The sequence below is a fragment of the Crocuta crocuta genome, unplaced genomic scaffold, assembly GCF_008692635.1.
Source record: "Crocuta crocuta isolate KB4526 unplaced genomic scaffold, BGI_CrCroc_1.0 scaffold518, whole genome shotgun sequence".
In the NCBI taxonomy this organism is placed as follows: Eukaryota; Metazoa; Chordata; class Mammalia; order Carnivora; family Hyaenidae; genus Crocuta; species Crocuta crocuta.
Genome location: NW_027530514.1, coordinates 2,046,459 through 2,118,547, shown reverse-complemented (window position 1 = coordinate 2,118,547; position 72,089 = coordinate 2,046,459). Strand labels below are relative to the sequence as shown.

General features: G+C 38.2%; 2 protein-coding genes across 5 annotated transcripts in view; both read left to right on the top strand.

Annotated features, from left to right (window-relative positions):
• Positions 1 to 10,788, top strand: part of FAM135A (family with sequence similarity 135 member A) — a 114,558-nt gene extending 103,770 nt beyond the window's left edge. For all 4 annotated transcript variants that reach the window (XM_077767246.1, XM_077767243.1, XM_077767245.1 and 1 more), the window contains 2 exons: positions 6,702 to 6,815; positions 9,377 to 10,788. In XM_077767246.1, coding sequence (XP_077623372.1) covers positions 6,702 to 6,815; positions 9,377 to 9,582 — 320 coding nt within the window. In that variant the 3' untranslated portion in view covers positions 9,583 to 10,788. The remainder of the gene's footprint in view (positions 1 to 6,701; positions 6,816 to 9,376) is intronic.
• A 5,099-nt stretch (positions 10,789 to 15,887) lies between these two features.
• Positions 15,888 to 40,304, top strand: SDHAF4 (succinate dehydrogenase complex assembly factor 4). The gene is made up of 3 exons (XM_077767241.1): positions 15,888 to 16,061; positions 27,213 to 27,362; positions 37,650 to 40,304. Exons 1-3 carry the CDS (start codon positions 15,998 to 16,000, stop codon positions 37,757 to 37,759), a joined length of 324 nt encoding a protein of 107 aa, XP_077623367.1. The 5' UTR covers positions 15,888 to 15,997; the 3' UTR covers positions 37,760 to 40,304.
• The last annotated feature ends 31,785 nt before the right edge of the window (positions 40,305 to 72,089 follow it).

Below are 72,089 nucleotides of genomic sequence, written 5' to 3'. Positions count from 1 at the left end.
AATTACTTTCATTACTTCCTCACCTTTTATTTCACTCTTCAATCCATTATAATCTGATTTCTGCCCTCACCATTCCATTGAAGCTTGCCATATTCAAGTAACAGCCTTTCCTCATTTTCTTCCATATTGGCTCTCTGCTTCCTACATGGATTCCTTTTCTCTCCTTGATCCTTAAATATAGGTGTTCTTGGCCTCCTCCTGCTGTCATCTGGTCTTCTCACTCTGTACGCTCTTTGACAGCATCATTTCATATGCATCTTCACCATTGGTGACTCAAGTATGTATCTCTACTTCAGTCCTCAAGGCTATATTCTAGACCTATATGTCCAGCTGCCTACTGAATAAATACATTTACTTAGAAGTCTCATGTGGTTGCCCCAAATGCAATATTTTTAGATACCACCTCTCTCCCCTCAGATTCACTTCTCTCAATTCTGTATCTACCACAGTCTGCACAGCCAAAAACTTGAGGTTGTCCTCTAGACTCCTCAGTCTCCCCACACATCTGCTTAGGTTACTAAGCCCTGAAATATTCAGCCTTCCAAGTAGCTAATGGAGGCTTCTCTTTCTTTCCTCTTTGCTGTTTTCTTAGTTCAATCTTTATCACTTTTGCTGAAGTTATTGCTATAGCTTCCAAATTGGTTACTCTGCCTCCTATGTGCCCCCTTCTCCTTAGTCTTCCTTCCTCTTTAGATAAAATTATCTTCTGAAAAATACATCAGGCCATATTCCTCATGTTTGAAAAATCTTTTCATGATGGCTTGTGGCCTTCAGGATGAGGTTTAAATTCCATGGCTTAGAGCATCAAATCCTTTATAATCTGGTTCTAGTTCCTTTACTGATTTCATATCCTACTCTTCCCACATACGCATCCTTTGTTTTAGTCATGCCACACGTTTTATGCTACATTCACCCATGCTTTTTCTACCACCATTCCTCCCCATCTGTTTACACATCTTTTTAGAACTGATTCTCTTTGGGGTGCCTAAGTGGCTCAGGCACTTGCATGTCAGACTCTTGGTTTCAGCTCAGGTCACGATGTCACATTTTTTTAGTTCGAGCCCCGCTTCAGGCTCTGCAATAACGGCCTATTTGGGATTCTCTCTCTCTGCCCCTTTCCTGTGCATGCACACACGCTCTCTCTCAAAATAAATGGACAAACAAACAAAAAGAACAAATTCTCTTCATCTTCTAAAATTAAAGTCCAACACCACCTGCTATTAAAAGCTTTCTTGATGCCCTCTCTCATTTAATGCTCCTCTACTCTCAGGGTACCCACTAGATTGCCCAATATGTACCTTTATATCCTAGATCTTACACCTTCACACTGACCTCATCGATGAATTCCAGTCTTCATTTGCCCTCTAGACATCTCTAGTTACATATCAAACTGAATATGTCTAAACGTGAACATATTGTCTTCTTCTGCTAACTCTTTCATCATCATTTTAATGAGACTCTTTCTTCTAATTACTTAGTTTTTTTAAATACTTCAGTGTCATTTTTGACCTCACTTCGTTGCATTCTACCTCTCAGGATCGTTAGTATTATAACTGAACTCTTATGAAACACAGAATCCGGAGCAGGCTCCAGGCTCTGAGCTGTCAGCACAGAGCCCGATGCAGGGCTCAAACCCACAAATCATGAGATCATGTCCTGAACCAAGGTTGGATGCTTAACTGACTAAGCCACTCAGGCGCCCCTTGAGCCATAGTCTGTTTAACTAACTTGGTTCCTGGCTAAATAAAGAAACCTTCCATGCAGAAGCACAATATTAGTATTAATGCATTGTTGTTGAAAAACTTATTAAAATTAGACTACTAATTTTAAAATGCATTTTTAAAGTACAGTACTGTTGGACACCAGGGTGGCTCAGTTGGTTAAGCATTCAAATCTTGATTTCAGCTCAAGTCATGATATCATGGTCCAAGAGATCAAGCCCCACGTCAGGCTCCACACTGACAGCACAGAGCCTGCTTGAGCTTCTGTCTCTCCCTGCCCCTCCCTCACTTGTGCTCCTTCTCTCCCTCTCTCTAAAAATAAATAAACATCAAAAAAAAAAGTACAGTACTGTCCTAGCAATCACATTTAGAAACATAACAATATAGTATTTTTTATCAGTGTCAAGATCTTTTATTTATTTCAGTGTCACGGAATCTGAGAGTTAAAGGTTTTCTTAGAAATCCCCTCATCTAATCTTTATTGATTTTGCATACTTCCATTCCACTGAGCTATCTGAACCTACAGAGACCTAAACATTTCCCTCAAGGAATTCGGTCTGAAGCAGTGATTCTCAACTTGAGTGTCATTTCTCTGTAGAAGCATATCAGAATCTCTGCAGGGAGCTATTATTTTGAAAAATAGATTTTAATATAATTTTTTAATGTAATGCCTATTCTTACAATATATGGTATGGAAATAAAACAATGCCAAGAAATTGGGTGGTCATTGGAGTATGAAGTCTAAGAACAGGTTCATTGATTTTTTTTTGTTTAATGGGAGATATTACAGTGTTTTGCATATAAATAAGAATGATTCATACAAATGAGAAAATTAATGATACGAGTGGACAAGACAGGTACTAGAGCCATGTCTTTAACTAGGAAGGAGGGAATGGCACCTCTTTCAGTGAAAGGGCTGGCCTAAGGTAGGAACATAGACAGCTCATCAGTAGAAGTAAGAGCAAAGGCAGAACATGAAGTCACAGGTATGGTAGGTTAGTTTGGTTAAGATTGGAGTATGTGGTGGGGATAGTACAGTGTAGAGATTGGAATGTCCCCGTCAAGCCCTGCAAGTTACTAAATTGCCGTATGCCTCAGTTCCTTCACCCACCAAATTTGGATGATACACTTGCCCAGCCTTCCTCACAAGGTTGTTGGAAAGATCAAATTAAACAATCGATGTGAAAATGCTGTGAAATATTTTAAAGTGCCACACATATTTCAGGAGTTGTTATTATAGTCATTCAAGTCTGTAAACAGGTTATTATTATGTGCTTACTGTTAGAAAAGAAACAAGCAGTATCATCCACATGAGTGGCTTGAGTGACTACATTGGCCTTTGACCTTATGGAAGGGCACGTGTAAATGGTCTTTCTTCTTAGAACCTAGTAGCTGCCCTCTCTCTTGCCATCAGTTGCTCACAGAAATTAGCAGCTACACACACGGTACTTGGAGGAAGAAGACCCATTGAAATCTGAGAAATGCTTTTGCTGATCACGAGCTGATCATTTTTGTATCTTTCATCTTTCATGAAGGACCTAGTAGCTAGGGTCTTTTGACAATTATCCTGTACAACTTGAATGCCTGATCATGTTAGATTTTGATTGAATGTGGGTTTCATCTTTTCAGCCTTGTAAAATGGGGAAATAAACATCCAAATCGTCCTATACAGCATTTCCTTGGAAACCACCTTCAAGCATTAGTGCTGTGTTTCTGAGTGTCCTGTGTTGGTACTTCAGTCGATAAACTGTGGGTGTGAGCTTCTGCAGGCTGCTTCTCTGCAGCCATTGATGCTAATAAATAGTTTATGTTTCTTCATATAATAAATTAATTTTTCAGTTTTAAGAAAAAAAAAGATTGGAGTATGTGGAAGTTCTATTCTGATTCTTCTGTGTTTTTCAATGAAATAGGAAGCAAGGTCATAAGGTAAGACTGAAGAGGAAATAGAAAGTGCTGGTGGTTTGAGGAAAAATAGTCATTTAGCCAAGCACACAAATGAATGTTGCCTAGCAAGGCTGCCATAGGCTGTGCTGTGCACTGCTCCAGAGTGTCATTCATGTGGATATAATATGAAAGGTGCCCCAATGTTGTACAGTATGATAGCCCTTTATAGAGAACACAAATATATATCTTTTAGAGAAATGAAAAAGCCAGCTCTGCTCTTACATGGCTAGTTTCATGCAGCTTGGGGTAAATTTCAGTAAACAGCATCATACTTAGATTCCGAAAGCACAGTACCTAGAACAGCTTGGGTAGAAGTAAAGATGGCATAGTGTAGGACAGAGGTTTTCACGTTTTGAGGTACCCCTGAGAAGAATTTTGAATAAGTGTACATCCCTTGTATAATTTTAGGGTGACACCTAAAAAATATTTTCAAATTTTTAAATAGTGGCAAAGGATATATTTTCTGGCATATCAGGTAGCACATATTTGCTGTAATTATATTTTCATAAAAATATAAAAACAACTCATTCAGTTGGAGTTATAAATTTAGCTTAGATAGTTTCTAGAACATGTGTGCCATAAAATCAAATTGGCAGAGCCAATTCTTATTATCATATAGTCAAATCAAACTTACTTTTTGTCAGAAAACATTGTATTTCATTCTTATTTTGCTTCATTCCTTCAGGCCATATGCCATAATAAAATCTGAAATAGATTGGAGAAATGCCTTTCTCTAATAAAGTGGGAGAAATAGAAGTCATTTTTAGGAAAATCCTCATACATAAGTTGAGATCTAGAATTCAGTTTCCTTAAAGCTATACATGCCCAACCTCACCATCTAGAGGTATTTTTTTAATTGAAGTATAATTAATATATAGTGTTACATTGCATATATAACTCTATAACATACAGTTTCAACTGCATGGAAAGTCTTAAATTACCCCAAGGGTAAATGTATACCAGTTTGAAGACCTCTGCTCTAAGACACACAGGTGATTTCCAGAGTAACACTAGTGTTACTTTGGTGTCAAATGATGCTAAAAGTAGAATTAGTTTGTCACATGAAATGTGAGAATGGAAGGGAAAAAAATAATTTTTCTGAATATTTTTCTAAAATGTGATTTTAAATGTATGTAATTGAATTAATTCCTGTCATAGACATTTGATTATTTCATTTATATCCCTACAAACTTATATATCCTAATTGCCACAAAGGGTTATCTTCTCATTGAGAAAAAGGAGAATGACCCTATAGTTGACATAGAGAGTAAATACAGTCTCACCTGCCTGTATATGTGTCTAGAATCTCTCATTATTAAAGTAATTAATTCCAAGAGAGAAAGGAGCATCTACAAAGGTGATTTGGATGTTCTGGATCCACAGTAGTCCCCACAATTGGCCTGTCGCTAACCCTGAATTTCAGTAGGCAAAAAGTATCAAACTTTTACTCTGGAATGTTCCAGAACAAAATTATATGCCCTAAACTAAGCACCCCAATTCTAATGTGTTGTCATTAGAATACATACATTGGCTTGTATCTCGTTTAATAACCACATGAATTTCTTATTTTTTGTTTATTAGTTTGAGCTACATGGTAAAATTAGTGATACATAGTAAAATTAGAACATTACTGGTAGTGGGGCACCTGGGTGACTCAGCTGGTTAAGTGTCCAGCTTCAGCTCAGGTCACAATCTCACAGTTTGTGGGTTCTTTTTTTTTTTTTTTAATTTTTTTGAACATTTATTCAGTTTTGAAGGAGAAAGAGCGTGAGCAGGGGAGGCACAGAGAGAGAGGGAGACATAGAATCTGAAGCAGGCTCCAGGCTCTGAGCTAGCTGTCAGCACAGAACCCGACGCGGGGCTTGAACCCAGGAGTGGTGAAATCATGACCTGAGCTGAAGTCGGACACTTAACCGACTGAGCCCACCCAGGCGCCCCCACAGTTTGTGGGTTCAAGCCCTACCTCAGGCCCTCTGCTGTCAGTGCTGAGTCTGCTTCAGATTCTCTGTCCCCCTCTTTTTCTGCCCCTCTCCTGCTTGCGCGTGTTCTCTCTCTTTCTCAAGAATAAACTTTTTTTTAAAAAAGGCAGCAACCCAACTTTTGGTTAAGCTTCCAACTCTTGATTTCAGCTCAGATCATGATCTCATGGGTTTTGTGAATTCGATCCTCTGCATCAGGCTCTGTGACAGTGCGGAACCTGCTTGGGATTCTCTGTCTCCCTTTTTCTCTCTGCCCGTGCCACCCCATCCCCTGAAAAATAAATAGATAAGCATTTTTTTTGTAAAGGCTCCACTAGCAATCCAAGTATTAAAAAAAAAAAAACATTACTGATAGTAAAGTGGAAAGGAACTCAGTTTCAGTGCTTAAATGAGTAAATTAATTAGTTCAAAGTATCACAAGAACTAAATTCACGTGAAAACTAAAAATAGAGGGACCTGACTAAAATCTGTGGATGGATCACAAAACCTGCTATTTTTATTGAAAAACCTTAAGTATGTATTCTCTTGTTATCATATTGATATCATATGATATCTCTTGATATCATAAGGAGAAAATATTAATAATATTAGGCAAGAGTCAGTTGAAAACTTAAAAAGTGGTCTTAAAATGATTTCATATAGGGTGTTTTGTTTGTTTTTATGGAAAAGTATAATTTTGTTTCTTTGGGAAATAGTCCTAAATATTGAGGATTATCTTTTAGAAAGTAATAAAGTCATAAAATACTTCCCTGTAGAATTTTAGCCCACCCTATCCAATCTCTCTAGTACCCCCACGCTACCATGTCACAGTCCTTTCTCTCACTCAGTGCAAACACACATTTCTCATACCAGCATGTAAGTTTATATAACAATGAAAGTAGGGGGTTTTTTGAAGATAATATATAGAAATTGGAGAATGAATTCATCAGATTTAAAAAGCCATAAACTTACTAGTTCTACTGAGGAAATTTAAAAAATTGCAGTCACTTAATATACTGATAAGTTAATTTAAATCTGGCTACTTACTGCATTATAATTCTGTATTTTTTCTTCATAGGGCTTCACTATTTCAAAAATGTTGTGCTAGTGGGATCTCTACAGGATCGCTACGTTCCTTACCACTCTGCCCGGATTGAAATGTGTAAAACAGCTTTGAAGGACAAACAGTCAGGTAACTAAGTAAATTAGAAGTGTTTCATCTCCATTTGTTCCTCTAGCAGTGCATCCCATTGTGATTTGTATTTGTATTTCACCAATTACAAATGAGGACTTTTTTCCTATGTTAATTCATCATTTTATTCTTTGAAATGCCTGCCTGTGACTTTGATTCATTATTTTACGTGGAGTTATTTATCAGTTTCTCAGTAAAATCTCTATGTATTCAGAAAAGAAAAGAAATATTTCAAACAGTTTTATCTACAGCATGAGCTTTTTCCCAAATTTTTCTTAGTCCCTTTCTCTCTTCTTCCTCTCATCTCTTTTTTATTTCCTTTTCCATCTACCGATATTAACAGCTATCCTTCCTCTTTTACTTCCTTTCTTTTCTCCTGCCATGTGAGATGTTTTTGCCAATAAAACCATCATTCTTATAAAAGAGTTATTTTATCTAATTACAAATGCTTCTTTGTTTTGCTGCCTCAAAGGTAATCTGCATTTTGATCTCCACACGATTGTTGGGATTGGTGATTATGGTGACAATCATTCTGCACGTTCTGCTGTATCTTGCTTTTAGTCAAAGATGGCAGCAAAGACTTAACCTCACTTTAATAAAGTAATAAAGATTTTATATATTCTTTTGCTATTTTTTTAAATTTATTACTGAGAGAGGGAGAGACGGCGTAATCAGGGGAGAGTCAGAGAGAGAGAGAGGGAAGACACAGAATCTGAAGCAAGCTCCAGGCTCTGAGCTAGCTGTCAGCACAGAGCACGACGTGGCTCTCAGACCCAGGAACCGTGAGATCATGACCTGAGCTGAAGTCAGACACTTAACCAACTGAGCCACCCAGGCGCCCCTGCTATTTTTGAATAATAGAAGAAATTTAAGTCATAGCAGTTTGAGCCAGAAGGAGTCTTGGGTCCTGTTGGCTCATTTTATAATTGAGGCCCAGAGATGCTAAGTAGCTGATCCAAAGTCACTGGTGATTAATTAATTACAGGCTTAAGGCAAAAATACAGGTGTCCTACCTTTCCATATTTCCTCGGTTCCTTTTTTGGAATGAAGCTGATTTTTAAATGACCTCTTAATCCTCTGCATTTCCCACATTTTAACAGTGAACAGCCTCCTTAGGCAGGGATTGTCTCTATATACATATTTGTATTGACATTGCCTACCATGATGCCTGGCACACAGTGGGTGCTCTATTCATTTAACAAATTTTTTTTAGCATTTTGTGACATCAGAATAACCTTTTTAATATTATTATTATTATTAAACTTCTGTTCTAGCAAGGGACTTAGGGATAAATTCAGGAAAGATATAACTTCCGGATGGGTCACAGAAACTAGAGAAATGTCCTTTGTTTTAACAGTGAGATTCTTTGCCCCTGGAGGGCAGGGGCAATCTAATAAAGACAGGTTTGGATTTCTTCCTATGTAAAAATGCTTTCTAAATAGCATGGAACCAGAAATCCAGCTTGACAATCATAATGAAAACTAAGAGAAGAGGTGGGAGAAACAGTTCTTTATGAATCTATGATATTAATCTCTCCCTTAAATCTCTCTCTCTCTTTCCTCTAAATGTACTTCCATATTCTTTTCCCTTGTCATAATTCCTCAGAGATAAACTTCACCTCTCACAGGAAATTTGATACTTGCCTCCCTAAAATCCACGGGGATAAAATCCAAATACATCTATGTATTTCTCTTAAACTTAGAATGAGCTCAATAAATACATTGTAATAATTAATCAAAGAGAGGGAGAGAGGAGCACAAATTTAGAATTAAAAGCAGAACCAAACATTAAATAAACCCTTGGACAAAAAAAAGAATTCTGATTTTTGAGCCAAACTCATATTGTCTTCTGACTATAGGAAGTTGCTCTTTTTGCTCAGAATAATGTGGAAATATGTGGAATACTGTTGAATGCCACAAACATTTTTAAAATACTTGATAGGTTTAAGTTTTGACTTCTAAAAGATAAAATGTTGTTTTTATAGTATAGTTAATGCACGATGTTACATTAGTTTCACATGTATAGTGTAGTGATTCAGCTTCTGTGTACATGATGCTGTGTTCACCACAAGTGTGGCTACCATCTGTCACCATTCAATACTATTACAGTATCACTGACTATTCCCTATACGGTGTAAAAGGCAAAATGTCTTAGTATGGCTACCTTATTGTCATAATGGTTTAACAAATCATAAGTCATTCAGCTTAATGTTGAATAAAACTATTTGCTCTGTTATATTCATTGTTTTGAATTAAAGTATCAAATTGACAAGAATTTACAATAAATTTGTTCTTTTTACTTGGCTAGATAAATAATGTGGTTACTTATATTTTTATAAAATCATCTCAAAAATAATAGTCAAAGAAAAAGAAAAACCTTTTAAAAGACATTGGTCTAATTTAAATGGAAATAATATAACTACATTTCATAAGTTTAATAAAAGTTGGCATATCACACTGTCTCTCTCCTAGAAATAAATAAAATTTAAAAAAAAAGTTGGCATAGAATTTTTTTCAGTTACTTATATGAACTAATTTTCCTGCTTTCTATTTGTTCCATAGGACAGATCTATTCAGAAATGATCCACAACTTGCTTCGCCCAGTTCTGCAAAGCAAGGACTGTAATTTGGTTCGATATAATGTCATCAATGCATTGCCCAATACAGCTGATTCACTTATTGGGAGAGCTGCACATATAGCTGTTCTTGATTCAGAAATATTTTTAGAGAAATTCTTTCTGGTTGCTGCCCTCAAATATTTCCAGTAGGATAAAAACATTGTTAGAGACTTGATAATTACCTCATTCAACAATGATTCAAATAATGTATTATATTAAGCTATAGATGCTGATAAGTTCTAAGAATATTTATACCTTTTTATATGGAAGATAATTTATATCATCCATGTTTAGAGCTTTTTAAACATCAACTTTACTTTCTAGGTAATGTGGCCGTGCAATATTTTTTTAATTTTATCTTTTTACTTTTCTATTACTTTTTCATATATTTTGCTACATAAGTATTTCAGTGAAACTTTAAGCCCATATGTATATCTGATTGTTTATTATTGGCTTACCACAATCCTCACATCAGACACATCATATTAGAGGTCATTATTGCTAGAATAGCATGCGATTTTAAATTTTCTAGTATTGGGGTATTATTTAGTTAATTATAAATTTTACTTTTAACATTTTACTATGTTTTAACTGGAAAAAAAATTATGGCTGCTAAAGTATATTTTTTGAAGAACTCAACTCTAGCCCTGTCAAACCAGGTAGTTCCTAGATGACAATGTTAAAAAAGTTTTCTAGAAAGTCATTATTACTATTGCTATTAAACATATGTCATGCCTATTAAAATATATTTTCTACTGGTGATTTTGACATTATTTCTCATATTGACTTTTATTACTGGAACTTTTCATGTTCATGTTAGCAGCATCTAGAGATTTTTGAATGTTTGAATGCCCTCTGCTTTGATTTGGTTGGAATTTTGCTAAATTTGGTAGTGTTGCTTGAACTTTCTGACTATATTTCTTTAACTTTTTTCATGGAAATTCTTGTATGTACATAATAAGCATTGAAATTTATGAGATACTTTTATGAATTTAGATAATTTTTAAATATTGTTAAAATTTGTTGAACTAAAAGGTAATGTAAATAAGATAATTCATGTTAAAAATGGAACAAAATAATTACATGTTTGGGGATACAGATGCAAATGTTTTTGATAAATGGAGATGTTAAGTCTTTTGACTTTACTAAAGGTGCTGAATAGCATTAAATTCACTATTTTCCTTTCCTGTTTTACTTGTGAAAATAATAATGCACTAAGGGTGGATAGAAGGTCTGTTTGCATTCACCAGTTGTGATGGACAGAGGTTTTTGTAAGTATGTGTTGTATAATTGATGCATGTTTTATTTTTGGCATTGTGTTATTGCCTCTGATGTTAATAAATGAACAAATGACTATCTGGAGGAACAGCTAAAACACTTGCTTATTTTCAGAATACTAGAGTATATTTTTATTTTTAATTGAATAGACTGTTAATTAATTGTATAGACCAACATGATTATATAACTTACAGTCTTTGTATTTTTATAATTTATATCTTTTGCATATATTAAGTACTTGAAAAGTACTTCATTGGCTCTCCATAATTCTTTATATTGTAAAAGTATTTGAAAATTCAGTGAATTGACTTAAGCAGTAATATCCCAAGTGCATTATAACTGGAAAATATAAATATATGCATTAACACCACATATTTTTGCCACACACATTTTTCATCTTGACATACTTGGACCTGAGTTTGAAATATGCTTATTCTAAGTTTGAATAATCTTCCACATTTATCAAAGGATTGATTTTTGCTCATAATCATTTTATTTGAAGTTAAATTGTTCTTATGATCATAGTTGGTAGATTGGTTGTTGGTTTTAACACAGTTTTAAAACCACATCAGTGATCGTGGTTTAAAATCTAACAGTTTTCACTTCTCATTTACCAGGGAAACTATCATATGTTATTTACCTCTAAATTCAGATGGTGGGAGTGGGATGGGGTTCTGAGGGAGAGGGGAAGTGATTGTCTGAAACAGTATAATTGACTTTAAGAGAATGACTCTCAATGAAGTGTATACCCATAAGAATACTTATTGAGAACAACAAAAAACAAGTATGATTAAATTAAGTAGAAAAAAGAATTTATTACTAGAATAGTAGGTAGCTCACAGAATTGCTGGAAAGGCTGGAGAATGAGTTTGGAAAACAGAAGCCAAAGGAAACTGGATGACCAAAATCATAGCCTAATTCTGACCTCAAAAAGAACTGAAAGTTTGTGTATGTATCTACTGGTAGTGGTGTCTCTGAAAACTGGATTCCAAACACTCTGTTTATTTGAATCATTCATTCCAGATTCAAAGTCTGATGGGAATGTCCAACTAACCAAGATTAGTCTTATGCCAGCACTTGGTCGGTCAGGCATCAAAGACAGCAAGTATATCTGACCTTCTCAGCTTCTACAGGAGAAGATGGGACCGTTTCTCTCACCAAGATCCACCAAGCATATGAAATATGCTTGAGCACCAAATATAGAAATATTAGAGGTCAACTGTAGTCTATCTCTCTGTTTTTCTTTTTTTTAAATTTTTTAATATGTTATTTATTTTGAGAGAGAGAGAGACAGAGCTTCAGCAGGGAAGGGGCAGAGAGGACGAGGGAGACACAGAATCTGAAGCAGGCTCCAGGCTCTGAGCTGTCAGCACAGAGACCTATGCAGGGCTCGAACCTACAGATCATGAGGTCATGACCTGAGCCAAAGTTGGATGCTCAACCGACTGAGCCACCCAGGCACCCCAATCTCCTTGTCTTTCTCCCATCAGCATATACCATTCTCCTCATATTTACACATTACATAATACTAATGGTATAATTTTCCTAACATAATATATTATTATATCATCCACTTTCAAGTCCAGAATGTGATGTCTATCCCTCCTCTAATACGGTAATGATCTTGTCTCAGTAGTATGCAGCCCATAGACCTAACCACCACCACCCCTATATACAAAAATAGTATAAGATAGGAAAGAAAAATTACTAAAAATATAAGCACATACATGTACCAATGAGGAAGAAAGTAAAGCCTGAACAGGGCTTTGCAAACTTTGACAATTACCTGAACTACTTGTTAAAAATAGAAGTTCCAGGGGTGCCTGGGTGGCTCAGTTGGTCAAGCATCCGACTTCGGCTCAAGTCATGATCTCGCATTGTGTAAGTTTGAGCCCCTCATCAGGCTCTGTCTGACAGCTTAGAGCCTCAAGACTGCTTCAGATTCTTTGCCTCCCTCTTTCTCTGCCCCTCACCTGCTCATGCGCTCTCACTCTCAAAAATAAAACATTTAAAAATTTTTTTTAATTCCAGAGCCCTATTACAGACAAACTGAAACAATCTCCAGGGTAGGATATGTGGAGCAGCATGTTTTGTCGGAAAGGTGTCTGATTTAAGAAAAACAAAACACAAAAACCTACAGCCCTCAATTCTGCCACTGGCAGGCCATGAGGCTAGATGGTTATGACTTGTCACCACTGCCATTTATCCCATTTCCTTTATGTTCATCTGCTATCTCAGTAGATGAGATTTCCTTACCTAGTGGTTGATGCAAGGATCTGAGGCTTAAGTGGTCTTGCCTATGTATGGTTGCAGATCTTTGCTTAATTTTTATCAACATTGGTATAGTGAAGAGATATTCCAGGAGATAAGATCTGCCAACTTCTAGTTAGACTCCTTTCCCTACTCCCTTTTCTTCCATGGTCTTTAGGGCCAATCACCCCAGCTAGCACCATAACCAATTTTCTATGTCCTTACCTAAGAAGAATGAGCTAAAAATAACCAGGTTACAACCCCAACTTTCAATGCGGAGAATACATTGTATCCCCTTGTACCCCACTCTGGGTACAAAAATTGGTAGCCAACAGAACCTGGAATCATGGAAATGGATGTGGTGAAGGTCTAAGATTTTATCCTGTTTGTAGCCTTGCTTGATACAGAGAAATGGATGCCAACAGGAGACTCCCAGGTACCAAAGACTTCATTATAGCAAAATCATAGTCAAAGTAATCATCATATTTGCACTAGCTCCTGGAGCCCCGATTCCCACACTGATGTAGAGGGCCAGATGACACCTGTACACACTATGGGTTGCATCACAGGAAAAAAGTACAGGGCCAAGGGCCAAGCAGTTTTTGAGCAAACAGCAAAGAAGCCAGTCTCTTTCCCCCAGGGGAGCAGCAGTTAAATGGTAGTAATACTCTATTAGATGCCTATATGATTGACTATGGAAATTGCTAAGTATCAGGAGATGGATAAGCCTTGCTGTTAGCATACTCAGCAATAATATGAAGGGAGGCCCAGGCCCCATGGTAGATTGTCTATATAACAAGATGTTAGTCCCTCTACTACTCTTTGTATCCTGTTATTCTGTCAACAGAAGAAATACTACTGAAAATATTAAGTCATTTGAAGCATATGCCAAGTCCTTTAGGAGCATCTCAAAGTATATTTTCTCATCTTGTTCCAAAAGTAAACCTTCAGTAGGGTTGTCCATTATTCTAGAAGACCAGTTGCTTCTGGACTGATGGGATATATGCTCAGGCTTGTTAATCCCAGAGATACCAGTACTCTACATCTTTCACAGGAAAGCAATTCTTTGATAAGCAGTGTTGTGTGGGATAAGCAGTGTTATATAAGGTATATGTAGTATAAGGTATTCAGTAAGTCCACAGAAGTAAAAGTCAGGGGAACCAATCTAAGTGCAGTATCATTGTTCCTATAGAACAACTTGCTACCTCGTTCGTTATAGTAGGATTCCATTGTAATCAAACCTGCTACCCTGGCTGTATAGTGCTATATCAGGGGGACAGGTTATTCATTGCACGTAGTGGTGCTAGCCAATCAGTCTTGGCAGGGGAAAAGACTATGTTAAAAAAATATATGTATGTCTCTGCCACCATGGCTACCTGGTAGTGGGTCCAGCTGTGGTGGGAGAAGGAGGCTGACTGATGTCTACAAAATGGGTCATTGTGGTAGGCAGCCTCTAAAATGGCCTTCAGTGATCCCCATCTGCTGGTATTCATCCTTTGTGTAACCTCTTCTCTTTGGAGGGCTCCTGGATTCCTGACCCATAAAAATTGAGAATGAGTGTTTATTGTTTCAAGACAGGAAATTTTGGTATATGTTATGGAGTGATAAGTAATAGTAATCTTGTTCTGATTAAGAGAGCTTCTGGAATGGGGGCATTTTTTTTTTTAAAGCGACGAGATCCAAATGTTCTCATGCTTTGGAGTGATTTTGAGAGGTCCTATTCCAAAACCTTTACATTCCCAGTCTCTGACCTCTTGGCTAAACCAGTGCCCATGAAATGATGTAGATCTTTAGAACTTTATTTCAAGCTACATCTCCTTCCAGACAGGTAAAGTGTACAAGATAAAGTTCCAGTCTCTTGAGAGGATCTCTCCCCTGACATCTCTCTGTATGCCAACCCCCCCTCCTGTTCCTTCACAGCCTCTGTTAAATGGGGCTCTAAATGCCAAGACAGTCCACTGACAGCTGAATCAGTATATTTAGCAAAGCCATCTGTAATCCAGCTTCGAATTTTTTCCTCAGTCAACTGGTCACAAGCAAGTTGTTATTAAGCTATAAATATAAACTAAGGGTCAAAAGTATGTGTGGGAGCTTCCTGCTAAATTGCTTGCGTTTTGTTTCTGGCCCTGTTCTGTATATAATACTTATCTTAGCAAAAGGACTCATTATCTGGGAGGATCAGATAACTCCCAGTTCATGATGAGAAACTCAGATTGCATAGCCACCTAACGTCACATTGTCAGGCATTACCAGCACCCAACAGTTAGCCAAGAACTTTTTTGAAAAATAAAGTAAAAACCTAGGGACCTTCACTGTGATTCTGTAAAGGTTTCTACAAGTTACATAAAGCCTCCTGATCTGCCACATATGTTCCAAACACCATTGCAACTGTTGGAATTTAAGGGCCAATTGGCAGAGCTCCTTCCACTGCAGCCTTGACCAGATGGCAAGCCTTTTCTTGCTCTGCACTTCACTGACAACTGTCATCTTTCAGGTCACCTGGTCAATGAGTCAGAACTGACGGATTAGTTCACTGAACAACTAGATATTTTAAAAGTAAAAGGAAACTGAGGAGAAGAAAACTATTACACGGGCAAAGAGTAAAAAGATACTTTGTATACTCTAAAAGAGATCTTTCAAAAGACCTTTGTCTCAGATTAAGAGGAGTACACGGAATTATTCCCTCATCCAACATCAGCCATAATTTGGGATTTTAATCAGCATGGGGGTCAGGGCAGTTTGAGTCGCTCTTCGCGAGAAGACTGACGCCCTCAATCCACCTTTTCCTACACCGTTGTGGACCGGAGCACAGATTCCTAGAAGAGAGCTTTGGAAGCCCCGCCCCGCCCCGCCTCGCCTCGCCCGACCTCTCTCACGCCCCGCCCCTCTTTCCCCAGGCCCCACCCAATCACACGCAGGAACCGCCTCACAAGAGAGAGGGAGAACCCCAGCCTGCCTGTGGGGTGGGCCCGCCCGCCACCGCGCCGCCTGCTCTCTGTTCGTGCTGGGCCCAGAGGACGCTGTAGGAGCTGCCACCATGACTGTAACGGGGCTAGTTCGGTTGCTTGGCTGCATCCCGGCCACCGCGTGGAGAGCGGCAAGTAAGGCGCCCGGCCCCGGGCCCAAGGTTGCGGGCGGGGTCGTGAAGGCCCGGCGCCGCGAGAAAAGCCTCCCTCGGGGAAGCCGCGTGTGTCTCAGGAGTCTGAAGGTTCCGGGGGCTGCTGCAGAGCTCCTCTTTATCGGCTCGGCCACCCACGTCTTGGCCCGGGCAGGTCCCTCCACCGCCCCGGCTCAGGGGTGGGAGTAGGGCTGAGAGATCACCCACGCCCTTCCATGCTGGACACCTGCGTCCTTCCGGTCACTGCTCTGGTCCGGAAGGGCAGCAAACATTCTTGGTTGTTTACTTAGTGAGTAGAGCTCACTACGTTTTGATGCTCTTGAAAAAAAAAGGAAAAAACGGCCCTTTGGGAACGAGAATCATTAATTTAGTTTCATTTACTTAATTTTCATCAAAAAAAGTGGCAGTTTACTGTATTAAAAATTGGAAAAGTGCAGACGTGGCCCCAAAGTAGCAAATTAGTATAATAAAAATTAGATGAAGTCGAATTGTTAATACAAAGGAAGTATGTGTGCTTTCAGTAAAAACTGACATTTTTAAACCTATTTTGTTGGAAGTTTTTCTCAATATTTTAAACTTAACCACAATTAGTTTTAATTGAGGACATCCTGGAGAAACTGTGTAAGTTTAAAACAATTACTGCTCCTCATATTATTGGACCCCAGATTTCTATGCAGTTTGCTTTTTGTAATCATTTCTCCCCAGACGTATTACTTGTTCATTGTAAACATTTTAAATGTTCCTGGAATGAATAATATAGAAAGTGAAAATCCCACTTTATCCAGCCTTCAAGGTAATAACTGCAGATTTTGTTGTGTGTTCATTCACCTTCTCTTTGGTACTTGTATTAAACACTTAAGAATGAAGTATTTGATACCCAAAACCTGTACAATACATGTAAGTTATGAAGCAGAGCTTACATTCATGAATCCATTTTCCAATTTAAGAAACGATATTTCTGTTACCAAACAGCCACCTGTGTGCTTTTTCCCCCGATGCAGCCCTGTAACTTTACATGTTTTTGATCTTCATAGAAATGACTTCTTACCAATTGTATTTTACTTTTTTTCAACGAACTGTATCTTGAGAGTCATCTATGTTGCTGTGTGAGGTTGTAGTTAATCATTCAGTGGTGAGAATATATCCTACAGTTTTTCCGTTCTTCTCAGTGGACATTGGGTAATTCTGGAAACGCCAAGATTGGCTGCTGCACATTCTTGCATAAGGTATGGGTGCTTTCATGCAGGGAGTGGAATTCCTGGAACCTATGGTTGTAGGCCTTTTCAATTTTATGATGTGATGCCAAGTTGTAAAGGCATTTTCCATTCCTACTGGCGATTACATGCTTACCAGCAGTGTATTAGAGTTCTATTCTAATACTTGTCAACATTTGATAATCGTCAGAAAATATAATTTTTGTCCGAATGGGGTTTTAAAATGGTGATTTTGCTTTAGGAGAATTTGGGTTTTATGGAGCGCCTGAGTGGCTCAGTCAGTTGAGCCCCTCCCCCACTTGCAATCTGTCTCTCTGTCTCTCTCAAAAATAAGTAAACATTATGGGGCACCTGGGTGGCTCAGTCGGTTAAGCGTCCGACTTCGGCTCAGGTCATGATCTCACGCTTCGTGGGTTCGAGCCCCGTGTCGGGCTCTGTGCTGACTGCCAGTTCAGAGCCTGGAGCCTGTTTCAGATTCTGTGTCTCCCTCTCTCTCTGACCCTCCCCTGCTCACGCTGTCTCCCTCTCTTTCTCAGAAATAAATAAAACATTAAAAATTTTTAAAAAATAAACATAAAAACTAATTTTTAAAAAATCTGGGTTTTGTATCCAGTAGCCTAGCTCAATTACTTTTCTCTTTTAATTTCTCTGATTAGAAAACTTAAACATCTTTTCAAATATTTATATTAGCTTTTTTGGTGAAATCTCCTCATTTTCTTAATGGATTATTTCCCTTTTTTTTTTTTAATGTTTATTTTTGAGAGAGCATGAGCTACGTAGGGGCAGAGAGAAAGGGTGACAGATCTGAAGTGGGCTCTGTGCTGACAGCAGCGAGCTGGATGCAGGACTCGAACTACTGAACCCAATCATGATCTGAGCCAGAGTCGGAGGTTCAATCGACTGAGCCAACTGGTGCCCCCATTTTTATCTTTCTTATTGATATTCTTTACATATGTTTGAATACTAAACCTTTTTTAGTTATGTAAGTGGCAGATAACCCAGTTTTGGTGTGTTGTTGTCACCCATGGTGTCTTTTTTAAAAAATTATATACAGCGTAGCAGAGTAAAAGAATGGATCTGCATGTACAATCACACATCTTCAAAAGAAAGATGTCTTTTGATGAACAGATAATCATAATTTTATTGTAATTTTGTCTTGGTCTTTTGTTTATTGTCAGTGCTTTGTGATCTTGTCTAAGAAAGCCTTTTCTTTTTTTTTTCTTTTNGTTTTGTAAGGTTTCCAATGGCTTCAGATCTTTTCTGTGTGATGTATGGGCACGAGTGCAAGTACGGAGCTCCTTACTTCTCCGCCATCTTGCCCCCTCTAAGAAAGCCTTTTCTACCCTAACGTCAGAATTATTCTCCTATACTTTCTTCTCAAAAGACCGTAGTTTTGCTTTTTATATTTAAGCATTCATTCTACCAGGGTTGATTTTTATGTATGATGAAAGCAGGAAAGAAACCACTTTCATTTCTTTTTCATGTCAATAATTAGTTGCCCCAGGTCCATATAGTAGACCTTTCCCCCACTGATATATTACCAACTGTCTTAAATCAAGTTCACATAAACATATATGCATGGGTTTACTTCTTGTCTTCCTTTTCAGTTGCGTTGATTTGTCTATTCCTGTGCTAATATCTGTCACCTGTCTTAAGCATACCTTTATGATAAATCTTGATATCTAATAGGATAAATCCTCCCATTTGTTTTTGAGAAGTGCTGTGGCTATTCTTCTATATCTGCTTTCCATTTCAAATTCTTTTTTTAATAACACAATATTATTTTTTAATTAATTTTTAAATGTCTTATTATTTCTGAGAGGGAGAGTGACAGCATGAGCAGGGGAAGGTCAGAGAGGGAGACACAGAATCTAAAGCAGGCTCCAGGCTCTGAGCTAGCCGTCAGCACAGAGCCATGAACCATGAGATCATGACCTGAGCCAAAGTCGGATGCTTAACAGACTGAGCCACCCAGGTGCCCCTCCAATTCTTTAAAAAGAAAAAAAGTTCCTGTTGGGATTTGATCAACACTGCTCAAAAATTTTTTTAATATTCATTTTCTGATTGCTGCTTATGTATAGATACATAGTTTAATTATTTGTGCTTTTGTGCCCAATAACCTAGCTAAATTACTTTATTTGTAGCTAGGTGGGGAGGGTATGTATGCTAGGTAGACACTTATATTATCTGCAAGTAATGAAAATCTAGTTTCTTGCTTTCTAGCATTTATATTTTTTCTTTTCTCTTGTTTTTCTTTACTTGCCCAGATTTCTGGTAACATGTTGATATCTTGTTTGTGATTGTAAAGGAAATGTGTTCATATTTTAAGTGTCATCATATTAACTGTAGTGTGCCCTTTATCAAGTTAATGAAGTCCTATAGTATGTCTAGAAGGTTTTTTTAAATAATATATTTATTTTTAAAATTACATTCAAGTTAGTTAGCATATAGGGCAACAATGATTTCACGAGTAGATTCCTTAATGCTTCTTGCACGTTTAACCCATTCTCCTCCCACAACCCCTCCAGCAACCCTCTGTTTGCTCTCCATATTTAAGTTTCTTATGTTTTGTCCCCCTCCCTGTTTTTATAATATTTTTGCTTCCCTTCCCTTATGTTCATCTGCTTTGTATCTTAAAGTCTTCATATAAGTGAAGTCATATGATATTTGTCTTTCTCTGACTAATTTCGCTTTGCATAATATCCTCCAGTTCCATCCACATAGTTGCAAATGGCAAGATATCATTATTTTTGATTGCCGAGTAATACTTCATTGTGTATACATACCACGTCTTCTTTATCCATTAATCCACTGACGGACATTTGGGCTCTTTCTATACTTTAGCTATTGTTGATAGTACTGCTATAAACATTGGGGTGCATGTGCCCCTTTGAAACAGAATACCTGTTTCTGTTGGATAAATACCTAGTAGTGCAATTGCTGGGCCATAGGGTAGTTCTAGTTTTAATTGTTTGAGGAACCTCCATACTGTTTTCCAGAGTGGCTGCACCAGTTTGCATTCCCACCAGCAGTATAAAGGAGATCCTCTTTCTCCACACCCTCGCCAACATCTATTATTGTCTGAGTTGTTAATGTTAGCCATTCTGACAGGTGTGAGATGGCATCTCCTTGTGGTTTTGATTTGTATTTCCCTGATGATGAATGATGTTGAGCAGTTTTTCATGTGTTGGTTGGCCACCTGGATGTCTTCTTTGGAGAAGGGTCTATAGAAGGGTTTTTTGTTGTTTACGTATTTGTCAGTGACTTCAGTATGTTGAATCTTTATGGTCTGGTCCTGTTTGTTGATTCTGCTGACTCTTGCTGTGATGGCTTGTTTCCTCAAATATTTTCCTGGGATTCTCTCTGAGACTTAGGTAGAGAGGGTATTTCTCCTCAGAGGATTTGCTTCTGCCCTTGCCATGTGTCTGGGGCACTTCAACTTTAGACTTGGGTCCACTTTATGTAAGATGCTCCCCTTGGGGTTTTTGGACCATGCAGATAGTGTGCAATCAGGCATAAACATAGGTGTAGCCAGCCAGCAGTTTCAAATTCTCTAGAAGGCTTCTTTTTTTACATGTCCACTCAGAACCAAGGTGGAGATGGACACTTGTCCTTCCTTCACAGTTCTCTTCATTAACGGGAAGTTTTTTTTTCTAGCTCCTTGTTCTTAAGACCAGCAGCATAGCATCACCTGGAGATTGTTAAAATGCAGAATGCAGGTGCCACTCAGACCTACTCAGAATTTGCTTTTTAAACACGATGCCCAGGTATTTTATATACACATTAAAATCTTCAGGTTCAATTGCTTTTCTGAGTGCTGTGCCTCCCTGTGTCTCGGCTTCTCTCTTGCTCAGGCTCAAAACACTCCTCTCTCCGCTGTCCTGGGAGCTCTGTACCCTAAGCTCTAGGTGAGAAAAGCACAGGATATGCGGTGGTTTAAGTGCATGGATGTGTAGGTCTCAGCTCAGGTCTTGATCTCAGCTCAGGTCTTGATCTCAGGGTCATGAGTTCAAACCACACATTGGGCTCCATGCTGGGCTTGGAGCCTACTTTAAAAAAAAATCCATGTATAACTTTTGACTTCCTCAAAACTTAACTACTAATAATAGTCTAGTGTTGAACGGAAGCCTTAGGATAATGTAAACTGTTGCTTAACACATATTTTGCATATTACACATACTATATATTGTATTCTTACAATAAAGTAAACTAGAGAAAAGGAAGATTATAAGGAAGATTAAAAGGAAATTATAAGGAAGAGAAAACCCATACAGTACTGTGCTGTAAAAAATCCTTGTATATGTGGACCTGTGCAGTTCAAACTTGTTTGCTCAAGGGTCAGCTGTAATTACTGATGCTTAGTACCTACTGTTTGATAGAATCCTCAGGAGTGGCTCTGGGGTTCACCTTCACCTCTTTGCTAATCCTTATCATCTGATAGACCCTTTTTTCTTGTTGTCTGCCCCTCAAGCTACTCACATGTACCTCACTGCCCAGGTTCCAGGTTGCTGTGCATGGACTCATTTCCAAAGCTGTAAAGTTTGTGGGTGCCAAAGAGCACAGTGCGCCCTGTCTTCTCTTGTACCATCCAGAAATGAGAGGAATTCTCCACATCTGTTGCCCTGTTACCTATCTACAAAAATAGTTCTTTGTAGGCCTCCATGATCTCAAAGTCCCTTGAGAAAACTGGTCTTTTAGCTTTTCCTTCCAACCTTTCTTTCTAAAGATTTTGAAGTTCCTTCAGAAGTACTCCAGGCCAGACCTAGGGACTAGTTTCTCAGACTTATGCTTTGCAGCTCTTCTGTCTTTTCCCACAGTACAGCCATGTTCCTGTGCTTTACCAAAAACCCTTTTGTACATTGACTCTTGTGTTCTACAGTTAGGCTCAAGCTATTATTACTACACTCAGTGTGAGCACATAGGGACATAAGCATTATTTCATTTCTCTGAACTAGCCTGCAAGATAAGTAGAAGTATCCACGTTCTGTTGATGGGGAAATGGACTCCATGAGATACAGTAACCTTGTCAGGGCCACATTGCTAATAAGTGGTGTGGCTGTCATTGGAACCCACGTGTGATTTTAAGACCCTTAGTTTGCAAGTTTTTTCTTACCTCTCTGTTGTTACTGAAGGAAAGGGCCAAGCCACTGTAACGGCTCTGCTGAGGGGATGGGCAGGACAGCTCTGCTCTGACAGGTCATTCTGGCATTCGTGTTCTTTTCATCTTATTGCTCCTCCATCTGTAGGGCAGTTCCGGTGACCAGCCCCATATACAGTAGGAGAGTTTTACTAGTTATTTACAACCTGTGTCTGTTCTGAATGATTGAACTCATGTTCTGAATGGGTGCTGTCTAAATCATACAAGTAATTAGATATTTTTAGTATCATCTGGCCCTGGGTTTTGTCCGCATCTGCATGGCTGAAGCCGGGTCCCTGCCATGTCTGTATTACAACCCAGGAAATGGGAAAAGAAATCCAGGGCAGTCAGTTTGTTGCAAAATTAAGGCAACCTAAAATTTGTACATATCATTTTCAGTTACATCCCATTAGTCACAACTTGGACACATAGCTGCTTGGCTGCAAGGGAGGTTGGGAAATGTAATCTCTGAGTGGTCTCATGCTCAGCTTAATATAGCAAACAATGTGGAAGTGGGAGTCCTAGAACTAAACAGAAGAAGGAAAAAGTGTCTACTTGAGACATTTAGCAGTCTCCGCCACATCGACCTAATGCCACTTATTCAGAAAATGATTTTGTTCATATTGAACAGAATTACGGCAAATTAAAGACAGTTACACTTGCCTCATCAGATAATTGTGAGGTCTAGTGAGGTGTCCTATTTGCAGCTCCTAGCACAGTGCCTGGCACATAGTAGGCTTTTAACACATATTTATTACTTACATTATTTACATTTAGTATATCTGCATCGTTTAAGAGGAAAAAGATTTTTTAAGTTTATTTATTTTGAGAGAGGGAGCAGGAGGGGCACAGAGAGAGAGACCCTAAGCACACTCCACACTGGCAGCAAAGAGCGCACCACAGGGCTCCATCTCACGAACTGTGGTATTATGACCTGAGCTGAAACTGAGAGTCAGATGCTTCACCGACTGAACCACCCAGGTCCTCCAAGAGGAAAAAAAATTAGCTTCAGATTTTGTCTGCATTATAATTGGTAGTCAAGACTATATTTTGTGCCATTTTTATGATTTTGTGTAAGTGCTTAGGAGTTTCTACAGATTTGGAACATACTGAGAGTAATTTTTATACTGAATATCATTTCAATCTTTGAGTTAAGAGATTTTTTGATTTGTAAAAACAACCAAACCTAAAACAAAAAGTGCTAATTTTATTGAATTGAGTCGAATGTGAGTGCACAGTAGCAGGTGACTATTGGTGTATGGTTTTTTTTTTTTAATGTTTTATTTATATCTGAGAGAGAGAGAGTCAGCTTGAGCAGGGGAGGGTCAGAGAGAGAGGGAGACACAGAATCTGAAACAGGCTCCAGGCTCTGAGCTGTCAGCTCTGTCAGCACAGAGCCCGACGTGGGGCTCAAACCCACGAACCGTGAGATCATGACCTGAGCTGAAGTCAGATGCTTAACCGACTGAGCCACCCAGGTGCCCCTATTGGTGTATGTTAAATACTTGCTGATTTTTAGGCTTCAAAGTGAGTTATTTCATGTACAATAAAATAGACTTACTTAGTAACCAGATGCACAATTTAGTCATTAGCCACAATTTAGAATCTAATCTGTATTAATTATCACTGAATTATCATGACTCAGATACAACTTTTCATGCTTTACAGATTTGTAATAGATTTGTTGATGGATAGAGAGTTGGACATCAGGTGTGGACTGAAGTTTCTGTTGTGCAAACTGGCCAAACTTCCTAAATTGGAATATTTTGATATTAAATTCTAAGGAATCCTATATTTCAGATAAGAAGTGACTAATTAACAAAAAGCCCATGATTTGGAGAGGAAATATCTTTCACCTGAGCATTGTCTGTGCTCACCAAAGTTTTCAATATAATATTTTTCTAAATAGTCACAGTGAACCAAATCAGGTTGTTACAGGAAGTATGTTAATATAAAAACAAAAATTCATATTTCTGTGTTTTCCATTTCTTAAATAAAAATAAATACTGACTTATAAGATATTATTACAGGTTTTTCTCTTTAGCCTTTTTAGTGTATATTTAAGTATTATATGAGGACATAAGAAAAAATAAAATATGCGCTTAGATACTGAAGTAGGAGTTTGAAGGCAGAATGATCTGTACTCTAAGTAAATCAATAAATAAAAATATTAAATACCTGTTTTCATTTTAATGTATATAGANTTGGTCCACAGAGTTTTTCTCAGCCAGTTAATATCACAAATGTGAAGTATTTACATAAGTGAGCATGTAGATGGGGAAAAATTATATTAATCCTGTAGGTCATTGTCATAGCTTTATTAAAACATTCAGTTATATATTTTTTAACACTTGTGTTTTGTGGGCTCTTGGATTTGTGGGAGAATGCTAGTTTGTATTCCAGTTGGTCAAACTATGATTTCTCTACTCGCTCATACAGTAGATATATAATTATATATATAATTATATATGTGTGTATATATATATGGACATATAATTTTTAAAAGTAATTTATGTGCCCAACATGGGGCTCGAACTCATGACTGCAAGGTCAATAGTTACATGTTCTGACTGAGCTAGCCAGGCTCACCTGTACATAATTTTATTTTTAACTTTTTTTAATGTTTTTTTATTTTTTAGAGAGACAGAGACAGAATGTGAGCAGGGGAGGGAGGGTGGAGAGAAAGTGAGGCACAGAATCCAAAGCAGGCTCCACGCTGTCAGCATAGAGCCCAACATGGGGCTCGAACTCACGAACCGTAAGATCATGACCTGAGCCAGTCAGACAATTAACTGACTGAGCCACCCAGGAGGCCCTATAATTTCTTAATTTTTCAGTAATTTTGTTCATGTTATTTTTTAAAGCAGTGGGTAGGGTGATGTAGTGATAGGTAGAATATGAATAAAATACACATAAAGAAAATTCTAATTATATGTAATGCTACCAGGAGCTTCCAGATAATACTATGATGATAATAGATAAAATTTGTTACAGTACTCAGTGCTATGCATGAATTGTCTTGTTTATTTAGTATTTAGTAACTCATGAGATAGGTATTATTACCTTCAATTTAGAGGGGAGGAAACAGATTTAGAAAGGGTAATCACTTGTGGCACCTGGGTGGCTCAGTTGATTAACTGTCAGACTTTGGCTCAGGTCATGATCTCATGGTTTGTGAGTTCAAGCCCCACATCAGTCTCTGCCATTAGCACAGAGACTGTTTTAGATCTTCTGTCTCTCTCTCTCTCTCTGATCCTCTGCCATGTAAATATTCTCTCTCTCTCTCTCTCTCAGGAGAATCTGTTTCCTTCCTTTTTCAACTTCTAGAGACTGCTACAGTTCTTGGCTTATTGCGCCTTCCCTCCATCTTCAAAGCAAGCAGCATCCATCAAGGCTATCTCAATATTTTTCTCTCTCCAGTTCTCTCTTCCAGTTGTCTCTTCCCCTTTTAAGGATCCTTCTGGTTACAGCAGACCTACACAGAGAGTACAGGATAATCGCCCTAGTCAAAAGTCATCTGTTTAGTAGCCTTAATTTGAACTGCTACCTAAATTCTCCTTTACCATGGAACCTAACCTATTCATAGGTTCTGGATATTATTAGATTCTGATCTTCTAAAGCCATTATTCCACTTAACCACAGTGGTGGGACTGGAACTGGTCCTCACCTCTGTTTGCCTCTCAGCCATTCCTTTAGAAAGTTAAAAACCCAACCCTGAGGTCATTTTTTCAGGGTGGTTTTGCCCTTATTGAACATTATCTTGACAAGGGTTGCATAACTTTCATAGTACTGAAAGTTGCTAAACTTTTTATAACCTATAGAGAAAGTGATCTTATATATTATAAATGTCTAATACATTTTTAAATGTTTAATTCACAGGAAAAGAAGACCATAATTAGGATTCAAATATATTTTAATTAAGATTAAAATATATTCAAATCAGGGGCACCTGGGTGGCTCAGTCAGTTAAGCATCCGACTTCAGCTCAGGTCATGATCTCATGGTTCGTGGGTTCCAGCCACGCATGAGGCTCTGTGCTGACAGCTAGCTCAGAGCCTGGAGCCTGTTTCAGATTCTGTGTCTCCCTCTCTCTCTGACCCTCCCTGCTCATGCTATCTCTCTCTCTCAGAAATAAAAAATAAAACATTAAAAATTTTTTTCAAATATATATTCAAATCACATGTCTATTGTGATTTAAATAGTAAACACTCTCATTAAACTTTGTACTACTTACAAAGATTACTCTTAATGATCTCATTTCTGGTATTTTGGGCATTGCTTCAGACAGGAGTCAGTAGTTTATATTATAAATTTTTGTGATTTTGATAATAATTCATTTATTTCAGAGCTCTTCTTTTTAAACTGCCTCCAAGGAAGGGAAATGCCTGTCTGGAAGATAGAAGGTTTTAACTGTATGTTCTTTTGTACTTTTTGAACTTTGATAAAAGTGAGTGTATTAGGGGCGCCTGGGTGGCTTAGTCGGTTAAGCCTCCGACTTTCGCTTAGGTCGTGATCTCGCGGTTCGTGGGTTCGAGCCCCGCATCGGGCTCTGTGCTGACTGCCAGCTCAGAGCCTGGAGCCTATTTCAGTCTGTGACTCCCTCTCTCTCTGACCCTCCCCTGCTCACACTGTCTCTCTCTCTCTCTCCTAGAAATAAATAAAACATTTTTTTAAAAAAATTTTAAAAAAAAGTGAGTGTATTAACTAAAAACTAATAAATTATTAATTTTTAAAAGTAGAATAAATAAGTAGCTCCTATTTTTTCACTGTCTCCACTCTCTAGGATATCCCCTTCTATGTCGTTCTGTGAGGAAAATGAGTTCTCAAGAAGAAAAATCCAAGCCCATCAAACAGTCTCTTAAGAAGCCAAAGTTACCAGAAGGTCGTTTTGATGCACCAGAAGATTCTAATTTAGAGAAAGAACCACTGGCAAGTGAGTATGGGCACATCCCACAGATATTAATAATATTAACAGATTTGGTTTCATACCACTGCAGTAAAGCAAACGACAGTAAAGCAAGTCAAATTATTTTTTTTATTTTTCCAGTGCATGTATAAAAGCTATGTTTACACTATATGGCAATCTATAAAGTGTGCATTAGCATTGTGTCAAAAAAAAACAATATATATACCTTAATTTAAAAATACTTTACTGCTGGGGCACCTACGTGGCTCCATTGGTTGAGCGTCCAACTTTGTCTCAGGTTGTGATCTCACAGTTCATGAGTTCAAGCCCCACGTTGAGCTCTTTGCTGTCAGCACCGAGCCTGCTTGAAATCCTCTGTCTCCTCCCCCCAGAAATAAATAAACATGAAAAAATACTTTATTGCTAAAAAATGCTAACCATCATCTGAGTTTTTAGTGACTCGTAATGTTTTTTCTGGTGGAGAGACTTGCCTCGATGTTTATGACTGCTAACTGATCAGGTGGTGAATATTGTAATTTCTTAAAATAGAGCAACAGTGGAGTTTGCTGCATTGATTTACTCCTTTCATGAAAGATTTCTCTGTAGCAGAGATGCTGCTCGGTAACATTTTACCTACAGTAGAACTTCTTTCAAAATTGAAGTCAGTCCTCTCAAACCCTGCTACTGCTTTATCAATTAAGTCTATGTAATATTCTAAATCCTTTGCTACCATTTTAACAATCTTCACAGCATCTTCACCAGGAGCAGATCCATCTCAAGAAATTACTTTCTTTGCTTATCCATGAGAAGCAACTCCTTACCCATTAATGTTTTTTTTTAAGTCTTTTTAAAAAAGTGTTAATTTATTTCTTTTGAGAGAAAGAGTATATGTGCATGAGCTTGGGGCTGAGGCAGAGAGAAAAGAATGGAGAGAAACCCAAGCAGGCTCCTGAGCTGTCATTGCAGAGCTCAACGCAGCTCTCAGGCCCACAAACCATGACTTCATGACCTGAGCTGAAATCGAGAGTTGATTGATTTCAAAATCAAGAGTTGATGAGCCACCTGGGCGCCCCATCATCCATTAAAGTTTTATCACAAGATGGCAGCAACTGAGTCACATCTTCAGGCTCTACTTCTAATTCTAGATTTCTTGCTATTTCTACCACATCTGCACTTACCCCAATGAAGTCTTGAACCCCTCAAGGTCATCTATGAGGGTTGGAATCAACTTCTTTCCAACTCCTTATGTTGATATTTTGACCTTTTCCCATGAATCACATATGTTCTTAATGGCATCTTCCTTTTCAGAAGGTTTTCAATTTACTTTGCCCAGATCCATCAGAGGAATCACCATCTATGGCAGCTACAGCCTTATGAAATGTATTTCTTAAATAATACGACTTGAAAGTCAAATGGCTCCTTGATCTATGGGCTGCAGAATGGATGTTGTATTAGCAGTCATGAAAACAATATTAATCTCATTGCACATCTTCATCCGACCTCTTGGGCACCAGGTGCATTGTCAGTGAGCAGTCATATTTTGAAAGGAATCTTTTTTTCCTGAGCAGTAGGTCTAATCAGCAGGCTTAAATATTCAGTTAACCGTGTTGTGAACAGATGTGCTGTTATCCAGGCTCTGTTGTACCATTTATAGAGCACAGGAAGAGTAGATTTAGCATGGTTTTCAAGTGGCTTAGGATTTGTGGATTGGTAAATGAACACTGGCTTCAACTTAAAGTTAGTCACCAGCTACATTAGTCCCTAACGAGAGTCAGCCTATTCTATGAAGCTTTGAAGGCAGGCATTGACTTCTTCTCCCCAGCTATGAAAGACCTTTTTCTAATAGAGGGTTGTTTTGTCCACGTTGAAAATCTATTGTTTAATGTAGCCACCTTCATTAATTATCTTAGCTAGATCTTCTGGAGAACTTACTGCAGCTTCTACATCAGCACCTGCTGCTATACCTTGCACTTTGATGGTATGGAGATGGCTTCTTTCCTTAAACATCATAAACCAACCTGTGCTAGCTTTAAATTGTTCTGCAGCTTCCTTACCTGTCTCAGCCTTTAAAGAATTGAAGAGATTAGGCCCTTGCTCTGGAAGGCTTTGACTTAAGGGAATGTTGTAGCTGGTTTGATCTTCTATCCGGACCACTAAAATTTTCTCAATGTCAGCAATAAGGCTGTTTTGTTTTTCTTATCATTTATGTGTTCACTGATGTAGCACTTTTAATTTCCTTCATGAACTTTTCCTTTGCATGCACAATTCCGGTAACTGTTATCACAAGAGGCCTAGCATTTGGCCTGTCTCAGCTTTCAATGTACCTTCCTCATTAAGCCTACTCATGTCTAGCTTTTGATTTAAAGTGAGAGACATGTGACTCTTCCTTTCACTTGAACACTTAGAGGCCATTGTAGGGTTATTAACTGGCCCAGTTTTTAGTCTTGTTTTGCCCCTGGGAGTAGGGAGGCCCAAAGAGGGGGAAAGACAAGGGAACAGCTGTTCATGGAGCATTCAGAGCATACACAACATCTATCACTTAATTGTTTTATATGGATATGATTCCTGATGTCCCAAACAATTAAAATAGTAATACCAAAGATCACTGATCAGAGTTCACCATAACAAATATAATAATAATGACAAAGTTTGAAATATTGTGAGAATTACTAAAATATGACACACAAGCACAAAGTGAGAAAATGCTGTGTGGAAAAATGGCACCAATAGACTTGCTCGATGTAGGGATACCACAATTTGTAAAACATGCAGCATCTCAGGGGCACATGGGTGGTTCACTTGGTTAAGTGCCCAACTCTTGATTTCAGCTCAGGTCATGATCTCGCAGTTCATGAGTTTGAGTCCCATGTTGGGTTTGTGCTGCTGACAGTGAGGAGCCTGCTCGGGATTCTGTCTTTCCCGTCTCCCTCCCTCCCTCCCTCTCTCTCTCTCAAAATAAATAAACTTTTTTTAAAAAAATGCAGTTATCTGTGAAGCACAATAAAATGAAGTATGCCTATATAGTAAAGCTCCTCCCTTAATTTTTGAAGTATCAAAGAAAATACTTTAGTTATTTAAGAAAAAGAATGAAAGAAATATGTTATTGTTTATAATTCTCTATTATAAAGCGTATTTCACAATGAATAAGTTCCCATATTGACTATCAATATGTGTAGGTTAAAAAAAAAAAAAAAACTTGTAAACCCCTGACATTGATTGATTGTGTTTGATTGTTTTATTCCTTATAACCCATTATTTATATGCCAAAGTATATGAACTGAGACCTGCTTTGATGTGAATAACAGAGAACTACTTGAGCAGATTTAAACAGGAGGTAGTGTAGGTTGTTACTGGTCTACAAGGTACATAGGTGGGGTACTCAGGGCAATGATGCTGCTGGAGCTTGGAACAAACAGACCTTAGGAGTAAACACTATATGGAAATCAGGATATTCTCCCTCCTTCTCTTGTCCCTGGTCTCTTCTTTTTGTTTTCTGTCATCAGACTCCCTTCTTAGTCCACTGGGCAGAAGGAACTGTTCCCAACGTCTACTCAGGTCAGTAGAGCAACTAGATTGAAAATACAATTGTTTAGTTCTAATTCCAAAAAAAATTTTTTTTAGCTTTAGTAGGCTCCACACCCAGCATGGAGCTTGAATTCATGACCCCGAAACCAAAAGTTGCCTGCTGTGCCAACTGAAACAGCCAGATGTCCCTCTAATTCGAAATTTCTTAGGAAAAGAGCTCATTGCCAAGCTTGGATTGGGTGTCTGTAGCTAAATCAATCTGAGTGGCCACTGGGGTGGGTCACAGGTGAAGGTAATGGTTCTCACTGTAGCCATATAGTTGGAGAAAGAGAAGGGGAAGTTTGGAGAGGAAAGAGGTTTTTGAGGATGGTGGGATGGTAGACTAAACATTGTTTTGTATTTAGTGTATACAAAATTCAATTCATGTTCTAAAGCTGTGGGTTTTTTTTTTTTTAACGTTTATTTATTTTGAGAAAGAGAAAAGCAAGCGAGTGGGGAAGGAGCAAAGAGACAGTGGGAGAGAGAATCCCAAGCAGGCTCCATGCTGTCAGCACAGTGCCCAACATGGGACTTTGATCTCACAAATCATGAGATCATGACCTGAGCTGAACAAGAGTGGGATGCTTAAGGGACTCAGCCACTCAGGCACACCAAGCTCTTTTAAAATGCTACCCTACTTTTATTCTGTACTGTTTTGTATCTTTGAGTTGTGGAACATGTGCGTGTATTTGCTGTTTAAAAATATAACATTGTAGACTGCATAAATGTAAAACACACCAGTTTGAAATTTTGGCAAGGCTGCCCTGCTTGTCTAATTTATCCAGTCTCCTGAGAGTTAACCTATCTATGCAATTAAGCATCCTAGGCAAGAAAATATCAACAGAGGATACAGGGACCTGTACTTTCAGAGTATAAAAACTTTTTGTTCTTTCAGTTAAATATTTCAATTTATAGAACTTTTCTGAGCCTAGTCTAATAACCAGATCAATATGCCAAAATGATGGAGACATTTAAAGAGTTGGTATAATCTAAAGGTAAAATTCTTTCATGGTTTTAGCCAAGCACAAAAATCTGAGAGGAAAATTTTAATTAAAGCATTGTACACAAAAGCAGCAATCCTAGAAGTAAACCCTCAACTATTGGTCAGTTGGTTTTTGAGAAGGTTGCCATGTTCATTCTGTGGAGAAAGGACAGTCTTTTCTATAAGTGGTGCTGGGAAAACTGGATAATCACATGCAAAAGAATAAAATTGTACCCTTACCTTATACCATATATAAAAATTAACTAAGTATGTCAAAAACCTAAAATTAAAAGGTAAGCCTTTAAAATTCTTAGATGAAAACATTGGGGGAAATCTTTATGGTATTGAATTTGACAATAGTTTCATGGCTATGACACCAAGAGCATAGGCCGCAAACACAAAAATATATAGAATTGCTTGTTAGCAAAATAAATTTTGTACATCCAAGAATATTATCAAGAAGGTAAAAAGATAACCTACAGAATGGTGGAAATATTTGTAAATCACATAGCTGATAAAGAATTAATACCCAGAGGGGATCCTGGATGGCTCAGTCAGTTTAGTGGCTGACTCCGGCCCAAGTCATCATCTCATGGTTCGTGGGTTCGAGCCCCCCATCGGGCGCTGTGCTGACAGCTAGCTCAGAGCCGAGAGCCTGTTTCAGATTCTGTATCTCCCTCTCTCTGTGACCCTCCCCTGCTCATGTTGTCTGTCTTTCAGAAATAAGTAAAACATTTTTAAAAAAGAATATCCAGAGTATGTGAAAAGCACACTCCATAAAAACAACCTAATTCAAAAAAGGGCAAATGACTTGAATATATATTTCTCCAAAGAAGACACATATAAATAACTTGAAATAGTGTTCAACATCACTAATTATAAGTCAAAATGACCATGAGATACCACTTCACACTAACTAGGATGGCTATAATTTAAGAAAAACTGGAAAACAAGTGATGGCAACTATGTGGAAAAATTCAAACCACCATGTGTTTCTGGTGGGAATGTGAAATGATGCAACTTCATTGGAAAACAGTTTGCCATTCTCTTAAAAAGTCAGATATAGAATTACCATTTGACCCAGCAATTCCACTCCTAGGTATATATATCCAAAAGAATTGAAAGCAGGGAACAGATATCTGTAAGCCCTTGTTTATAGCAACTTTACTCACAATAGCCAAAAGAAACAACTCAGATATCCATCGATAGATAAATGGATAAACAAAATGTGGTATGTACATACAGTGGAATACTATTCAGTCATAAAAAGGAATGGCATTTTAATAATATGCTGCAATATGAATGGACCTTGAAAACATGCTTAGTGAAATAAGTTAGACACAGAGGGACAAATACATGATTCCACTTAAATTATGTACCTTAAGTAGGCAAATGCATAGAGACAAGGTAGAATAGGTAGAATAGAGGTTATCAAAGTCTAGACGGAGGGAGAAAGGGGAAGTGTTTGTTTAATGGGTATAGAGTTTATATTGAGGATGATGAAAAAGTTGTGGGTATAGATAGTGTGATAGTTACAGACCATTGAGAATGTAGTTAATGCCATTGAAATGTACGCTTACAAATGGTTAAAATGATAAGCTATGTCATGTAATGTGGTTAATATGATAAATGTTATATATATTTAATACAGTAAAGAAAAAACATTTCAAAAGCTGATCATATATTTGACATAGTGCTAGGTATTCATCTTAATTTTTGAGTCACTGAAATTTATGTTGAACATATCATCTCTTAGAAGTTGGTCTAGTAAATATCACCAAACGCAGCAAATGCCTTTCAATCCTCATTTTATATGAACTATGTACAAGCTTCAACATTTATAACCACTCCTTCTGGAAATATGCCTGTCTTGGTTTTGATTATACTTTGTCCAGTTTCTCTTCCTATTCCTTCAACCAATTCTTCCTGACTTCTTTTTTAAGCTCTTCTACCTCTGCCCTAAAGCAGAGATTCAGAAATCTGGTGAAAATCCTTCACTCCTGCTTCTTCTGTGTCTAAGTCTTATTGACAGCGCCTTCTTAGCATTTGTCAAACTCATCTCCTCTTATCCATCCTACCAATGGAGCCCAAATTCAAACATCTGTGGTTCTGTTGGTCTCCTAACAAGTCTGTCTTCTTTCTTGTTTCCTTCTTTTTAGGCTTGTCTCCCTGCCTCTGGTACATATGTCATTCTAGGAAAAATTTACAGGTGGCCCCTTTACAGAAAGTAGACTTCATTATTAAGATAATAAAGTGGGGCACCTGGGTGGCTCAGTAGGTTAAGCATCCAATTTCGGCTCAGGTCATGATTTTGCAGTTCAGGAGTTCAAGCCCTGTGTTGGGTTCTGTGCTGACAGCTCAGAGCCTGGAGCCTACTTCAGATTCTGTGTCTCCCTCCCTCTCTACCCCTCCCCCACTCACGGTCTGTCTTTCTCTCAATAAACATTAAAAAAATTTTTTAAGATAATAAAGGAAGATTGTTTGCATCTGAGCATCCTGTTTGATACAAAGACGAATAAGGAAAATGAGATACGAAAATAACTATCAAAAGAATGTCATGTGGTAACTGGCATAAGAGATATGCAAAAAGTTCAGGAAAAAAGTACAGAAAGGAGATAACATTGAGCTTGTTTTAAAGGCAAAATGAAATCATAAGCAGTTAAGGAATGGTGGGGACATATTTCAAAAAAGAGAAAGATAGGCACCTAGGTGACTCATTTGGTTGAGCGTTGACTCCTTGATTTCAGCCCAGGTCATGATCCCGGGGCATGGAATCAATCCCTGTGTTGTGTTCTGCACTGAGCTTGAAGTCTGCTTATGATTCTCTCTCTCCCTCTGCCCCTTTCCCCTGCTCATGTGCTCTCTCTCTCTCTGTTTCTCTAAAAAAAAAAAAAAAAAAAAAGGTGTGGCTAGAGAGAGGCAGGGGAGATCCATGCAAAACACAGCCAATGGGCCTGTTTTGCTGCAGCATAAAGTGTATATAGTTGATTAATAGACTATAAAGCTAGAAAGGTAGGTTTGGCTCAAATGTGGGAGGGCCTGAAGTACTAGGTTATAGCATATGGGCTTTATGCAGTAGACATTGAGGAAAGCTCTCAAGTTTTTGAATGGAGATTATTTGAATCAGCTTTACTATAGTATAATCTGCATATAATAAAATTCACCCATTTTAAGAAAACAGTTTTATGAATTTTAACAATGTTTATAACCATGGAACTAACACAAAGTATAAAACAATTCCATCCCACAAAGAGCCCCTGGTGCCTTTTTATAATTAGGTTCATTCTCCCATCCCCCTGGCAACCACAAATCTGTTCTGTCACTATAATTTTGTCTTTCCTAGGATTTTATATAAATGAAATCATACAGTGCATAATCATTTGTGTCTGGCTTCTTTCACTTAATGTAATGTGGAGGAGGGATTCTGTTTTTGAAAGATTAATTCATTCTTCTGTGCAGGTTAGGTTAGAGTCATGAGAGTCAGAAAACAGAGATGAGTTAGAAAATGGTTCCATTAGTCTAGAATGCGACTCTGAGCATGACTCAGAGTGGAACTAATGAGAGTAAAAAATTCATAAAACTATAGGTTATAATGCAGGTGAAAATTGGGTTAAACAAACATGACAGAAAAGCTTCCATAGGAGGCTTCAGTCAGAAAGAAGAAAGCTCAAGAGTGTGGGAGCTGGAGAAGGATTATATTCAGGGAATAATGAAATTGAAATGAATGGCACAAGTGGGCGTGAAGATCACTAGGAAAGAGGATTAAGGGCCTCTGTGTCCCCAGTATGTGAGGATACTAATGTGCATGTTGATATGAAGGACAATGGGGAGAGATGAAACTATGAATCAAGTATTGATCCTATCCAAGAAGATAGAAGAGTCTTTGACTTTATTACCAGACTGAAGAAAAGCACTGGACTAGTAAATGGTACAAAAGAGGAAAGGCTGTAAAGGTTTGATGGTAGAAGGAGAGGCTGGAAGTAGCAGTGAGGTGCAGGGACATCTTGGCCCTTTCTTTCCTAGTGCTATAGACTGAATTATGTCTCCCTAAAATCCATATGTTGAAGACCTGACCCCCCAATGGAGATGGTATTTGGAGATGGGGGCTTTGAGAGATAATTAGACTTAAAAATTTTTTTTTAATATTTATTAGTTTTGAGAAGGAGAGAGACAGTATGTGAGCGGGGGAGAGACACAGAGAGAGAGAGTGACAGAATCCAAAGCAGGCTTCAGACTCTGAGCTGTCAGCACAGAGCCCAATGCAGGGCTCGAACCCACAAACTGTGAGATCATGACCTTAGTTGAAGTTATATGCTTAACCAACTCAACCACCCAGGCCCCCAGAGAGATAATTAGTTTTAAATGAGGTCATGAGAATGGGGCCCCATGATGGAATTCATGTCCTTACAAGAAGAGACACTAGAGGACTCACCATCATTCTCTCCCTGCTATGTGAGGACACTGAGAAGGGGCTGTCTACAGGCCAGAAAGAGTCTTCACCAGAACCCAGCCATGCTCCCACCTGGCTTGCATACTCCTAGCCTTTAGAACTATGAGAAAGTTAGTTTCTGTTGTTTAAGTCTATGGTAGTTTGTTTTGGCAGCCCAAGCTGATGAAGACACTTAGTGAGTCCCAGAAATGTGGGAGATGGAAGAGCTTCCATTAAAGGCTTTCAGAGGAAGTCCAAGCAAGGAGTTCTTTAGAAAATAGAATGATACGGTGAGGAAGAGTTTATTCACAGTAGAGAAAGAGTTTTTAAAACAGATACATATTTGAAATTTTTCAAGGTTGTCTTTTTCCTAGTGAGGGACTACTGGATTCTGGTGATGTTTGTCTATTTTTCTAAAGAGACACAGTAAGAATTGGGGTTCTTTCTAATAGCTGATTCCTCTTCTGTCCTTCCCATATACAGAACAGTAGTTTATGGGTTAAAAGCAAGACTGTAACCAGACTGAATTCAAACTCTGCTTACCACTTAGTAACTGTGTGACCAGGAGCACCTTTTTGAACCTCTTTATGTCTCCTGTTCCTCATCTTTAAAATGGAGACAATAATTGTTTCTGTCCCCTGGGATTATTATGACGATTAAATGAGTTACTGTGAATAAAGTGCTCAGAATTGGGCCAGTCTCAAGATGAATAGTCCTGTATGGACACAATATTCAGAGTAATAGTTATGTCCATAAATGGCAGTGTCAGCTAACCACTTAATGAAGCCAAAACCCTATGATGAAGAAGAAGAATAATCATAGCTAAAATTAATTGAGGATTCTTAGATGCCCAGCACAGAACTAGACCCTTACGTGTGTTTCTTTGTTTAATTCTCAACATTGCAAATCAGGTATGGTTGTTATGCCCATGTTACTGATATGAAAACCGAGACATTGAGTCAAAATAACCTTGTTTCACAACCTTCCAAACCCTATGATTTGTACTCTGTATTCCCTGCACTCCTTTCCTTCTCTTTTAATCCATCCACACAAATGCAGCCACTCCCCATATTGGGGCCTGAGAGCACTCCAAGAATTCTAAGTAATTAATGTAGGTAATAAAGTTTGTTGGATATGACAATTGTGTCCTGAAGTGATTTCTCAAACTTGGGGAAAAGAACCACATTTACAGTTTCTTTAAAAGACTTCATTGTAATAACCTTCAGTAATATCTAGCCTATTAACTCTGCATCTCTACAACCCTGTCTTCAAAATTGGCCATCATGCTTTTCTCGTCTCTACTGACTACTTTTTTTTTGTGCCTTCTGTCTTTCTTTAGAATTTCCAGATGATATTAATCCTGTTACCAAAGAAAAAGGTGGACCCAGAGGCCCAGAACCTACCCGATATGGAGATTGGGAACGAAAAGGACGCTGTATTGATTTTTAAGCCACATATTGCGTCTCAGCCTTTTGGCTAAGATCAAGCGTGATTTTTAAGCCACACATTATTAACTTCAGTATCTTTTTTTTAATTAATTTATTTTTTGTTATTTTCTTTATTTCCTTTAAGTCATTTAATCTCTATAATGTGTTTTAAAACACAAATAATGTCTTGAAAAGAAATATGTTGCTATAAATTAGGAAAGAGGAAATATTTCTACATTAGAACATTAATTTTAACTTAAATACATTGGAGTATATAAATGATGATTAGAGCTGCAAACGTGTTTCATATCATTTTGGCTTAAATTAACCAGCTACTTATAAAATGCAAATATAAATAAAGCAAGTTTAATGATTTTTATTGCTATATGCTAGGTAATAGTGGCATTTTGAATGTGAGTTAAGGAACACATTATAGTTTCATAAGGCCACAATAACAACAGAAAGTCTAACTCCAGAGCCAGATTTCTTGGGTTCAAATCCTGGCTTTGCTACTTACTAGCTGTGTGACCTTGGTTAAGTTATTTAACTTTCCACACCTTAGTATCTTCATGTGTAAATTGGAGATAATACTGCCCTTAATGGGCAGTTGAGAACTTTAAATGAGTAGGTACATGTATTTAGAATAGTATATAGCACAAACCTCTCAGTGTTAGCTCTCTATAAATCATAAATGTATTTTTCCAAGTCTCTAGGCTTTCTGGGGGGAAATATTAAGAAATTAGGTTTGAAATACTTGAATTGAAATTGTTTTATATGAATATAGCATTATAAAATCATTAGAAAACTAATCACTAGTTAGTGGTTTTTAGCATGATGAACTGACCTGAAATATGCACTAGTTAATTAAATCAAAATTTAGGTACAGAGGGCCAATATGTGACAAAAGTGGGGGATGAAATGGGCCAGCTTAGTCAGTTTTGATGACTCAAAAGCTCTTATCCTGTGGCCTTTGGATAACTGGGTCAGGAAATATCAAGTCCGGTTTACAGAAGTCGAATGAAGGAAGAAGAGAAATTACTGGACTTGCCTAGGGCAACCCATGCTGGCCTCCAGCCTTACTCAGTCTCAGAGATTGGGCCTTCAGCACTCGGGCTACACTTAAATTACTTAGGAAGAAAGAGTTTGCGGGGCCTATAGAAGACAATGCAGTGGGCTGATAATTGTGTGATATGAATTATAAGTAATATTATTTGAGAAGATTGTAGGAGATTTATTTACATAAATGAACTTTTTGTAAAGTGTATCCTCAGAAACAAACTAGTGTGGTAATTGGGCCTAGTCATCCGTCTTTGTCAACATTTGTTCTTCTAATGGCAGTTACTTGGTATGTTGCTAAGTAAGAACCACATTCCTTTAAAAACCTTCTGTAATTTAGTCAACCTTCAATTAGCCCACATTAATGAAGGCTTTTATTATGTTCACATTTCAGAAATACTGTGTCAAATTATTTTGTTTTGCATAGTTTTGCTTGTGTTTATGATGTGATACAGAAAAGACAGCTTAGGCACTTCAAAAACTAATATAAAAGATGTAACAACCAAAGTGTTGTATTAAGTAGTAGAATCCTTAACCTCTGTTAGTAGTAACGTGTTTCATGACAACTGTCAAATATATAGGTAAAAGTTGGTGACATGAAAACATTTATGGTCTTTATGTCCATCAAACATTAATGGAAAAACCTGAAGATTTCCAAAAAATGATGCAATGGAAATGCATCACTCACATCTCCTCCTATGGGAAGCTGAGTTGACCAAGAACCCCAGCTGCTGCCCCCTGGAATCCACCACTGTGTTCCTACTAAGGCCACATTTTCCCCAGGCTCTTCCCAGACAATGAATGAGTATGCTGGCCTACTCCCCTGATGAGTGACAGTGGCTCAAGCACTCCCCATTAACCTGCTCAGTTCTTTCTTCAGACTGTGATTTCTTTGGACCATCTGAGACTCTTCCTTACCCAACCTTCCTTTCCTTCTCTCTCCCCTTCACAGGAGTCAGACTGCCTGCTCTTCCCCTTTAAACATCTCCCCAATAAATCTCTCACATTTAATCCCATCTTATCATTTGTTTCTCAGAGAACCCAAATTAACATGGATCATTTTAAAAGAACAGTTTATAAAAGAGCAACTTAACAGGGTTGTTTTTTTTCTAGTACAATCAGTCTAATCACTTAAATTTTACATTGGGGATTTCTTGGAAATTATAGGTTGTACTTTTATATAGAAGGCACCATGGAGCCTTGTACATATTAGGTGCTTTGGTGGAATTGAATTTTGTCCATCATTTTTTCTTATTTTGATATCAGTTGCTGTGAACTAGTCAAAATATAACATTGCCTATTATTAAACTTGAAGAACCAGGGGTGCCTGGGTGGCTCAGTCAGTTACTTCAGCTCAGGTCATGATCTCGTGATCTAAGAGTTCAAGCCCCACATCAGGCTTTGTGCTGACAGCTCACACCCTGGAGCTTTCTTTGGATTCTGTGTCTCTCTCTCTGCCCCTTCCCCGCTCACACTCTGTCTCTGTCTCTCTCTGTCTCTCTCTCTCAAAAATAAACATTAAAAAAATAAAACAAAAAAATTAACTTGAAGAACCAGCTTAAAGCCATATTCTGCAAGTAAATAACAAATGTTCATTGGTTGAAGAGAATAGTTTACAATGAGAAAACTTAGTAAAAGTAATTGTTAATGATGTATCAGCAATTTTAATGATAACTTCAGAAGAGCACAGTAATTTTTATAAGTATGGATGGCATACTTATAAGAGCATTTTATAAGAGCACAGTAACTTTTATAAGTATGGATGGCAGTGGAGTGTTAGTTAACCAGCACTGATTGATCAATTTAGGAAGAAAAGCAAAAATGAATGCCTGAGTTCATTCCTTCATTCCACTGATTGTCTCATTCAGTGATTATTTGTCTACCATGTTCCAGATACTCTAATAGGCTCTGTATATTTGATGAATGAAACAGAGCCCTTACCATCCTGTCATAAAGTCTGATGGATTTGATTTGTACATGAGAACAGTTCCAAAACACAACTGACTGAAGACTGAATGCATTGCAAGTGACTGAATTCACCCCAGCAAAGCCAAAGGGAACTTCCTGTGTTTGATGAGGATATCATTTTCTGGATTTTGTTACTGGATGACTTTTTAGAGACCTAAGTTTTCACCTTCTTAAATCTAAACTGATTCTGTGAGATATGAATCAAGTCAGATATCCATTCTGTGATCAATTATTCTCTGACCAATATATCAGACATTGACCTAGACACTGACCAAGAAGATATGGAGTGAACAGAGTGATGTAATTAAAATTCCTGGACATGTAAAGATTCTTCAAGCCATTCCAGGCTCCAGAAGAGCCTTTTGGGTAGACATCCCTCTGCACAACCAGTGGAACTAAAGCTGCTTCTGGCTTCCCTAAGCTAGGACTGGCCACTATAAATGAATTATAAAGATTATTGAATGATCTATACAAATGAGGGTCTGTGTGAATATTAGGAAATAATTATGATTACTAAGTATTCAGTGTTCTGTGTCCTCTGGGGACTTTGTTCTAAGTCTTTCTCCTTGACATCTCTCATTTCTAGAAATAGATGCCTCTTTTCTGACCCTCCCATTTACTCTGGCCATGGTTCTAACATAGGCACCTTTTGCATCTTCCTCTCCTTTTCCTTCTCCTTAGTAGGAGCAATACTGTGTTTTATCTCTAACCACATTCTCTCTTGTGATCACCCAAATCTGGATGGAGAATTAAAAAGATAGGCTTCTCTATTATTCAAAGTTTTTAGATAAAGTAACATTCTGCTGTTTTCCGTGGCTATTAAACTCTTTGATCTTAAGACCCTCTAAAAGTCTTTGGAGATCCCTAAGTTGTTTAGGACCCCAAAGAACTTTTGTGTATGGAAGGGTGTTACATCTATTGATATTTACTATATTAGGAATGAAAACTGAACAGTCTTTAAAATATTTAATTAATTTTAAAATAATCCCATAATTGTGCTCAGTCAATAAAGCATGTGACTCTTGATCTCAGGGTCATGAGTTCAAGCCCCATGCAGAGTATAGAGATTACTTAAAAATAAAATCTTAAAAGAAAAATAAAAAATATAAAACAACCCCATAATAAAGTAATTACATGTTAGCATAAAATAGCATTTTTTTTGGAAAAATACACAATTTTTCCAAAACCGAAAAAAAATTGAGTGCGGTATTGTTTCATACTTTTGCATTTCTCTCTAATGTCTAACAATAGAAGGCAGCTGTATTCTCATATTATCTGCATTCAATCTCATTATCTGCATTCAATCTGTTAGGGTATTGTTTTGATTGATGTCTATCCAAAAAAAAAAAAAAAGAGGGCTTCACACAGACACATAGTTAGAAAAGGGAGGATCTCGCAGATCCCCTGGAAAGGTCTTGGGTGTTCCTAAAGTCCTTGGACCACACACTTCCAAGAACTGCTGAGCCGATTAAAGTAGAAAGGAAGATACTAAATGCAGACTCTTAGGAAGGGCAAGCAGAACAGGCTGAGCCTCTAAGACCAAGTTTCAGAACCACACAACAGTGCTAGCTGGAGAAAGGAGCTGCTGTCTGAAATCCAGGTCAGCTGCACATCTTGCAGGCAGGAACCTGCCACTCTACCACTGCCACGGGCCTTGGAACCCCTGAGGCTGCTGCCAACCACACTGGCAAAATGAAGTCCTGGGAGAGTTTCCCCCCTCATCTAAGCTGTTTCTGCATCACTGTCTTAGGTGAATGCACACTAAAGTCAGATGTGTACCCTCGTGGAGGATAGGACATGAACTTTATTGAATTCTGTGTGAGTAAGGGAGGCTCCACAAGTGGAACTATTAGGTGTAGAGATGATACTCAAAGGGTTTTCTACAGATGTTACTTGACCATTATTCTCTGAGAAAACTAGTTAGGAATCAGTTTTATTGGGGCATAAAAGTGTAAAATACTTAAAGTATAATGTAGATGTATAAAAATAAGATTTGAGTAATCCCTAAAACATGTTAAATGGCTATTCCTGTTCATTTGAAGAATGCTTCCATAAAATTTGGTCATTTGCGCTTATTTCTTTTTATGCCATTTGCATAGCCTTTGGTTAATGAAATGAATGTTAGTTATGTGAAAGTTGCTTAAATTTAGTAACAGCCCATATTCATTTAAAATAGTCTAGGCGCACCTGAGTGGCTCAGTCGGTTAAGCGTCCAACTCTTGATTTCAGCTCAGGTCATGATCTCATTGTTCATGGGTTCAAACCTCACAGGGGCTGCTTTGGATTCTCTCTCTTTCCCCCTCCCTGTGTCCCTCCCTGCTCGTTCTCACTCGCTCACTCTCTCTCTCTCAAAATAAATAAAAACTTAAAAGAAAACACAGTCTAGATATATTTAGGCCCTGTATTTCTAACTTAGACGTGGCAAGTGAATCTTGTCTACAGCCTTGAAACTGCAAGTACTCCTAATTAGCTGTTGCTAGTAAAAAGAAATCATGGACAGATTGAGAATGGAGTTTTTTGTTGATGCAGGTGTGAGAAGGAGACGAAAATCCAACAAAGAAGCTTGTGGAAGCAACTTGGAATGTTGGAAGCTAAAAACATACAGTGGAGAAAACTAGGAAAGTGTCTGCAGGGTTATCTTAAATTAGGCCCTTTGGAAAAATCTTAATTTATAAACTGAGATATTATAGACTGTAGACTGTAACCATTATCTTAAAACATGGCCTGTGTCTAAGCACAGAAGATCAGTGTAGTTAAGTTGGCATCTACAACTTTACAGATACATAAAGTTTGGATTCTTTGGGTTTATTAGAGCTCATATTTTGTCTCTTCCCTAAGTCAATGACTCAGGTGGATCCCTTATTTTTTAAAAAAAAAGCTTATATAAGATTTTATTTTGATAGTATCTTCTCCTTTTCTGCTGGTTTGAAATGTCAGAACTTCTGAGTGGGTTGTTTCCTATCAAATCCAAACACTTGATTACATGACCCTCTACCATTGTGCACACCTACACGCTAAATGTTTGAACTGGGCAAAACAACCCAGGTCTTTTTATTTCACAGTTTTATATAGATAGATTAATGCTGACTAGAATGCCCCCTGCCTTTCTCTACAAACACCTACCTTTTCTCTCTTCTTCTGGTCCTTTGCTGGAATGAGGCAAGGTATAAACTACATAAGTGAAATGCCCTTATCTACTTAAAAAAAAAAAAAAAAGAGATTCTTGTCAGACCTTAATGTTTTTCCATGTGTTGAATCCTGATCACGTCTCGTCAAGCCTGCTCCTGCAGCAGCTCCTCATCCCTGCTGCGGATGCCACGGCGGCCACACACAACACTGGCCTGCATGTGGCGGCTGTGGTGCTTGTGGTGGTGGGCCCTTGCCCTCCTTCCCAATCTTCTGTGTCTTTCTGTTCTAAGAGTAAGTTAAATTCTGCTGATTAGATGCACTTGATGAGATTTGGAAGGGCATGTGAGGGAGGGCTGTCATCCTGTTGCTAGCTTTTAAGCTGGCAGGCTCAGCCACACAGACTTCGATTGTCCTGCAGCAGTGCTCCAGGGTCTAGGCCCTAGCCTCGTAGGGTCAAGAGGCATCGCAATAGTGACATCTGTGGCTCCGGGTTCCTGGGTCGCTGCTATGTTAGCATATTGTACTGAACAGTCCCAGATAGAGACTTCTAATTCCCCACCTTCCTCACTGTGGCTGAGGTGATGGCCACCTCCTGCCATAGGCCGATTTGGCCATCTTTTTCTTGAAATTATTCCTGAAAATTCATTCTGGAGTCTACCCACCTATCCCTTCCACTGCCCTCATTTAATACCTTTCCACGTAGAGTAACTAGAGAGGTTTCTGTTTCCTAAGATGAATTCTGACTGTCAATCTGTTTATCTGTGAATAGACCACTTAAGTCATGTTCGGTTTTGTTCCTAGATTCTGTATTTCCTTTTCTCTATATATCTGAAGCTCCTTGACCACCACCCACATGGCAGTCCCTACCGCAGCTGACTAATAGAAGTTCCAGAAAGAGAAACAAGGTAGAAATTATTAAAGAGGCAACACAGTACTATCTAGCAGAATCAAAGAATATATTACCAGACTAAAGAGGTCCACCAATACTAATTCCAAGTCATAATGAAATTGTGGACTACCAAGGGTAATCAAAAATCTTCCAAAGAAGAAGGGGAAAAGGTCCATAGAAAAGAACAAATGGTACCAAGCTTTCCAGCAAGACGCTGGAAAATAGTGAAGCAATCTGATACAGTTTTTTGAGGGTAAAATTTTTTCAGTTAGAATTCAGTACAGCCTACCATTCCAATCAAATGTGAGCATAGAATATACACAGTCAAGTATGAGAATAGACTAAAAATAGTTTCAGACAGCAAAGCCTAGGGAAAAAAGCTTTACTCCCATATACCCCATCTTAGGAAACTGCTGGTGGATGTGCTTTAGCAAAGAGGGCATAAAAAAATAAAATACATGGGATCCAGGAAGCAAGACATTCAACACAAGGGGTGCAGTAAAGGAAGATTCCAGGTCAGTAGCCCAGAGGACAACCAGTCTGGACAAGAGTAAGAGGTGGGAGGTGTGTGGAAGGGAGATACAAGAGAGAGAGGGAAATGGAAAGATGTATTATTTAATGTGCTTGAGCATTAGAAAAATCATTGATAAGCATTTGACAAATGCTGGAGAATTTAGGAAACATCAACAGGAACATAGGAAACTATGCAAACCAAAAAATGAGATAATTTTTAAATGATTAACTCTAGGAAAAACAAAACTTGGGTACAAGAAAGGATGTATACCTACCTGGATCAGAAGGCAACTAAGAATGTATGTAATTATTACATAATCACAACAGTTTTTAGAACGTTATTTACTGAATTTTTTCAAGTCATGACTTACCTGTAAGGATATGTGGGGGGGTGGGGGAGGGGAGGAAGTGGGCAGAAGATGGTAGTGTTAGAGAACTCAATCTACAACTCCGTATTTGCAAGCCATTATGAAGAGGTAATGGCAAAAACTGATCACTCCAGAGATAACAGTGTATGAATATCATTTAGAAATATGGCGGTAAAGAGCAGAAGAACAAACAAAGATCTGAAAGTGTAGCCCCTGGAGGTGAATTGGCTGGGCAGGAGCTGCTGTTTTTCATTAGAAGCTCTGTTTTGTAAAATAAAGGAATATATTGGTCATTATTCTAAGAATGTATATGGGTTTACTCGGAAAATTTAGAAAACAAAGTATAAATAGGAAAACAAAAGTGATCTATACCTCTATTCCTGCTTAACCTTTGGTGAATTGTCCTTCAATTGTCTAAGTATATAGATATGTTTTTTAATGTGGCATTATTCTAACAATTTCATAGCCAAAACTATATTTCACTATTTTAATCTTTGCTGTCTTAATCACAAGTGATATTAAACACTTTTCCCTATATTTATCTGCCTTTTAATTTCCTCTATTAATTTGACTTGCCTCTTGTTCATTTTCTTTTGGATATTGGTCTTTCTGTTATCAATTTGTATGAGATTTTTGCTTTTCAGTTCTGCTTGGTTATGCTGAAATTTTTATTTTTATGGGGTCACTTAAAACATTTTTTTGTATAATTTGGCCTCTATGACCTTAACTTATTAATATTCTTTAACATATTCCTTTGGTGGTTCTTGCCCAAGATGAAGTTCTAAGTTCTGTGTCCTTCCTGGTCTAGCCCTTGACATCTGTTCAGACCTCTCTTCCATAGGCCCTTCCATTCCAGTCAATACCTACCACTCAGAGCCTCTCAAACAGACTTTTCAGTATCTTCATGCCTTGACAAATAAGCATGCTTTCTGCCTGAAATGCCTTTTCTCGACAACACCTTTTGAGCTATACCTCACCTTCTTGACTATCTTTTCCTGTGTTATTTCCAAATTCAACTACTTCAGATGTACTAACTTATTTTAGAATTAATTTTCAATTCTGTCTCCCCCATTAGTCTGTGGGCTTCCTTACCTGTCTTTATTTGGCTATGAATCCCCAGTTGCAGCACAGTCCTGGGTATTTAGTAAACAATAAATGTTGGCTCAGTGTTGTATAATTCAGTATTTGTGGTAGGCAGAATTCCATAATGACTGCAAGATTCCCTCCCCATGGTGTATAATCCCCTGCCCCTCCAGGGTAGGTAGGACCTGTGAATATGATGAGATAGTCATTCTCTTTTTGTTGTTTTGTTGTGTTTTGTTTGAGAGAGAGAGCATGAGCCAGGGAGAGGGACAGAGGGAGAAAGAGAGAATCTCAAGCAACCTCCGTGCTTAGCACAGAGCCTGACACAGGGCTTAATCCCACCCACAACCCTGAGCCAAAATCAAGTCAGACACTCAACCGACTGAGCCACCCAGGTGCCCTGAGATAGTCATTCTCTTGATTAGGTTACATTATATGACAAAGATGTCAGAATAGTTGTTCTAGTGGTCATGTTACCTTTGTAAGACTACATGTTACCTTTATATAGCCAACAGGAGGAAGATTCTCCTGCTGGCTGTGAAGAAGTAAGTTGCTATGTTGTGCAAGTGCCATGGGCTAGAACCTGAAGGCAGCCTCTAGGAGCTGAGAGTGATCCAATTTAACAGCCAGCAAGAAAACAAGGACCTGAGTTCTGCAACCACAGGGCTCTGAATTCTGCCAACCACCTGAATGAGGATGGAAGAAGATTCTGAGACTCAGATAAGATCCCAGCCCCAGCCAACAACTTGATTTCAGTCCAGGGAGACGCTGAGTAGAGGACGTAACTAACAGGGGCCTAGACTCCTAGTCCAAGGAAGCTGTGAATAAGTTTGTGCTGCTTCAAGTGACTAAATTTGTTGTGATGTCTTATGTACCAGTAGGAGACTGATAGAGCATTCAAGCTGCTATTACTAGGGCATTGGCCTTGAATCACAGGGGCAATGACTGGGTGGGCTTTAAGACCTTATATTTTGGATACCTGGATCCTTGATTTGATTATTTATACACAAAATCCTTCTTAAGACCTGCCCTGCCAAACTTTCAACCATTGTCTCTCTTAAGAGAGCCCTGTAACCAGTAGACATTCTTTTTGCCAATCTCCTATTGATCAACAACAAAGCCTACTGCTCTTGGATTCCTTCTTGCCATGCCGTCTGCATATAATATCATTCCTGTTATTTTTGCAGTGAATCTCCCTTCCCTATGGAACCACATATGTGTGAACTACCACCTGCTCTTTATTGTGACAACTTTTGGATGCTGCATCAACCCTGCCTGACTAAATCCTCAATAGCCCACAGCCTGGTCTTGTTTATAGCCCAAAAGGTAGATGTACTTCTTTCTCAGACTGTCCCTTCTAGTATCAGTTACCTGGCCCAATATTCTAGATTTGGGATGGTTGGGTCCCCCAGGTATGACAAAATAATTAATCCAAGTCATTGAAAGAACAGTTAAATATATATATTTGCTTTAATTTAGGAAATATAGTTAGAAGCATTTTTTAACACTTTTGGATTCCTATAAAAAGTGCCAACAATGCTTTTAGGAATTGATTTAGTCAATAAAAATGCACTTGGGTGGTTTTTTTTTTAATATTTTTTTAATGTTTTTATTTATTTCTAGGAGAGAGAGAGACAGTGTGAGCAGGGGAGGGTCAGAGAGAGAGGGAGTCACAGACTCCGAAACAGGCTCCAGGCTCTGAGCTGGCAGTCATCACAGAGCCCGACTCGGGGCTCAAACCCACAAACCGCGAGATCATGACCTAAGCGAAAGTCGGACGCTTAACCGACTAAGCCACCCAGGAGCCCCTTGGGTGGTTTTTTATAAAGCCACCCAAAATACAAAAAGATTTGGAATCTCCTAAGAATTCTAATGTTGATAAATGACAGGTAGCAAAAACTCCACTTGAGTTGCAGAGGCAAGTGGTGTATAAAATTAGGCAGCGATTATGAAAAATGAAGTTAGGGCAGGTCAAGTTAATGTGCTGCTTGAGGGAAGACAGAAGGGCTGGAAGGCCTGGGAAGGGCCAAGTGGGGAGGAATTTAAACCAGTAACAGACTTGGTCTCAAAATGTCTGAGACTGGGCCTGGTCTTAACATCATTTTTGTAAGGATATAAGCTGAGCCACAAGGCCACGGCAAAAGCCACATTTTCTGTAAGTGAACCAAGAACTTCAGGCTGTGTAAGGCACACCCCACTTATCTTTCAGAAACACTAAATTCACTTAACTACCCATGTTATTTATGTTTAATTTTTTAAGGAAATCTAAAAAGAATTTACTAGGAATGGGAATCTGTAGGGGCGCCTGGGTGGCTCCGTCAATTAAGCAGCCGACTCTTAATATCAGCTCAGGTCATAATGTCATGGTTCATGAGATGGAGTCCCNCCTGCCTCGTCTTAGTGGGATGCTGATGTTGCCAGTCACGACATGATGCAGGGTGCAAAGAGAGAAGACCATACTTCCCTGAACCTCTGTGTACCTTATACTCGCTGTTTCTCACACCATCCTTTCAAGGTTTGAGGGGACTGAGATTGTGATGCGGGTGGCACAAGACAGGGCACACTAACATGATAAGGTAAGCTATTATGGAAAAATCCACTGGGCTTTTTTTGNAAAAAGTTTCACCCTCTTTTACATTCAGGGAAATTATTATTATTCTTTCAGTTCTCTTTGATTATGTAGTATATTTCCATTTGTTTTCCTTTGGAGAAGTGGCAGTTAAACTTTGGGACTAGTAACTATTCCTTAAGCAAATCTCTATTTCCAAATATTTACCATATAGTCCTTCAGGAAGTTCCTAGTCTATCTTTAAATATAACTGTAACCCAAGTGACTAAGTCCTCCTTGTGCTAGCATGCTTGGGAAAGGGGGGCTGGGCTATTCCAGGAACATCATGTTCCTCACTGCAGAGGTGACCTCCTTGCCACTTGCCGACTTGGTGCCCATCTGGGGCTCATAGTCCTGCCTGTACCACCATCACCCCTGCCTCGTCTTAGTGGGATGCTGATGTTGCCAGTCACGACATGATGCAGGGTGCAAAGAGAGAAGACCATACTTCCCTGAACCTCTGTGTACCTTATACTCGCTGTTTCTCACACCATCCTTTAGAGGGTTTGAGGGGACTGAGATTGTGATGGGGGTGGCACAAGAGAGGGCACACTAACAGGTAAGCTATTATGGAAAAATCCACTGGGCTTTTTTTTTTGTTGTTACCGCTTTCCTTCAATCCTTGTGACCTCACCAGAGAAGCATAAATTCTCTGTCCCCTCCACCAATCCAGTAAGAAGAGGCCAGTCTTGTGTTTTTAAGGCCCAAATTCTTTTTACACCTCTCTGACTCCACCAAGGAAGCTATTGTGATTCGGATCCTTTGAGGGAGTCTAAACTGAGCTGCCTCTGAAGGAAAGGGGAGGAGGGCTCAGGCTTTGGCCTAAGGAGGGAGTGTGGCCCATTTGTACCCCACCCCAAGCAGCACCCCTGCTAGAAGCACCTTTGAGGGGATGGAGTGGGGAAACCTGGGGACCAAATGCCAAGTGTTCCAGCCTTAAGAGCTGTATTCATTCCCTAGGGCTGGCACATCAAAGTATCACAAACTGCTTGGCTTAAAACAACAGGAATTTATGCTCTCACCATTGTGGAGGCCAGAAGTCAGAAATCAAGGTGTCAGCAGAGCCATGCTCCCTCTGAAACCTGTAGAAGAGAATCCTTCCTTGCCTCTTTCTAGCTTCTGATGGAATGCCAGCAATCTGTAGCATTCCTTGGTTTGCAGGCACACAGCCCCAATCTCTGCCCTTGTAGTCACATGGCATTCTCATTGTGTGTCTGTTTCCACGTGGCCATCTTCTCATAAGGACACCAGTCATATTCGAGTAGGGGCCTACCCTACTTCAGTATGACCTCATCTTAACAAATTACATCTGCAATGACCCTCTTTCCAAATAAGGTCATATTTTGAGGTACTGGGCCTAGGACCTCAACATACCTTTTTTGGGGAGAGACAGAATTCAACCCGTAACAAGAGCTGTGGTACAAGATACCTGTACCACGCCTGCTATGGAGGAGGCAACCACCAGCCTTTGAATAGGCCAAGCAGGTTTGAATAATGAGTGTTTTCAGCATTGACCAACCAAAGACCAGAGGGCATCTAAGCTGTGTACACATTTAAAGACACAACCTTAAGAGGGTAAGGAAGCCTCCCTTACTCCACCTCCACCATTCCAAATAATATGATTGTGCTTGTACACTCTGGGGGGACAGATATGCTGATTCTGCACTTGAGTGCATGGAAACTTATTCAGACAATTGCACTTGACGTCATGGTTCTTAACAGTCCCTGGGCTATCCCCTCCTCTAGCCATTTCTCACTGGCTGCTTTTTCTCTCCTAGTGGCTCATTCTTTCATTTACTTTCCATAAATCCTTGTGTTCTACCTTTAGAATACTTTCATTTTCCATTTGAAACTTTTGTGGACTATGTACACATAGGCAAAAAACTGAAGATCGCTTCCTATTCAAAAGGAACCATCTAATCCTTAGTAATAAAGCATTTTGCCATGACAATTTCTCTTTAATACATCATATATTAAATTTGTAAAAAGATCTTATTCCCCTACTAGACCCTGTAAGCAGCAGGGAAGAGATAGAAAAACATGTTCCTCTCCTCATGGAGTCAGTCCCTAAGGGTTGAGAATATGAGAGGCTGGATTTTTCTTCTTCCCAGTTATATAAAAATCAAACAAATGCCCCATATCTGTTCAAATTCATTTGAGATATCACCACTCTTATTTTTCCTTAGTTTTAAAACTAGAATCTGTCTACAATTTTTTAAGTCCCATAAATAGCAACCTCCTACTCAGAGACAAAATGGAAACCTCTGTACACTGCTCTGTAATCAAAGCATCTTCACACAATTGCACATAGAAGTCCCAGAAATAAGGCAACGACGGGCAAACTATATTTACAAAAGCATATAACTATTATGTAAAAGCATTTTAGTTATATTTCATAGTACAACTAATTACCAATAAAATTGCTAAACCATTTTATTTATTGAATACATATATTGAAAAAACTCCCCTTTAAAACAATGAAAATGTGGGGCTATAGGAAACTGCCCTTACCCTCCCTTAATAGAAAATTATTAAGGCAGTTTTAACAATCTGAATAAAGGATCACTTTACAAAGAATAATTCAATTTATTTTTTCTAATTTTTTTAATGTTCATTATTTTTGAGAGAGAGAGTGAGAGAGAAAGAGAGAGAATGTGAGCGAGGGAGGGGCAGAGAGAGAGGAAGTCACAGATTCCAGGAGATAGCACAGGCTCCAGGTTCTGAGCTGTCAGCACAGAGCCCAACATGGGGCTCAAACTCAGAAACTGTGAGATCATGACCTGAGCCACCCAGGCACCCCTCAATTTATTTTTAGTTTTTTACTTTTAATTTTTTAGGTTCCCCTTTTATTTTTTTTAATGAATATAATTTATTGTCAAATTGGCTTGTATACAACACCCAGTGCTCATCCCAAGAAGTGCTCTCCTCAATGCCCATCACCCATTTTCCCCTCTCCCCCGCTTCCCCATCCACTCTTAGTTTGTTCTCTGTATTTAATGGTCTCTTGTGGTTTGCTTCCCTCCCTCTCCCTTCCCCCATGATCTTCTGTTTAGTTTCTAAAGATCCACATATGAGTGAAAACATACAATATGTGTCCTTCTCTGACTGACTTATTTCACTCAGCATAGTACCTTCCATTTCCATCCACGTTGCTGAAAATGGCATGATTTCATTCCCCAAGGGATACAGGAGTGCTGATTCATAGGGGTACATGTACCCAATGTTTATAGCAGCACTTTGAATAATAGTCAAATTATGAAAAGAGCCTAAATGTCCATCAACTTATGAATGAATAAAGATGTGGTTTATATATTCAATGGAATACTACTTGGCATGAGAAAGAGTGAAATCAATTTATTTTTAAAATACATATATGTGTGCNTGCTGAAAATGGCATGATTTCATTCCCCAAGGGATACAGGAGTGCTGATTCATAGGGGTACATGTACCCAATGTTTATAGCAGCACTTTGAATAATAGTCAAATTATGAAAAGAGCCTAAATGTCCATCAACTTATGAATGAATAAAGATGTGGTTTATATATTCAATGGAATACTACTTGGCAATGAGAAAGAGTGAAATCAATTTATTTTTAAAATACATATATGTGTGCCACCTGGGTGGCTCAGTCAATTGAGCTTCCAACTTCGGCTTAGGTCATGATCTCAGGGTTCATGAGTTCGAGCCCCACATCCAGTTCTCTGCTATCCACACAGAGCCTGGTTCAGATTCTCTGTCTCCCTCTCTCTCTGCCCCTCCCCCACTCGCACTCTCTCTCTTTCTCAAAAATAAATATTTAAAATACATATATGTACATATAATTTTTCTTCATGGCCATGAATATTTGTGATCCATTGCCTGAATATACCTACAGCCAGCCCAGGGAAAATTACTGTGATTCACTGACTTATTTACCTAAAGCTTTATTAGACATAATCTATTAAAATGTAAGTGGAAAGAGAGGGGGTGGGGACCAGAGGATGATGCCTGGTTTAAGAACTATTGTTTAAGAACGGAGAGCAGTGCCTGGAGTGTACTGTTGCAGAGTAGAACCAAAGTGGGGCAGATGCACTTGAGGAAGGGTGTTGGGATGAGGGTAAGATGTTTATCTTAAAATCATGGCCTCTAGACCCTAACCGTAGGTATTAGATCTTGGAAGTACTTGGAGTATGAATGTTCAGCCAAGTAAAAGGTGCAGAGACTAATAAGTGACCTAGATGAGCTCACCCTCTGCTTAGTAGCTCCAGGGCCAGTACTTAACCTCCAAGTCTGTGCTTGTTACCCTCCCCTCTCCCCTGCTCCCATCCTACACCTCCCCCACTTCATTGCTTCTCTTAAAACTAAATTTAAAATGCCTAACTTAGAAGTTTCCCGTTTGAATTTGTTTTGAGGTTTATATCACTGATGTTCTATTTTCCTCTGTATTTAGCCATTTCAAAGTATGACATATAGTGTAGATGAAACTGATAGTCCAGTAAATATCTTTTTAACTTCAGAAATAGTTGCATTCCAGAGATTCTCAGCAAGCCTATTTATCACTTAATTGCTTCTAGAACTTAAAGGGGCACAGTCAAGAACAGCGTTATAGGATTACTTGCCTGAATGTATTATCCTGGCCTCCAGCATCTGGGTAACACTATTAGTATTTCAACTCCCTCTTTGCCCCAGCAGCTATCAGCTTGAATTCGTTTCTCCACACAATCCATTACCCTCTGAAAGACATCTAGCAGTACATCATACTCTCACATCAGGAAGTACAAGCATTTAATGGCCAGTTACAAATCATTTACATAAAGTTTATGAGTTATTTCTTTGACAGTATTGACAAACTAAATTACATACCGATAATTGTTTCTTGAAACCATCCATTTTCCTTTATTTAACTACTCCCAAGCAAAACAAAACAAAACAAAACAGCATACTTGTTACATTTTTCGGAAGTCAAACCAAGGTGTTAACAGGGTGAAGAGTCAATATTTAAGATACTCAGTGTAAATTATTAGAAGCCACTCTGAAAAATATCACTGGTGCAAACCAAACCCATTTGTCATTCATATTCTTGAGAACAAGTAACTGGTGAAACTCAATGATCAACTCTTTATTTACCACCTGTAATTTTTATAGTGATTATATAGTGCATTCATTTTGACTCCTCACTTTTAGTATCCCAGCATCCATACTAAGGACAGAATTATTTGGGGCTGGCTGATGATCATGTAGTATAATAATATGGTAGGTTTTTAGAATGGCACATTCATCACCTTCCCCATAATGGTTGCTTTTCCTTGGAACTATTCTCTCACCTGAGACAAGCCTGTCCCCTGTATATATAGAGCACCCTGGTGTCTCCTGTCAACATCAAGGTGGTGATATTAAAGATGGACAAAATTCCCTCCAACTCACTCTCACGTAGGGCTCTTGGCCATTTTGCCCATTGTCCTTGCGAAACCCACCTCTTGACTGTATCACAGGGACAACACCCCTTGTACACCGAGCGCAGGGCCTGGAGCACAAGCCAAAGCCAGACTGGGGTCCCCTTCAGCAGAGCTGGCTGGATGGCGGGAAGCTCTACACTTTCTCACAGAGCCTGTGACTACCCTTCCACCTTCCCTGGAGGTACCACCAGTTCTAGTCTCATTGATCAGAATTTAGAACTGGACACTGCCTATGTATTATATATCCCAGATGTTATCCAGAGCAGAGGAGAATAATTAGGAAATTAAATAATTTATACTTCAGTTTATGAACTAATTGCTAGAGCTAGATAAGAACATGAACAGTACATGAATTCTCCATTCAGTTCCTGTAAGCCAGGAATTCGGGCTCAACAAATTCTTTTGGAAGATAAGATTTCTGGTCAAGGTGGAAAGCCTTCTTAAGAAATAAATAATCCCAATTATAGAAGAATCATAGACTTGGAATAAACAAGATTTGCTGTTTCCAGTCCTCTTATCTCATGGATAAGAAAACTCAGGCTTTGAGAGAGTAAGTGCTGGCAACACAAGATCACACAGTCTCCTACCCTCTCTTGTAAGACTAAAGTAACTCAGCCAACCAAAACAGCCTCCCATGATTCAGCCTCCTTTATCAGGGTGCCCATTATCAAGGTCAGAGAGCTGACCACCTGAGAGGTGGCAAATAGTTATCCACCAAGAAACTGTCTGGCGCATGTCCCAGGAAGCTTTCAGAAATTGGACTGGATTGTAGTTTACTGACTTTTTTCCTATAATTATGAAATAGCCCTTTCCATTTTTCTTTTTCTTTTTTTTAATAACTTATTGTCAAGTTAACTAACATACAGTGTATACAATGTAGTCTTGGCTTCGAGCGTAGATTCCTGTGATTCATCACTTCCATAATACCCAGTGCTCATCCGAACAAGTACCCTCCTCAATGCCCATCACCCTTTTTCCCCGCCCCCCACCCCATTCCATCCTCCATCAACCCTCAATTTGTTCCCTGTATTTAAGAGTTTCTTATGCTTTGCCTCCCTGTCTGTAATTTATTGTTCCTTCCCTTCCCCTATGGTCTTCTGTTAAATTTCCCAAATTCCACATATGAGTGAAAGCATATGATATCTGTCTTTCTCTGACACATTTCACTTAGCATAANCTTTTTAAAGATTAAAAAAATAATAATAATATAATAATACAAATAGGCAAAGGATCTGAATACATATTTCTCCAAGAACATATACAAATGATGAATAAGTATGTCAGAAGATGCTCAATGTTAGTAGCCATTATGGAAATGCAAATCAAAACCACACGAGATGCCACTTCACATGCAGTCTGATGTGTGTAATGAAAAACAAAACAACAAAACAAAAAATAGAAAGAAAAAAAGACCATCACAAGTGTTGGTGAGGATGTGGCAAAATCAGAGCCCTCATTCACTGTTTTTGGGAATGTAAGATGGTATAGCCACTTTGTTTTTGTTTTTGTTTTTNAATACCCAGTGCTCATCCGAACAAGTACCCTCCTCAATGCCCATCACCCTTTTTCCCCGCCCCCCACCCCATTCCATCCTCCATCAACCCTCAATTTGTTCCCTGTATTTAAGAGTTTCTTATGCTTTGCCTCCCTGTCTGTAATTTATTGTTCCTTCCCTTCCCCTATGGTCTTCTGTTAAATTTCCCAAATTCCACATATGAGTGAAAGCATATGATATCTGTCTTTCTCTGACACATTTCACTTAGCATAATAGTCTAGTTCCATCCACATTGTTGCAAATGGCAAGATTTCATTCTTTTTTCATAGCTGAGTAGTATTCCCTTATGTATATACATACCACATCTCCTTTATCCATTCATCAGTTGATGGACATTTGGGCTCTTTCCATAATTTGGCTATTGTTGGTAGCACTGCTATAAACGTTGGGGTGCATGTGCCTCTACGAATCAGCACCCCTGTATTCTTTGAATAAATCCCTAGTAGTAATAGCCTTTTTCAAATGAAATATGGATATATTTATTTATGTGTCAAACTATACATAGAACAGCTTACTGTTTCTGTACGTAGTTTGGAAACTATGCTTTCACTGCCATTCATTAATATGTTTGGTAGGATCATCTCAAATATGAAAAGCAAATTACCAGTTTGAACCAACACATTGATTAACTCCAAGCAGAATTAAATATCAATTTGTGAGAGCGCCAGCATTAGCTTGAAAACAAGACACACTAAAACGATTATAAAAATAAAAATAGACTGCTACTTTTACTTGCTTTGTATCCATTTTTGTTCTTAGAGTTACAAAAATGAATACATTTTATAATTTTCGCCTACTAGGATCATGTATATGTATGCATATATAATACATTCAAAAAGATAAATACACACATTTACACATATACACACATTAGGAACAGAAGAGTTAGATTCTTTTTTTAATGTTTATTTTTGTTTATTTTTAAAAATTTTTTTCATGTTTTTATTTATTTCTAGGAGAGGGAGAGAGAGAGAGAGAGACAGCGTGAGCAGGGGAGGGTCAGAGAGAGAGGGAGTGACAGACTCTGAAACAGGCTCCAGGATCTGAGCTGGCAGTCAACACAGCCCGACGCAGGGCTCGAACCCACGAACCGAGAGATCATGACCTAAGCGAAAGNCAAGAAAAGTTAGATCCTTTTTTTTTTTTTTTCAGAGCATCAAAAAATTTATTCTCTTATATTCTGGAGTCTCAAGTCAGAAGTGATTTCACTGAGTTCTGATTTGGCTTATAAAACACAAAAACCCATCTAGTTTTCCTTGCATCTTTCCAGTTACTTTTTTCCTTATGGTCTTACTTTTCCCTACACTGGTCTAAATGGGATTTGTTTTTATTTTTCACTCTTTCAAACTACCGCCTTGACAAGGTTCTCAAATCTTGCAGCATATTTGCATTGCCTTCGGAGTTAAAATGCACTGCCCAGGCTGTACTTCCATTCAATGCAGTTAGACTTTCTGGGGCTGCGAAACAAGCATCATGTTTTGTGGGTGGTGGTGGTGNCCCAGGCGCCCCACAAAAGTTAGATTCTTAAAGCTGAGCAGGGAATTACTCCTAAGAAATGGTACCCCTGACAGTTCCACCCCACCCCTGTGCATTGGCTGTTGTATTGGGCAGGATAGACTGGCATCTGCTGAGGTAACAAATAGCCCTTGGGTTGGGGACCCAAGGGTCTTTTTAAGATGCCAACAATCGCAAACATTTTTAGCCAAGATTATTATTTCTTTGAGAGCATTACTGCCTCAAAAACTTAGTTGATCCTTTCCCTCTTCCTTTAGTTGGGTAGGGACACTCAGCTGATATGGTTCAAGTGCTTAGCAGGGTAAAGGGAACTTGGTCATTGTGGTCTGTGTCCAGAAGAGGTAGAGCCAAAGATCTTGCCTAAAATGCTTGGAAGGCTGATTATATATGGAGGGACTGAGCAGTTAAGTAAATATATTGAGGATAATAAGAGCCAGGGTTCTTACTGTTAGAGAAAAGAGGTGCAATTATAGTAAAGGGGAAGACCAGAATAAATGCTAGAGTATCAAACTGGAATTGGGACTAGAGGTATCAGTATGAATGTTTGATTTTCAAGGTAGGTGGGTACATAGTTGATAGGTATTTGTGTACATGTTTTCTTATGTGTGTATATACATGCATATATCACTTAGCTTTTTCTGCTGAGAAGGCCTAGAAGTATTGATATTTCTGTATCAATGAACACACAGAACTCTAAGATCCTTGTTTCTCAATACTATTTTCAATTCAAGAAACTAGGGCTCTTGAAGAAATGGCTGATTATAAGGCTCGGGCAAGGAAAGTACAAAATAAGCCTGGAATATCTAGTTTTGCCATAAAGTAAGGATGTGTTCAAAGAATAATAAGCAGAAGGGGATAGAAGCCAGCTTCAAAGATCTCCCACTGGTCAAATAGGAAACATTTTGAGGATAAATGGTGGTTCATGTTATCCTGTGGCAACATATACTACTGCCTCTAATAATTTGGAAGACAAATGATGTGCCTCTAAAATTGCAATCTTAGGGGAAGAGATGAGTTAATATTTGCTGCATTTCACAAATTATTACAAGATAGATGAGTTCAGAAATAACTTTGTTAGTTTACAGGCATTAAAACATTGAAACATCTTGTAGCACTGAAAGAGGCACTGGCTGCTTAACTCCAAGTAATAAAAAATGAAAACTAAGAACTGACTTGAGTTTGCAGCAAGGATCAAACAAAGAATACCGCTGTCAAACTCATGGTTTACCTCAATGAATGGATGAGGTGACACCCAGCAAATCCTTTCAGTTGGAAAGAGAGCTGAGGGAAAACACACTGGAGAATGTGTCACTCTAGAATTCTTCAGTCCTTATCAACCACATTGACCTTATTACATTCACCATCTCTCTGCTCGCTCTCTCTCTACCATACATACATNAGAATACCGCTGTCAAACTCATGGTTTACCTCAATGAATGGATGAGGTGACACCCAGCAAATCCTTTCAGTTGGAAAGAGAGCTGAGGGAAAACACACTGGAGAATGTGTCACTCTAGAATTCTTCAGTCCTTATCAACCACATTGACCTTATTACATTCACCATCTCTCTGCTTGCTCTCTCTCTACCATACATACATACACACACACACACACACACATCATTACTTTTTCTATACTCCTTGAGAGAGTAAATGGCAGACATGATGGCTGTCACCCCTAATACTTAGTGTTAATCTATGNAAAAAATGTTTGGCAGTTCCTCAAAATGTTGAGCATAAAGTTACCATATGAAGGAGCAATTCCATTCCTAGGTATGTAGCCAAGAGAAATGAAAAACATGACCACGCAAAAAATTGTGTATAGTCTTGGCAGCATTATTCATAAATTTGTCACGTTTTGGATTTCTGCTAGTTGATTAGCAAGTGTGGTGCTTTGGTTTGCTTTTAACTGATTTCCAGGCAGGTAGAATACTTCTATCTATGTTTACTACTTTTTTCATTGGTTTTCTCATTTAAGTCTTTGCCTACTTTTCCATTTTATTTCTTTCAGAGGCTCTTTTTCTTACTGATCTGTATGTAAAGCAAGCCTTACCAAAAATAAGTTGCATTTGACAGGAGGGGTGGGGTGGTCTGATCCACTGTAGTACTTGACCCAGAGTGAATAGTGAAAAATTAGGAACAAATAAGAATGTCTGCTCTCACCACTTGTACTTCACAAAATAAACAGTGGGAACAATGCTTCTTCTCAAAAGAGTGGGAACAACCCAAATTCCAATTTCATAAATGGATAAATAAACTGTGGTATATGCACACAATGGAATATTATTACACAGCAATAAAAGGAATGAAACAGTGATACATGCTTCAATGTGGGTGAACCCTGAAAACTACATGAAAGAAGCTGATAACATGAAAGAAGCTGATAATAAAAGATCACATGCTGTAGAGTTCCATTTATATGAAATGTCTAGAAAAAATGTACGGAGAAAGACGTATATCAGTGTTTGCCTAAGTGTAGGATGGAGACAGGTGGATGGGGAGTGTGTGTTATTAACACTTTGGGGCAATGAAAATCTTCTAAATTGATCATGGTGATGGTTGCACAACTTTGTGAAAATACTAAACACCACTGAATTCCATACATTAAATGTGTAAATTGTATGGTTGTAATTACATCATCATAAGCTGTTTTTTTAAGTATGCATTTATTAAAGTGAAATACCAAAACACTGAAATTTCCAACCAATTTTAGGGCTTAAGACTTGTTGTCATTTCCTTTTTTAGTTTTACATTGAGGGTAGATGAAGTACGGTGTTCAGAATTACCTAGATTATTTTTTCTGTCTAAAGTTATGTTCATTTGAAATACAAATAGGTTCATTTGTTTCTGTTTATATTCAATTTTAGAGTTATACCCACATTTAATTTTATTTTTGAATATTTAAAACATTTATGTTTCCAAAATAGAAACTATACACGTTATACTCACACAAGCGTTGCTCCTTCCTTTATTCTTCCCACTTTGTTCCCACCCATACCCCATATATGACCAACTTCATTAGTTTCTTACTATATTTCCTAAGGTTCTTTTTTTTAAGATTTAATTTTATTATTTAACGATTTTTTTAAGTTTATTTGCCTATCTTGAGAGAGGGAGAGAGGAGGAAGAGAGGGCCAGTGAGGGAGAGAGAGAATCCAAAGCAAGCTCTGCCCCATCAGCGCAGAGCCTGGCCTGGGGCTCAAATCCACGAACTGTGAGATCACGAGCCAAAGTCAAGAGTCAGATGCTTAACTGACTGAGCGACACAGGTGCCCCAAAGATTTTCTTTTTAAATAATCTCTGCACCGAAATGAGGGGCTCAAATCCAAACCCTGAGATGAAGAGTTGCATGCTCTACTGACTGAACTAGCCAGGAGCCCCTCCTAGGTTCTTTTAGAAAAGAAAAATTTTGAGGACCAACCAAGTGAAAAATGAAGCATTGAAAACTGGAAACATAACAGAATTAGATGGCATAACTAATGTAAGATGGATAGACTTGCTTACTAAAACATAAAAATCTCAGTTTGGATTGCAAAGCAAACCTAAATATAATCACCAAAAGGAGACACACATAAAAAAGTGACTCAGAGTTTGAAGGTAAAAGAATGATCAAAGATACACTAAATTTGATCAAAGAATGANACACACACACACACATCATTACTTTTTCTATACTCCTTGAGAGAGTAAATGGCAGACATGATGGCTGTTACCCCTAATACTTAGTGTTAATCTATGTGAATTCCACAGCTAAGACATAAAATAATCTCTATTTGCTGGTAATATGCTCATGTATATAGAAAAGATGAAGGGATATACTAAAAGCTATGAGAATTAATAAATGAGTCAGCAAGGTTGAAGGATAAAAGATCAATATACAAAAATCAATTGTATTTTTATATATTAGTGACAAAAAAACCAAGATGACATTAAGAAATAATTTCATTTTGAATACCATCAAAGAGAAAGTGATATGTATGAAGAAATTTCTTAAAGGAGATGAAAACTGTATTCTGAGAANGATCAAATTCACACTAAAAGAAAATAGAAACCCCAATATTAATATCAGACAAGGTTGAATTTTATAGGAAAAAGTATTAAACTAGACAAAGAAGGTCATTTTACAATAAACTAAAGGGCTCAATAGAAATGCATTACAGGCCAAATCAGCCCAGAAGAGGTCAAACTTTCACTCTTCACAGATGATATGATACTCTATATAGAAAACNAAAAACATTGCTGGTAGAAATTAAGGAAGACCTAAATAAATGGAAAGACATCCCCTGGTCATGCATTGCAAGACTGTGTTGTTAAAATGGCAATACTCTCCAAATTGAAAACTATAGATTCAATACAAACTCTTCAAAATATCATCTTTCTTTTCTGAACACATTGACAAGCTGATTCCAAAATTCCAATGGAAATGCAAGACACTCAGACTAGCCAAAAAATTAAACAAAACAAACTTGGAGGATTCATGCTTCCTTTCCTGATTTTAAAACTTCCTAAAGGTACAGGCATCAACACTGTGGTACTGTCATAAGGATAGACATATAGATCAAAGAAATAGCATTGAGAATCCAAAAAGAAACCCTCACATGGTCAATTGATTTTTGATAATGGTAGCAAGACAATTCAGTGGAGAAAGAATAATCTTTTCAACAAATGGTGCTGGGAGAACTGAGTATTCTCATGCAAGTGAATAAAGTTGTACCTGTCCCTTACACCATAAACAAAAAATTAACTAAAATTGATCATAGACCTAAATGTAACAGCTAAAAGCATAAGGCTCCTAGGAGAGAGAATAGGCATACATCTTCATGACCCAGAGTTAGGCAATGAATGTTTTCTTAGATATGATACCAAAATATCTTTGTTAAAAAACATAAAAGTGAAAGACATCCCACAGAATGGGAGAATATATTTGCAATTCATATATCTGACAAGAGACTTATGTCTAGAATATATGAAGAACACTTCTTNATAGAAATGCATTACAGGCCAAATCAGCCCAGAAGAGGTCAAACTTTCACTCTTCACAGATGATATGATACTCTATATAGAAAACCCAAAAGATTCCACCAAAAAACTGCTAGAACTGATAGATGAATTCAGCAAAGTGGCAGGATATAAAATCAATACACAGAAATCATTTGCATTCCTATACACCAACAATGAAGCAATAGAAAGAGAAATCAAGAAATTGATCCCACTTACAAATGCACAAAAACCATAAAATACCTAGGAATAAATCTAACCAAAGAGGTGAAATATCTATACACTGAAAACTGTAGAAAGCTTATGAAAGAAATTGAAAAAGACACCAAAAAAAGGGGGGGGCAATATTCCATGCTCCTGGATAGGAAGAACAAATATTGTTAAAATGTCAATACTAACCAAAGAAACCTACATATTCAATGCAATCCCTATCAAAATAACACCAGCTTTCTTCACAGAGATAGAACAAACAATCCTAAAATTTGTATGGTACCAGAAAAGACTCCAACTAGCCAAAGCAATCTTGAAAAAGAAAACCAAAGCAGGAGGCATCACAATCCTGGACTTCAAGCTGTATTACAAAGCTGTAATCATCAAGACAGTATGGTACTGGCACAAAAACAGACACTCAGATCAATGGAACAAAATAGAGAACCCGAAGATGGACCCACAACTGTAGAGCCAACTAATCTTTGATAAAGCAGGAAAGACTATCCAATGGAAAAAAGACAGTTTCTTCAGCAAACGGTGTTGAGAAAACTGGATGGTGACATGCAGAAGAATGAACCTGGACCACATTCTTACACCATACACAAAAATAAACTCAAAATGGATGAAAGACCTAAATGTGAGACAGGGAAATCATCAAAATCCTAAAGGAGAACACAGGCAACAACCTCTTTGACCTCAGCTGTAGCAACTTCTTGCTCAATACGTCTCCGGAGGCAAGGGAAACAAAAGCAAAAATGAACTACTGGGACCTCATCAAAATAAAAAGCTTCTGCACAGTGAAGGAAATAAGCAGCAAAACTAACAGGCAACCAACGGAATGGGAGAAGATATTTGCAAATGACATATAAGATAAAGAGTTAGTATCCAAACTCTATAAGGAACTTATCAAACTCAACACCCAAAAAACAAATAATCCAGTGAAGAAATGGGCTAAAGACATGAATAGACACTTCTCCAAAGAAGACATCCAGATGGCCAGCAGACACATGAAACGATGCTCAACATCACTCGTCATCAGAGAAATACAAATGAAAACCTCACTGAGATACCACCTCACACCTGTCAGAATGGCTAACATGAACAACTCAGGCAACAACAGATGTTGGCAAGGATGCAGAGACGGAGGATCTCTTTTGCACTGCTGGCGGGAATGCAAACTGGTGCAGCCACTCTGGAAAACAGTATGGAGCTTCCTCAAAAAATTAAAAATAGAACTACCCTATGATCCAGCAATTGCACCACTGGGTATTTATCCAAGGGATACAGATAGGTTGTTTCAAAGNACACCCAAAAAACAAATAATCCAGTGAAGAAATGGGCTAAAGACATGAATAGACACTTCTCCAAAGAAGACATCCAGATGGCCAGCAGACACATGAAACGATGCTCAACATCACTCGTCATCAGAGAAATACAAATGAAAACCTCACTGAGATACCACCTCACACCTGTCAGAATGGCTAACATGAACAACTCAGGCAACAACAGATGTTGGCAAGGATGCAGAGACGGAGGATCTCTTTTGCACTGCTGGCGGGAATGCAAACTGGTGCAGCCACTCTGGAAAACAGTATGGAGCTTCCTCAAAAAATTAAAAATAGAACTACCCTATGATCCAGCAATTGCACCACTGGGTATTTATCCAAGGGATACAGATAGGTTGTTTCAAAGGGGGCACATGCACCTCAATGTTTATAGCAGCACTATCAACAATAGCCAATGTATGGAAAGGGCCCAAACGTCAATAGACAGATGAGTGGATAATGAAAATATGGTGTATATACACAATGGAGTATTACTCAGCAGTTAAGAAGAAAGAAATCTTGCCATTTGCAACTACGTGGATGGAACTAGAGGGTATTATGCTAAGCGAAATTACTCAGAGAAAGACAAATATATGACTTTGCTCATATGAGGACTTTAAGATACAAAATAGATGAACATAAGGGAAGGGAAGCAAAATTAATATAAAAACAGAGGGGGACAAAAACATAAGAGACTCTTAAATGTGGAGAGTAACAGAGGGTTACTAGAGAGGTTGCAGGAGGGAGTAAGGGGCATTAAGGAATCTACTCCTGAAATCATTGTTGCACTATATGCTAACTAACTTGGATGTAAATTTTAAAAATCAATTAACTAAAAGTTTTTTAAAATGCATTACAGATTAGCCAAGGAATTACACTTTTAGTTAAGATGTATGTGAAGGTTGTGACTACATATTGTTTATAATAACAAAAACAAGAATGCAGTTCCCCCATCCCAACAATTTCTATCGTTAGGATTGGTTGAATAAGTTATATAATAGAATATTATGTAACCCTGGAAAATAATGCATTGCTAAGGAACAGCATCCAAGATATATTGTTAAGTAAAAAAAAAAGCAAGATACAGAACAGTATGTACAGCATGCTTTCATTTCAAGTTATATTGCATATGTTTAGACAACTTTTGGGAGATCTATTTATAGCCTTTGGGGAGGACTACTAGGGAATTGGAACTGTAGGTTGAGATTTAAATAAATATATATATATAATATTTAACATATAAATATTCAAACATTCAAGTAGAGTAAGAAATTCAAATAGTGCAAGAAGGTATGTAGGTACATTTATATATTAGAAGGTTTATATCTGCATACCTTCTTACACTATTTGGATTTTTCCTATATGAATTATCTTTTACTTAACAAAGAGCTAATTTTTTAAAAGGTTTAATACATGAAAATTATTGCCAAGCCCCAAATTCTATTGTATCATCATATTGAATAACACTGTTCAACAGAAAATCTCCAAGAATACAGTATAAATTGAAGTATGAAAGTATAAACTGATTGTTTATGTGATTTGAGACTTAGGTACTGCTGAATATTTTGTAAACCATGTGTTTTATTTTGTCACCAGAGGATCGTATATCATAGAATGTGCCATAGAGTAAGTCTAGTTACTTCTTTCCACATTAAAATAAATAGTCTACAAAGACCAGTTTCTTGAAATAGGTGGAAAAGTTTTAGATGAATTCTATGTTTCCTAAGGTAGAGAAGGCATCATGGTAGAAAGTACATTGCTGGGTTGTTGTTGTTGTTGTTTTATCAGACTAAGGTTTGAATCCTGCCTACCACTTATTTCCTGTGTGATCTTGAGCAAATCATGTTGTCTCTTGCAATCTAAGATTCCTCTTACATTAAAGGGGGATTACTTCTTCCCTGCTGGTCTCATGAGGGGTTGCAGGGATCCAGGGAGATAATGGATATGAAGAAATTAATCAAGACTAAGAGATTATTAATAATTTCACTACTCGGCATATGTAGACCATGTATTGAAAACATCCTAAAAAGGAGTTTCCAGATATTCAACTGTCAATTTACTAAAGTTTTCTGAGAAGACAAATCAACTGAGCAGCCACCGTGTGCTGGCTCAGAACACAGCAGGCTACAGTGCTCACTTAAGTGTGGAAACTGATACCATAATGAAACATGAGAGAAGAAGCTGTTTATCAGATACCTGATTTTTAGGATCATGGAGTGGTACAGAAATACTCAGGGTAAGATTAAAGTACTTAAGTTACTGGCACCTCAGTGACTCACAGTTGTTGTGGCAAATATACCACTACATCTTCCTTTAGGAAAATTGTTATTTCCAAGTGTGATACAAGAAGAGTAGGGAGAGATGGCCTAATCAAGAGACAATTTTATGGGGGTGTCTGGGTGGCTCAGTTGAGCATCTGGCTTCGGCTCAGGTCATTATCTCAGAATTTGTGAGTTCCAGCCCTGCATCAGGCTTGTTGCTGTCAGCACGCGGAGCCCTGGTTGGATCCTCTGGCCCCCTTTCTTTCTGTCCCTCCCCTGTTCATTTTCTCTCTCTCCCCCCCGCCCTTTCTCTCTCAAGAATAAATTAAAAACATTAAGAAATTTTAAAAGGTAATTGTAATAATTCAGATTAATGGTTAGGAATGCTCTTTCCACATGCAATCCCACAGGAAAGGAACCAAGGGCATTTTCCTTTAATAAGGTCAAGCCTGCAGGTGGAACAGCTCTGGGCGGTTCATGCAGGCTTCATTCAGAGGCAGGAGGAGGAGCACAGTGTATGCATTCCCCTGCAATTTGCCGCTCTACATTCACACTTAAGCCTGTATCTCCAAAGATGAACTAAAACTCTTATGCATTAAAAAGGTATTAGTATGGTGAAAAGGTATTGCTTAATAATTCAGTGCATACATTAACCTAAGAAGGGTTTAAAAGTCATTTATTGGCATGAGCAATTCGCTGCCAGCCCATTTTCAACTGGCAATTTTATTACCATTTTATGTCAAAGGTTATCATTTCTCTTTTTTATATTTTCTTTTATATCTGCTTTAATATTTTTATGGGACAAATTTAATAATAAATTGTGAGATATTTCTTAATTACGTTTTTACCTCTGAGTTTTTTCACTCTTCTGCTGCTCCTTTTCCCTGGAACACATAACAGAATTTCATCAACAACAAGAAATTAGAGATCTTAGAAAAAAAAAATACTTGTCTGATACAGGAATAGTGAGACTTATTACAACAGGAACATATGTTAAAAAGAAAGTGGGGACTGGGTATTAGTGGCCAAAGAGCTTAAAACACACAATAGACTGAGAGATGCTTTAAAAAAAAAAAAAAAACCCAAGAGGCAAAATAGGTTTAGATTCCATATATGGAAATAAAGTTCTTGGAGCACAGGAAAGTAGTAATTCTGTTTTCTGCTGATCAAACCACACACTGAGATAAAGAGTTCAATTTGGGAAAACATAATCTAGAAGAAATATGGAGGAGGGCCACCAGAATAGAAGGAATCTGGAAATAGGCATGTGAGGGAGCACATAAGGTATTTGGGAGGATTGGCCTAAGGAGGAGAACAAAAGAAGGACACAGGACAATGGTGTGAAAATAGACAAAGAGCTACTAAGTGAAAGAAAGTGTGAACGTATTATATTTATCCACAGAACTTGCAGAGATCAGAGAGAAGTACATTATGGGGTAAATTATTTAAAATTATGTTTTAGCAAATAGACCTATTTAAAAATGGAATATGCTGTCTTAGGAAATAGCTATTTCCCCACCATTCAAGTAGAAGATAAACAGGCACCGATTAGGGACACTATAGAGCAGTGCTATTTAATGGAACATTGTAGAGGGATACAAATGTCCTAGATATGTCCTGTCAAAACAGTAGTTACTAAACCACATGGGCCAACAAGCCCTTGAAATATGACTAGTGTGACCAAGGAACTGAATTATTTTAAGTAATTATATAACTTAAATTTAAACAGCCATATGGGCATAGTGGCTACCATATTGGAAGATACAGATATAGAGTTTAGAAAAAATTCCTGCATTGGGCTGAAATTTGGAATACACTACCTCTAAGAGTTCTAATCTTGCCTCCTTACCTCCTAATGCCTCCTCTCACCCTGCTTCCTTCCCCCCACTCCTCATACCCTACTCAAGTAATACTAACTTGCTTATATTTCCTTGAATATACGGTGCTATTTCATGTTCGTGAATGGCTATTCGTATGGAATTCTCTCCTCCGACATAATCTACTTTTTCTTACCCTTCCTACATTCTCAGTTATTCTTCTTATGTAGAACCTTTCCTGATACCCCAACAGTTCTGTCCTCTGATCTTGCCATGTGTCTCTTATTAAGTGCATCAGACAATATTCCAACTGGACTTTTTTTTGTTTTGAGATTTTATTTTTAAAATCCAACGTGGGGCTCAAACTCATGACCCTGATATCAAGAGTCACACACTCCACCAACTGAGCCAGCCAGGTGCCCTGACTTTGAGTTTCTTAAGTTTAGGGCAATTTTGGGTTTCCAACACATAGCATAACTGGCCTCCATTAGTAGTAGTTCGACAGAAATGGAGGATGTGCATGCCTGATACTCCAACTGACACATATTTACAAAATGATATGTAGGAAATCTTGATACAACGGGAGATGTTACAACTTAAAATTTATAGCTAAGAATAAAGAAGTCAAGATTTTAAGATAATTTGTCCAATATAACACAAAAAAAGTAGAACAAATTGGCAAATGATCGCATGTTAACACTCACCTCACTGTTCCATTCTTGAACACCACTGTGTCAAGTTAAATACAGTTACTTTGAAAGAATTTTAATTAAAGCTCTTAGATTTGCAAGGGATCTCAAGATATATTCTGCCTTTTAGCAGTTAGATCCAAAAAGGCTAAATAAATTTCCCAAATTTACCCAGCAAGAAAGTATCAGAGTTGGTTTTAAAACCAGTTCTCCTATTTATAAAGAATGTATATCTCTGAGATACAATGCTAATTGTTATTTTAAGATTAAATATATGTTCAAATTTTCCTGATCCCCCCAAAATACTTGTTCTTCATAGAAACATTAGACAGTACAGAAAAAAAGTAGGAAAGTATGAAGAAGAGACTAAAGATCATCCATAGTCTCCAAATGCAAAGACTGATTCATTCATTCATTCATTCATTCATTCTGTCAATGTTCACTACAAAAGACCACCAGGAACATAGCCAAAATTGAGTAAGTTGGACTTACTTATTACCATTGCAGTCAGGGAAAATAAACATCATGGAAAATCATGGGGTCTGTCAGTAAGGCAGTGTCTCAGAGAAAAGGTATTACAGAATTTGTGTCTTGGTTGAGTGATTCAGTGAAAGACCTAAGGAAGAGGAGAAGGAGTTTCCTTCCAATGTTGTTTCTGTTAGAAAACAAGGCAGTTCTGTGATTGGCTATGTCAAATTTTAGTTATAAGAAGGGTACAGCCAAATGAGAATGAATTTGAAATTCATAAAGAAGCAGTCACTCATTTTGTCCAAGAGAGAAAGCATCTGGGAGTATAACATTGACCTTGTTTTTGTTTTGCCTGTTCTTAGACAAAATTGTGAAGTGGCCTTACTTGTCTCATTTGATCATAGTCTCATGAAAAGCTTGTCTGAAGTTGCTGATCTCTGAGATAGTTTATGTCTAATAGGAATATAACGTGCCCCACTGTCTCATGCGGCTTTTTGTCTTTCCTCTTTAAGCATTTATTCAGCCAATAAATATTTATTGAGCAACTACTTAAAATGCAGATAAAGAAGTTAGAATGTAGTGGATAAAGTACAGCCCACGTTTTTCTGGAGATTATAATCTAATGTGGGCATTTAACTAAACAAACAAATAAGTATACAAGGTCAGGTAATGTCAACCCCATGAAGAAACATAAAGCAAGGAGAGTAGCCTGAGTGGCAGGGGTTCTGTTTTATTTTTTATTTAATTTTTTAATTTTTAATTTTAAAAATTTAATGTTTATTTATTATTGAGAGAGAGAGAGTACATGAGCACAAGTGAGGGAGGGGCAGAGAGAGAAAAGGAGATGCAGAATCCAAAGAAGGCTCCAGGCTCTGAGCTGTCAGTGCAGAGCCCAACATGGGCTCAAACTCATGACCCAAAGTTGGACGCTTAACCCACTGAGCCACCCAGGTGCCTTGGGGATCCTGTTTTAGGTAGGGTGGGCATGGAAGGTCACTTTTGAGGTGGTCTGAGCAAAAGTCTAAACGAAGTGAGGGAACAAACCATGAGAAATCTGAGGGAAAAGAATTCCAAGTAGAAGGAATAGCAGTTGAAAGTCCCTGGTGGGGAGGATATGTTTGTTATGTTTAAAGAGCAGGCGGGAAAAACATGGAAAGAGNAAAAAAAAAAAAGAGCAGGCTGGAAGCCAACAGGGTGATAAAGAGTGATGAGGGGTCTGTGGTGGGAGAAAAGGTCTGGGGGAGGGGCAGCGGGGAAAGGAAATCAGATCGCTTAGGGCTTTGTGAGCAATGATGAAATATTTGGACTTAATTTTAAGTGTGATGGAAGTCATTGGAGGATTTTGAGCAGGGAATGAACACGAACTTGCCTATATCTGTAAAGCATCACTCTGGCTGATAAGGGGAGAATATCTGTGGGAGGACAGCAGGGGAGAGACGTGACATAAGGCAGGAGACCAACTAAAATACAACTTATTAGTCCAGGTAAGAGATGATGTGCTGTTCAATATGATAGCCACATGTTACATATAACTACTGAGCACTTGAAATGTGACTAGTCCAGGAGCACCTGGGTGGGTCAGTCAGTTGGGTGTTGGACTCTTTGTTTCAGCTCAAGTCATGATTTTACTGTTGGTGAGTTTGAGCCCCGGGAATTCTCTCTCCCTCTCTCTCTGCCCCTCCCCCCATCAAATAAATAAATAAAGCTTAAAAAAAAAGAAAAGGAAATGTGGTAAGTCCAGATTGGAGGTGGAATAAATGTAAAATACACATAGGGTTAGGAGGACAGCTGAGAAAACGGTATAATGTCTCACTTATAATTTTTGTTTATTACACATTGAAATGATAACATTTTGGATATATTTGGTTAGATAAAGTATATAACTAAAATTGATTTCACTTGCTTCTTTTCACCCTTTTTTAAAAATAATTTTTAAACTTTACACTCGATGTGGGGCTCAAACTCATGACCCCAAGATCAAGAGTTGCATGCTGTACCGACTGAGCCTGCGAGGTGCCTCTCTTTTTACCTATTTTAATATGACTACTAGAAAATTCAGAATTACATGTGGTTATATTATAGTTCTATTAAATACCACTGGTTTGGAGTCTAGGGTGAAAGTGGTGACGAAAGATCAGATACATGATGTATTTCCAATTGTGTTTCCAATTGTTGGCATTGCTTGCTGATAAACTGGAAGAGGGATATGAGAGAAAGGAATCAAGGTGATTCTATGGCTTGAACTTGAGTATCTTGGTTAATGGAGGTGCCATTTGCTGAGCTAGGGAAGGTTGGAGCAAAATCAAGTCTGGGTGATAGAAGATCAGGAGTTCAATTTTGGATATGCTAAGTTTAATGTGTCTATTAGAAATAAATGTAGAGGTGTCTAGGTGGCAGTTCAAAAGAGAGGACAAGACTGGGGATATAAATATGGGAGACATAAACATTTGGATCATATTTAAAGC

Excerpts from the sequence above, each read along its gene's own strand:
- SDHAF4 (XM_077767241.1), top strand. The coding sequence starts at position 15,998 with ATGACTGTAACGGGGCTAGTTCGGTTGCTTGGCTGCATCCCGGCCACC. Across the intron at positions 16,062-27,212 it reads CACCGCGTGGAGAGCGGCAA|GATATCCCCTTCTATGTCGT; the intron begins GTAAGGCGCCCG and ends TCCACTCTCTAG. Across the intron at positions 27,363-37,649 it reads AGAGAAAGAACCACTGGCAA|AATTTCCAGATGATATTAAT; the intron begins GTGAGTATGGGC and ends GTCTTTCTTTAG.